We start from the raw sequence: 72089 nt of genomic DNA on the forward strand, positions 1-72089 counted from the left end.
CAATCATCTCGATTTCCCTAGGGCCAGGTTAAAGTAGCTACTATACATTGGCAGGAGCTGGCCTGGAGAAAAACTCTCCCCATATAGCTCAGTTACAATGGAATTCGGGCAAGCTCTTGTTTGTAACCATGCCCATAACCTACTTGCTGCTCCCAGAGGTAAGTGCAGTGGATTCAGGAGTAACAGATTTGGAGAGAAAAGTGGATGTTAATCTGCTACTGTTGTGTGGAAGGAGCTGTGCAAGCAATAGGGAAGGGGCCTGGTATTGGGGGAGCAGCTCAAATGGAAAGGCTGAAGATGGGTCTGTGCAGAGGCTGGAAAGTGAATGTACTCCAAGGTGGATATTGTTAATCTACACCAGATGCCTTAACATATCCTGTTGAGAAGTCTGACAATTTCCTGTGGTTTAGGCATATCCTACAGGTTGGTTTATTATTCTGCTTTGAAGCTAAGCTTTCTGGCCATTAAAACTACTTTTTTAGTACAGTGTTCCTGTCTGCTTGGTCAAATAGTGGGAGAGTTCATCTAGTTTAGATGGTATGCCTTGAGGCTGTTCACACTGTGGGAAGGTGATTAGAGAAGATAACCACCATGTGAATTCACCTTCTCCTCCACTTCTCAGTGAAATATCTCTGGATTAGAAGTGTTCCTCAATGAAAATTACAATAGCAGTGGATTTTTTTTTTTTAAAAAAAGTACTTTATTTGGTCTTTTTCTGAAAACTAAAACTTTGGTTTTGTCATGGAAATCTTTATTAATTGCTTGTCCTAAACGTAGGCACATCTCTTGGAGATACTTGTTCCCTTCCCCCACATCATACTGTGAACTTTCTTTAACCCAGTCCTTCCCATTCAAGAAAATGCCTCTGTGACCCGAGTTATAAAGCAGTTGACCTTTCCACCTCCAAATCCCTCATTCATTTGCAATTTTTCCAAGATATCTACATGACACAGGCCATCATTATGCGTGCATATAAAGAGCGGTTAGGTTTAACTACCGACCAAGAATGCCTATGTTTTAAAAGCCCTCAACATCTGAGATGTATTTTAGCTTTTATAAAATACGACATTGTCGCTGCCTCTCCAGTTACTAGGGTACAGGGAACTGGGACAGTAGGCAGCCATCCTCACCTCTGGTTAGGTGAAAACTTTGGGGTGAAGACACATGCAGGATTGTGACAAATATTCCTCCTGAAGAAGCAAGCTTAAAAAAAGAAAGTAGGCAAAGCATCCCACTCCCTCTGTACTTGTGTACTGCAAAATTTGTCCCTTGGCACAACAAAGAAACCCAAGAGACCACAATTACGTTTAGTTTCCTTGCAGTTTCCTCATATGGAGAGCTATGGACATAGTGCTACACTGCCTTCTGAGCAGGAGACAAATCCTGCAGTTTTCTGTGGTGTCAAACTTAATGGACTTCTAACATTCAGCTACTTTTGGAAAGATGTTTGGAAAGGTTTTTTTTTTCCTTCATCGCCATAGCCCCTAAATAAACATTTACTTCTAAAAAACACATCTCAAAATGGCTGTATTTTATGAATATAATGCCCTTGCTTTGCACAGACTAAAATAATAGCAAAGATGTAAAAGAAGTGAAGAAGCTACTAAAACACCTTTCATTCTGAGTAATATCAAAATTGCTAATACCAGCTGCCATGCAGCATGCAGGTTCCCTACATTTTACACAGAAAAAATATGGCATAAGATAGGCCATCAAATAGCCTTTTGGCATCTGATGGTTGCTGCCACCATATGTTGTTCCCACATGCTGAGACTTGTTTCCTTCATCTAATACTGCCTTTTTTTCCCCCATTGCTGCTTTTGTAGAAGTAGAGAGAGATCACTCAAGAGAGTTCAGTGGCTGCTTGCAATTGTTGTGCTAGGGTCTGCTTGCTGCAATAACACCATTAATACATCTCATTCAATAGCCAATGTCAAACAGTAAATAAGATCTCCTGTATGTGGGTTCTCTGTGGGTAGCTGAGTAAATGAAGATTTCAATAAATATGTGATGCCTTCTAAGAGATGAGTAGTAGCTTGCTTTGTTCTTAGAGAAGATGCTAGGCTAGCATCAAATTTTAAGGAAATCTATACATAAGATATGTTGAAAGGCAATTGTTTTGAATCCTGATAATACAGCACTGGCAGACCTTCATTTAATGGCAACATTATTGTTCATATGGTTTGTAATTCCTGATTAATGAAATAATCTTATTCTGACAGGAGCATTTCCCTTTGTCTGCAGAGGCAAGCTTTCCACCCCTGTACCTTTTTCTACACATGCCCTTGCATGGCTGAGTGTCAGCTCCCCTTAGCCTTCATGCCGTTCACGAATAATACCTGCAAAGAGTGTCAAACCTTTCTCCAACTAAAATTCTCTGCAAAGACATGTCCGTGGTGTGCCATCCCTTTTCAATCCTCAAGGGCACCAACAGATGCAATCAATTATTTAGGAAATCCCTCACCTTGAGGGATTCTCAGACAATAAAGACCTAGCAAAACCGTCTCTCTGCCACCCCCCCATCGCAGGTTTGTCTCTGAGTAAGAACCACTGTAGCTGTGCCTGAAGTGATTTGATTGTGCCTGGGAGTCTTGACACATATTAAGATCTCTGGTCGTTACGCTTCCCAGGGGGATGCATTGTCTGGTGACAAAACCTGGGGCCATTTGGGGCTGCCTGGATGTATGCACTGAAGCAGCCATGTGCCAAGGGAGTGAAATAGCACTATACAGTCTTCTCCCTCAGAATGCTGTGTCCTGTTTCATAAATCAAATATCATAGGTCAGTAAGTTTTGACCATGTCAAAATATAGCTGTGGTCCAGCATTCAGATTAGAGATTAGTTTAGTTTATACTGTGTGATCAGTTGTGAAACAGAGCTCTCTGGCATCTTCTTCTGTTTGCCTGATAGTCAGTGGCAAGGGATAGCCCATACTGAGTGTATGAGAAGCTCAGGTAGCATCAGACTCCACAAGGTAAACTACTTCCCTTTCACCCTTTCCAGTCCCCAGAGACAATGGTTGTAGAGGGTTTGTTCACTGGCAGATTACCTCAGGATAGATGACCCAGCTGTTCTTGAGGATATAAATATTGTGAATTTCAAAACAGGACAAAAGATGCTAATTTGATTGAGTGTGAGGCTGACCTTTGCAGAGAATGCCTAGAGAAGATAATAGGCTTTCCAAGGTCCATCAAAAGAATAATTAAATCTCCAGTCTTGGAGTGCAGGGACTCTAAAAGTGTAATTCATGATGTAATACATATGACAAGACATATGACAAGATTTCAAAATATTTAAGGCATATTTATATGAATGCCAAATACATTAGGAATGGAAAAACAAATGTAATAAGTGACACTAGAAAAGCTTGCAGTTATTTAACACTATTTCTGTTTGTTTGTGCTGAAATCTGTAGTGGTGTTCATTTCATTACATGATTATTCCATTTCTAGAAATAGACATTTTTGTGCTGATTTATATAAGACTTACAATTGTATGTTGAGCTACTGTAGACAGGATGGGCATGTATATCTTCTTTTATGCGCTATGTCAGAGAAGAAAAGTTGCTCTGTCACAAAATGTACGTATCTATTTATTGTCAGTTATGTAAATGAATATAACACTATGAGCTTTATTCTCTTAAAAATTGCAATAGCAGCTCTGTTTCATTCTGAGTGTAAGTACAAATTCCTGTCATTAAGACAGCACAGTTCTTTTTCATGCCTGTGGCTGGTAGAAGTTTTCTATTCTAATGAACCATGGAATTCATGTCTCTGTCCCCACTGTGATGTATGCCACACTAGCTTCAGAAAATATTGCATGCCTGGACCTCCATCTGGCAAAACCAAAATGAAATATTAGCATAATAAAAAAATAAGTACTTCCAGAACATTGTCATGGATAAATGTCAATTTCCAGTACATTCACAGTAAGCCATCAAGTGATACTTTTGTTTATAACTGAACCACAATGGATCCAAACATTTTATATTAATTCATTCATTTTGTCCACTACCAGAAAATCTGCTCTTCTTCAAGTGTCCAAATAACATCCATTTTTTTCCTGTTCTGAAAATAGGTGGAAGCATTTTGATCTTTACAGAACTGATTTCCTGGACTGATAAAACCCACCATACATTTAGGCCCCATCTAATAGTTTATGCTTTGAAATTTTACTTGCAAAAAAAATTTGCAGAAAAAAACCCTATAAATTAAGTTTACTATATTACTAGACTTCACTACTGTGAGTAAAATTGCTGAACCTTGAACTACTGACAGGCAGGTCTCAGCCTGACGGTTGTGGTTTCTAGAGCTCCTTCCTAGTTCTAACAGTCTGTGTAGGAGAGAGAAATACAGGCAAATACAGACTGATTGACGTTGTATTACTTGTTTGTTTGTTTGTTTTCTGTAGCAAAATCAAGCAAACCCTTTGCAATGTACCTGAGATTCTCAATGATTTCTGCATTGATACTTTTCTGAAAATTGCCACTGGACTTCAGGTCTCAGAGTCTGAGTGAATTGAAGTTGTTTCACAGCCTCCCTGGTGTGTAGGTTGCAAAAAAACTGTCTGCAAAAAGGAGGCTGAATCACCAGCAGTACCAGGCAGCTTGCAACAGACCTTTAGAAATGAGAGACGTCTTGTACCATTTGCCAAACAGTGGGGAAAGCGTGAAGATGACTAGGATGATTCAAAACCATTTTAAAAGCCCTCGCATGCCTCATCATGATACAGGGAGTAATTTACTCCCACCTCAACTTTTTGCTACATTCAAATGAAAACCTGGAAACTGGTGTTAAGTCAGTGTAGTACTAGTGGAAGGTACTAGACCTAATCTTGGAAAGCTTCACTCCCCATGAAGTCTCAATAGGATTCTGGGGGGAAAAGGTATTCTAAGAAATTGATTTTATTTTCACCTCAAGGAAGCAGGAGCTAAGCCTTTCTCCATGTCCACACAGGGTGAGGACACAAGTTCAGTGAATTCTTGATCAGAATCTCAGCCCCTGTCCTACCTCAGGAATTGTCACTATAAATCCAAATTAAGTTTGAATGTGATTATAGATAATAGCCTACAATAAGACTCGAGAATAGAGAATTGAACAAGCAGTAAAATGAGAAACAATATTTTCTATTGCCTGTTTGGGCAACAAACTATATTTTTTCTCATCTTTCTGAGTTTTTTTTTTCCATTTTGATTGGATTTAAGTTAGTAGCTTTCAGCAGGGGCTGCAGCGCTTCTCCGCTGCTCTTGACCAAACCCCACTACAGCAGTTACTCCAGCTCATGCATTTTCTAAAACATAGAATCATAGAATCATAGAATATTTAGGGTTGGAAAGGACCTTAAGATCATCTAGTTCCAACCCCCCTGCCATGGGCAGGGACACCTCACACTAAACCATATCACCCAAGGCTTCATCCAACCTGGTCTTGAACACTGCCAGGGATGGAGCATTCACAACCTTCCTGGGCAACCCATTCCAGTACTTCACCACCCTAACAATAAAGAACTTCTTCCTTATATCCAGTGTAAATCTCTGCTGTTTAAGTTTCAACCCATTACCCCTTGTCCTATCACTACAGTCCCTAATGAATAGTCCCTCACCATAAAGCCAAGTATGGAAAAAATGTACTTACTTTTAATGATAAATTACCTATTTTGTTATCAGTTCAACACACTGGACAATGTAATGCTGTCTAGTTTTAGAACAGATTTCCTACTAGAGTCAATGGTGACCTCTTAAAAACTGATAGTATATTAAGGTCCTTTGCACTTTTATTCTTGATTTTGGGGATGAACACCATCTAGTACTGAGGAACTATTAAAAGTTATTGCCCTGAGCTTTTCAGAACACTGGTAATGTTTTATCTTTATGGCCAAAAAGAATAATCTTAGGGTATAAAATTTCCTGTCAGTTACATTGAGGAAGCAATGCAGTTATGGCAATCTTTTTTTCTTTTGTTGGTTCCTCTGTGTTTGGTTTGTTACACTCAAGAGCTTTTATTGTATAACTGACATATTTAAACATTTCTATTTGTCCCTTTCTACTGTAGGTTATTTTTTTATTGTTTTCAGTGTGATGATGAAACCATGGCCTAGCTCATGGAACATTAAACTGAAAACTAAAGGAGGTAAAAAGGATAATATCTCCTTAAAGTTTATAAACTCCTTGCTTTCTTCAGTACATGTTTATAAATGAACACTTACAACATTTTAGCATAAGAAAGTATTAGGATTGACACTGTCATAGAGTCCCAATTAGAACAAGACATTCAGTTTGAATAGATAAAATATAAGTGACTGAGTTTTCATTGGGCATTATTATAGAATCATAGAATAGTTTGGATTGGAAGGGACCTCCAGAGGTCATCTAGTACAACCCCCTTGCAACAAACACCAACATCTTCAACTAGATCATGAATCTGTTGAAAAATCTGAAGTTTCATAAGAAAGAAGGATAAGGAACAGGGCTAGTGGAACTTCATCTTCTGTGGAATGAAACAAACAGCACATAAACAGTGACAGAAGGCTTGCTGGTGCATGGTTACAGCTGTTGGTGCTCAGAGTTCATAGCAGTTATCAGAGGCCATGGTTGTTTTAGTTCCAAGATCTACCTTTACATGCTATAAATAATCACAAAGTCAACCATCGTCTTCCACAGTATCTGATTATGTGCCATAAAACAGATCAAGTATTTCTTGTGCTTACACCATCTGAGTTATGTTTGTCTTGTGGTAACTTTGCCATCAGCAAAGTTACTAGAGATTTTCTCTATTCATCCAGAACAACTAAGTACAAAATCTCAGATAAAACTACTCCTGCCTGCCATCCCCTTGGGAAACAGATTTGAACTGGCTGCAGAGGACCTTTTTTGTTTCTCTCATTTTTGTTTCTCTCTTTTTCGTGATGTTGTGGTGGTAGGAAGAGATTTAACCAGGTGGTTTGGATGTAGGACTCACAAATGACCGGTGAAGGTAGGTGAAAACTGAAAAATCATGGACAGACATCACTGAGAGCACAGTCCCTGCCAGAACACCAGCAGGAGCTGGAGCCAACATGAAGCGACAGCCATAAAACTGACTTTAAGGTGTATGTATTTCCTGGACCACATTTTAAACCAAACTCCAATAATATCACAAATGGCTCTCTGTGAAAGAATTATGTGGCACAGGCTCATGAGAAAAAGCCCAGATTTTTTGTGAAAAAACCCTTACAGAACTCATAACAGGGGGGGAGGGCTAAATAAAGGACCTATGATAGAGACATGGGAACAGAGGTAGACAGGCTCTAATTTGGCTGCAGCATTTTTTTTTTTGGGGTGAAATTCCATTGCTGCAAATCCATGTTCTATGCCAGTTTTTGCTGCTAAAGTTATTTTTATTCACATGGAAAATGAAAGTAATCTGGAGTAATCTGTTCAGTTTTTCATACACGTGCAATGTCTTCAGATATGCTGAGAGAAAAAATAATATGTACTTGTCTGGAACACTCTCTTGCATAGATCCATCCTGCAGTGATTAATTACAGTTGCATTTCAGTCCCTTGGAACAGAGGATTTATAGCAGAAATACTGCACAGTGTGCCGCTTTTGTCAACCCTGCATATCCAGACTGGGCTTGTTGCAGCAGGTTTTGCTTGCACCTTAAAATGCCTTGGAAGAGCTGAAACTGCTGAGGATATTTTCAACCTTGTAAGTTTGCAGAGATCTTGAGTCATAGTCTTCGCAAGGCTGGTGGTATATACAGCAGCATGCCGGAGAAACACTCTGTGGTGCAAAGCTGCCTGTTTAAGCAGAGACTGCATAAATGGTGGCACTACTGTTTGGGTCTAACCCAGATTCCCTTAACTGGTTCAAAGAGGCAAGAGCCCTCATTCTTTCAAGCGCATCTCTGTTGCTCTTGCAATCAAAAGGTCATTTCTGACTGCTGGGAAGTAAGAATAGTCTCATAGTTATTGTATGAGCACTAGGTTTTATTTCTTATTGTACAGAGCATGACTTTGGAAATCACTTTCATTCTGTGTTTGATTTTATTTCCCTCATTGCAAAATGCAGGTAATAGTCAGCTATTCAAAATGCTTTGATTTTGTTCACACTGCTGTCCAGAGCACTAAAGAAACACAGACAGGAGAAGAGAAAAACAGCAAAACAGACAGGAGAATCATACTCTGCTAACCATGACAAAGGAACAAGTTGCTGTCCCTCAGCGGCTCTGATATGCGTTACCTGTGTGTTGTCAGTAACTTTTGGTTCTTTGTCACACAAAGTGTGACTGCTGTTTCCCAGTGCCCCAGTTACCCCAGGCTTTGCATTTTCCAGACAGGGAACAAGAGATGGGAATCTGTACTGAGTATATAGTAGGTCTAGATCAAGGTACTGGGGTCCAGAGCGTGCAGGTATTAGAGGCTGTGGGAGTTTAGAAAGTAAGGAATAGTTGTATGAGAACTGAAGTAAGGTGCAGGGAGTTAAGTGTCAGTGGTACCTGCTGAATGAATTCTGCACATAAATTTCAGTGACAGAAAGACCAAGGTACTGAGAAAGACCTGAGAAATGTGTCAGTTATCTGTCTCTTGAACACCTCACTTCCTTACTGGAACCTTGACATGTCTTCTGCTTTACATATTCCTCAGAAATTTTTTCCTGCTAGATCAAAAGGAAGGTGCTGGAGGGTTTTCAGATTCCAAGAAGGACTGATTCCTTGGAGCTGTCACTGCAGGTTGTGCATGCCAGTATAGTTTTCCCTTCATGATGCTTTGCAGTGCTGCAGACTTTCACAAAATATTACTAGGTAGAAAATAGCGTATCTAAGAACCACCTCTTAAAAGCGAATTGTTATTTTTCCCTGTCTTAAGAGAAAATAATACTGGCATAAAAAATAATTAAAATGCCTTAATCTTTTTTTATTTGATTAGTTTTCTTTCTTCACATTTACTTGTATGTCATTAGCACTCAGACCAGTGTAGGTCAAAATCCTTTTACTGATTAGCAGATGGCACTATGAATACACACTAATAATACTGGGGCTCCATGGAGGAATAAATATCTGTCTACCTGCACTGCACTGCAGAAATAACAGGTTTAGTCAATTTTTCTTTTTCTCTCTTTATTATTGAGCATCTGCTTTCACAGTAGCATAAGTTTTAACAAAACACTAGATCTTCTTAGCCAGCAGAATGAGCACACAACAGAGTTTGAAACTGAATGGAAGAAATGAGATAACTTTTTCAGAAACCCATAATTAGCTAGGCCAGAAGATGTTCAAAGAGCACATACCTATTTCTGTCAATACCTGTTACCTTAAAGTTAGGCTCTTAAAGTCATTCCTGAATCATTCATTAAATGCAGATTAGACTTGCTGTCTTACCTAATCAAGCTTGCAGGCGCTGAATTTCCTAACAGTGTGGTGTCATTAGCTCTTCAGTCACTGCAATGACTAGAAGTGATGACTGCCTATGGCAGGCCTGCTTTTTACTTGGCTCCCTGTCCCTCTTGGGTATTTATCTTCATGTGAGTCCTTGAAACATTTTTTAATAAAGCTTTTTTTCCAACCCTAGTGGGAATCTCTAGTTCCTGTAAGCAACCATAAGCGAATATATGGTGTCTGAAATGCATGATATTTTTTGTTGGAGCAGACATATGACCCAGATTTTCCCTATTATTAGCACTGAACACTTCAAACAGTACAGTTTTGAGCAAAGTGCAAAGTGCTGAAGACAAAGATAAAGCAACTGCTAACTAAACACAAAATACTTTGTCTGGCTTGATGTGGATTATGTATTTTGGGTGTTAATTGGTATATTGGTTTTCTATTTCATATCCTCTCTAAGACAAATGGTCTCAGAAAGACAAAAACAAACGCTTTTTCACAGGTTTGTATTACTGAAAGCATAGCACGCTGAAGAAGGAAAGAGTTTTCTTCCTCATGAATTGGGGTTGACATTTATCAGGCAGCCAGATATACTGCAGCATGATGCTCAGGATCTAACAAAATATTGTTCATATGTTTTGTTACTGTCATACAATTTTATTAAACACAGAATGGCGGCTGCATGACAGACCAAGTCATTATTACACTGACATAATAATTTTTCAAAATTAAAATCATCTTAATATTCCACAAGCTTGGATTTTTTTCCTGTTTGTTGTTTCTTGTTTCTCTTTCTGAAATATAAAGATAATTTCACAGTCCCCTCTTTTCCATTAACATAGATAGATGCTCATTGCTTACAAAATCGTCTAAGAAATAAGAACAAATTTTCACATGGAAATGATTAGACGTTTCCATTTACCTGAAGACTGCAAGGATTAGAGAAATAGGTGGAAATGGAGCTTTGCTCAACAGAAATTAAGAACTGGAACCAGCAAATCACGTAAGAGCATGATCAGTTTTTGTCACAGGAATAGTTTTACTAGCCCAGCTCACTCCCATTCAGACAGAAGCAATCGCCGGAGAAAGAGATTTCAGCATTTACCCCAATACCTGCTAGACTGTGAGCTTGTGAGATATTTGGCAAGTCAAAGTCCCAGTATGGAGGTTAAGGCCATGAAGAGATCATCTCTTATACAGTGCTCCATTGGTGACCTCTCTATTGACTCCGTAGGGTACTCTGGCAGCCTTGAAAAGCAAAAGCATGCACCCTTCATGGTTTTCATGTCCTTTAGCCAGCACAGTGGCGACTATGCTGGAGTACAAGGCCAGAAACTAGCCCTCCACGCATGTGCTGTGTTAATGGAAACATTGCTGTCCTTGTTTCACATTCACTTCTTTTCAGAACCACTGTGAAGCTGGAAGAAAAATGAACTTATTCCCTAGCCACCTTTACCATAGGTGATTCCTCCATCCTATTCCCTTCCCACTGTTCCTCAGGATAAAACCCTAAACTGATATCCAAAGGAACAGGACATCTGATCTTTCAGGTATTCAAGCCTCCTAACTTGAGTTCTCAAGAAAACAGTGGCCTTTCCTGTGCAGGGACTGTGGCAAAACAATTGAATTTCAATTAATGGATGGGATTACTCATGTCAGTGAATGTCCACATCAGAGTTTTCATTATCAGGCCCTAATTTTTTGTACTGCTTCCCTCACACCCTTGATGTTGCGAGTTCTTCTCCAGAGGGAAAGAACAATAGGAAGCGCAGAGCGAAAGATGGTATTTAAGAAGTGACAGCAGGTGCATTTTACTCATTCTGGGATTACTGCATTTTATATCTGTAGGCTTTATCACTCATTGAGTACTTGTTTATGTCTCTAAATACCATTTAAATTACTTCAGTTTCAAAATCCTGTCTGGGCATGATTTCCATACTAGTCAGAAAGTATTTAAGACAGTCTGATGCAGTTTACAGAGAGTAGGAGGAAATTATGTTTACCACCCTCTTTTAAGCTCATCTGCAAAATGTTGTCCTTTCAAACAGCTCCAGGAACAGATTCTGAGTGAGGATGGTATTTTATTTTTCAGGCCTTGTTTTCATTACTTGTTTTTCCCCTGCAAAATGCTGCTCTTCTTTTCTTTAATATTTCTATCTTCCTTCTCAGGGCATGGTGATTAATCAAAAAAAAAACAACCAAAAGATATATTCAGTATAAGTATATAGAGGCCTGGTTTTGAATTCAATTCAAGGGATATATTATTTGAGACTGTTATTTGAGAATAATGCAATTAGACCATTTATAGTGACTTTTGAAAGAAATACAAAAAATAAAATAGTTAAAAAATGCATCATCCAAATGATGATATCCTTTATCATCTGATCCATCATCCTATGAAATAGTCTCATGTTCTTGTACCAAGTTCAAGCCAGCTGGTTGAAGAGGAATTTAGGTAGAGGAAAGAACAAGTTCCTCCCTGACCTTTGAGTAACTCCAATAAAGTATTCTGCTGCTGCACAGTTTTGCAAAACCAGGGTTATTGGCTATCCTTCATCTTTTGCATTGGAAAGGGCACTCCACTATCTTTCTGTGGTTAGGTGCACTGGAGGAAAGCCAGCTGCGGATCAGAGAGAGAGAAGATCCCATCAGTCCTTACACTAACCTGCTTTTCCCTGTTTGATTTTGGGGCTTCCAAGATAGAAGGTGGCCAGGACTTTGCAGGAAATTTTCCAGGTCCTTGAACAGTAAGTACTGTTACAAGGCTCAGGAAAAGTATATAGTTATTACCTATGTGTCTGCTCTAATTTTTTATATCATATTGTCTCAATGCATTTCTGCTCTGCCTCAGGGTGTGAGTTCAAAACAGTAGGGCCTGCCTCTTGTCATACATAAATACAATGCCTCATTACATGCAAGATTATAAAAACTAGTGCTTATCAATTGCCTTTTTCAAAATGCCCTAAGGATATTGTTTTATTGTTTAATATGCAGCAGTGCATTGACATCCCCACTGGAAAAAACTGCCTTCATTCTGGGATTAGAAGCAACACAGCTACGTCATGTTAGCACAAAACCCTACTGAGAACCTGAGTCCATCAGCTCAAGCAACATAATTATGTTGCTTTGAGCTCTGACCAAAAGTGAGCATCCTGAAAGGCTCAATGTTGCGTGAACAGGAGAGCTTGGAAATCACTCCACTGTAACCCACACGGGACTGGGGTCATACCCGAAACAGCTTTGGTTTGTGGCTTGGATATAAAAGTATCAAGACTTGTGGTCTAAAATTAGTTAGGGATCCCTGAAAAGTTTTGTTGTCGTACCTCTCTCTGTCTGGTTTGAACACATGCCCGTTGCACCAGCTTTAGGAAGTTGGTGGCTGTGGTTGGCATTGAGCCAGCAGAGCCCCTTACTGTCATACCGAAAGAGGAATGGGGACAGCAGTGAGGTGCCCAGTTGCCAAATAGACTTAAAATATATCAAACACTGAGTGTAAGCGACTGTCACCAGGTGCTATATGACTGTATGAGAAGCTGTGGTTTGGAAGAGGAAGTGGCTGACACTAGAGGGTCCATGGGAATTTTTCGGTGAAGCCACTGTCTGTACTTTCACCACTGCTTGTGTCTGTAATATTGGATCTGACAGAGCTGTTGCTTGCAGGGCTTTTCTTTGAAGAGTTAGAAAATCCTAAAGCTGTCATTTAGTGAGCGATACTCTTCTATAAACTATCTGGACTTCTATAAATATTGCTGACTCCGTGTAGGGCATTATTATCTAATCTCCCAGGGAACATCTCTAATCACAGTCTACCCGCCCAAGTCAATCTAGGACACAACCAACCCTTAGAAATAGCAGTGGTGAAATCATAAAATGTTCTAACACATGGAGTTGGCAGACAAGTGCGAGACAAGATCACAAACTGTGCAAAATGAACAGTTTGCAAGTAAATGTGCTTCTCTCTTTCCCCCATTGAAGTGCTGGCTGAGTACCTTATGATGACTTCAAATTAACACACTAGCCTTCTTTCTTTTCTTTCTTTTTTTTTCCTTCTAAATAAATTTGCCTTTAATCAGAGCTGCCTACTTGACATTAACACAATTACTTGTGTAATTTTTAGTTGCATGACCAAAGTGGTCTCTTTTTTTTGGTATGAACTTATATAGTTTTCCAGTTGAAACAGTGATATTAGTGATATTAGTGTGATATTAGAATGGGTGTTATTTTAATTCTGCTGTAGAACAATTACAAGACCTAATTATAACTTCTTCATATGAGCAAATAATGGAGACTAGAGGTCAGGAAGACAAGCTAGGTGGTTCTGTCCACCTTTATCTTAACTCACCATTCAGAAAATGGATTATGAATGCCAGGAAAATTATCTGAATTTCTGGGTTGGCCTTAATACATATATCTTCCTTGAAAAGGCTACCGATTGCACAAGAACCTAACTGCAACATGTGAATTTGTGATAAGCCCACACACCATTTTATGCCAGAGAGGGTTTTTTTGTGAGGACTTTTTGTTCCTTGGTAGACCACCCAGGTTAAGACATATAGCAGGCTCTTCCTATACAGCATGTACATACAAACACCAGCTTGCATTGTCTGGCTTAATACAGAAGTACTTCATATTCATCAAAGGCAAACACAACACTAGCAACATTCCAGGTAAACAGGCTCATGCAAACAAGGTGATAAACATATCGCTAATGTTGGTGGTCTTTGCTGTTACTTACGGAGCAGCCTTGAGTTACAACCAATAGGATATATAGAACTTTTTAGTGCAGCAGTTGTTAGAACTTCACAGGTGTTTCTAGGATTTTACCCAAGCCATAAGGCAGAAGTTCATGTTCTCTGTTACATACTAGCCTAGATACTATTTAAGCTGTACAGGTACCAATGAGATTGTCACTTCTCATAAAGGCTTATCACCTAGTAGTCAGGCTATCATAGTTGTCAAGATACAAGTTTTAAATCTGAAGATCTGGGGGTCTCATACTGTGTTTTTTAATTTTAGGAGTGCCAGAGCACGTAATCATGCAAAGCATAGGGTTGCCACCTTTGAGGGCAAGTTCTGGCACATGTAAACAATTCCAGGAAAATGTTTACTGTGCTGACTACTAACAAGCACCTTGCTTCAGCTTCAGCCAAAGGGTGCTACTATTAAGTGGGTTATAAGTCCCTAAGTCTCTGTTCTTGGACACTTACGCCACCTGTGCATGGTCCTGGGCAACCTGCTTGAGCAGAAGGGTTTGACCAGACTAGCTCCAGAGGTCTCTTCTAATTTCAGCCATCCTATGATTCTGTAAAGCATGCCTTCTTGGCTTGCGTCAGCAGCTTTAAGTCACAATGTATTGGATCTCTAATTCTAGCTTTAGAGGTGCAACCTCCCTTGCATTGTTTAGGGGGACATGTGGGTATCACTCAAGCCTGCAGATGACAGAGTCAGAAAAGTACTCAAACCACTCAATATGAAGAACCTGAATTAGTCAGGACAGGTATTATAGGAAGAGACAAGTACCTTTGCAGCTCCATTCAGAAAAGCTGAATTTAAAACAAATTACCTGTGGTAAATGAACACTTTGTTTTCCTGATCTGGTTTTGGGGTTTGTTTTAGGGTTTTGTTTGGTTAGTTGTTTTTTTTTGGAGGGGAGAGTATGTAAATGGGTAAGCTTTCCAAAGGGGGAGATTGATTTGAGTTTTCTTAAGATGTTTGTATGCGCTCATGAGAAGGGTTCATTCCCATCTCACCCATTTCAAGATCTCAGGAGTCTCAGAACCTAACCAGCCCAACTGATATCTTATAAATTACAAAGTGATCCCTGATGGTGTAGTAAGCTCATAATAAATTATCTTAAAAACCAGGAGCAGAATCCAATGAGATGACAGATTTCAAGATGGCTTTTCTCAAAACAGCCAGAAGCCTGAGAAGGATAGCCCATTATGGCATTGTTTGGATCCTCTTTATTTAGAACAGATTTATATTTAGGTATCTATTGCATCTGTGTTCGTGAAAACACAAGAAATCAGCTAGTAAGGATCCAGCAATGGAAGTTATTGGAAGCTATTTTCTGTTGAGCAGTATATGTTGAAAACATCTCCTGTTGAAATCATTCATACAATATGAAACTGTGAGGCTGAAGAACAAACACTGGGGACAGTGTCTTGAAAGATTTGGTCTAGTTGGACCAAACGGATTGAACAAATGTTATGAATAAAGATGAGGCACCTTGCTTTTGGGCTGCTATATAAGGACAATGTTTAAGCACCCAGGCTGAAGCAGCCCATTCCTCAATATGATTTTGTTCAAAATTCTTGTGAGGGGATCTTTTATTATTCAGTCAGCTTTGATGATAATCTGTAGTGACTGCTCAAAGCTAACAGATCTTTCTGCTGTTATAAAGCAGATAGACTTTCTGCTATCTATCAGAGAGTTACTTAGAGAAAATTCCCTAACATATCCATACAGGTTTGCATTCATCTCTAATGTAATTGAAACCCATTCCCAATATACTGTATGTATAGTAATTATGTTTAATACGCAATGATGCAAGAAGATTAGTGACACTTCCCAACTTAAAACAAGAACATGGAAGCAAAAATATAAGTATAGATTTATTAGAGAAGTTATCTAAAATACAATATTATTTTCCTCCTTAAATTAGAGCATATATTATTTCAATGAAAAGATATTTTGCATTACTTCTATGGTAATAACAATTTTTAAAGATAATACTTAATTTAGGACATTTTTAATTAAAAAAATCCAACTACCATTAAGACATTATCAAGGCTGTTGATAGCATGGGTAAAAATGTAAAATGGTCTGAAAAATATTTACATGTCAGTTTCTTAAAATCTAATAATTCTAAATTCTCAATATTGATTTTGCTTTACTTTCTCAAAATACATTTTTTCCTAAATTATACCTAGATTCTGTATTCCTGTGCTTTTCACAAAGCTTCAAGTTATCGTTAGTTATGTGTACTATCACACCAGAGGATGAGGTTTTTTAAAATGGCTTATTTTGCTACTACCACCATATCCTCCCCCAACTAGCCAACATACTGTTTATTACACCAAAATGTCAGTTGCAGCAATAGTCACCAAAACACACACAGCCACGCCCCCCGCCATGCTTTCCTAACCCCACACCTTAAGAACCCTTTCCTATTTGGCCAAGAGCCTTTCACATTTTATTAGCTGGCATTTCAGATGCAGAGCAAAAGAAAGAATGGATCTGGGAAACAAGATGTTGCCAGAGCACACATGGCAAAGGTTTGATTTGGGCTTAGCAAAAGGGGCTCCTCACAAACACAGCCATTTCTAACACACTTAGAGTTGAGGTTACTGGAAGGAAGCTCTGACTTCCCTGCTCTTCAAAGGCTGACACGGGCGCCAGTTGTCCACCATACGGCACATGGGCTCATTCTCAGCATTGAAGCAAAGGCCACGGATTTTACACATCTGTGAAAAAAGACACGAACATCATCAAATGCATGCTCTTGTTTTAGCAGGACTTTCTGAATTATACACCTTCGGCCTGAGCCAGAGGTCCAACTCAAAGTTTCACAAACACTAATGGTCTAAAGATGGTATCACCACCCATGTGTCTCTACATTTGATCCACGCCATTTCCTGCTCCTGACACATGCTCTCCTGTCCACAAAATAACCTTGCAAGAACAAATAAGAACGCACAGAAGACAAGGATGCAGGCACACATTTACTGAACTTTGTGCACAAAAAGTTGCTTGTCCTGTATCCAGATCTGAATTGAAATCCTTTCAGAATACTTAGCAAGTTTAACAGTTTTGGATCTTTTGAAAATTGGATTTTTTTAATCCAGTTGCAGGGAGAAAAAAAAAACACCACAATTTTACCCCTGGGTCAAATTAAAGCAGCCAATATCATTCAACGTGCTTTGATTTTCAAATACTGTGAGAAGGAAAACTGATCCATATCAATGGGACCATACTGTAAAGTGTTAGTGTTTGTTCCTAAAGCACAACTGGTGTTTGCACAGACTGATATAATAAAAGGATCTTTATGTCTAAGTGGGTGTCTCCAAAACTAGTACAAAGACTGCGACAAAATAACAACCCACCCCAAATGTGATCTCATACAGACAGCCGGAACTGCTGACAGAAATATGTACATAGTATACAGGACTTCATACAAGTCAGGCTGCAGGCCAGGCTTTCCTTCATTCAAGGTGGAAGGCTCCCAGCAGTGATTAGCCCAGGAGAGGACTTTACCTTCAGGACCAACCAGAACAAATTCTGGAGCTAAACCTCTGCCAGGAGCTGCAGTGTCACTACAGCAAATGATAATGGGCTCGCTGTACCCTGCTGTAATATCCAGCTTCTGTCTATCTTTGAAAAAACAATTCAACTTAAAGCCAGTGTCAATACTCTGTTTTATGGTTTCTTGTTTTGATTGGTTTTGGAATGAAGAGGCAAGCTGCTGCTGCCACACTGTTTTGATCTCAAATCCATCTTTGAAATGTCGATGGTAATATGGAGGGGTGTGCGTGGGAGAAACAAGTGGTATCTTTTACCACTTATATGTGGTTAAAGTAGGTGTAGTAGGAAAAACAACTCTATTTTGATGAATGTGCTCTTGCCCTGTAATAAAACCATATTTGCAAACTTTGAATTATCAATAGCAATACCAGTAGTTTATAAGTAAACAGCGTCAACTTTAATGCTCCCTTACAGTTTATTAATCATAATCATTGCTATAATTATTATTTCTGGTAGTTTTTGTCATTTATTCTGGTTTTATTACCTGAAGTCCCACAACAGCTCAGTTGCACTTTTGTAACATCAGCCAAATAAAACCCCTAGAATTACGTGTATATTGTTAGCATGTCTGCCACTGATAAAAGGGATTTAAGAGTTTGAAGAGTAAACTAACACCCTTCACATCTGGTTTATATTTATTTGCTATAAGTTCTATTAATATCTCCCAAGCTCACGGATATGAACTGAGGATGGAATCTTGCCTCATGTAATTTCACTAATGGATGGTGTGGCATTCCACAGGATGGTGCTAAACACCAGGGCCAGGAGGGATTTAATCTGCATGAGTTCCTTCCTACTAGGAAGACTCCATCCTCCTCAAGCTGCTCAAAAAAGTACAGGATTTTTTCAGGCTTATGGAATCTGCAAGTTCTGCCTCTTCCAAACAGTGTAGTTTTGTTAGGATTGTCACAATTCTGTGTGGGATTTCCTAACTCTGTTCTGTGCTGAATAGAACTTGTAAAATGAGCTCTGTGTCTTGGAAATGCTGGAAGATCAACAAACTAACTATAGATCTAATGTGTGAGATGCATGCTTATAAATGCTTGGTATTTTCAGGGCAAGTATACCCAGATGGGTGATGTTTGCATGAACAGCAAACCTGCTGATGCTCACTAACATATGCTAGACTAACTCTGCATATGCAAACGGTCCTTTCATGCATGCTACAATTTTCCCAGATTTTTACCACATGACAGCTCTAGCCTCTCATGTGGTGAATATCTGGGAAAATTTTAAAATTTTCTGGAAATCTTCATTAAATATCTGAAGATATCTGGAAATCCTGATTAATTTTTTAACGACTCCTTCTTCCTCCTCTCTCCCTGCAAAATTTCCCTGGACTGTGTCAAAATGGAGGACAGCCTCACATTTTACAACAAACTCTACCTCTACACATAGCAGCAGAATTCTGCCAGAAGGGGATAACTACTTCAGATATATATATATATATGACATCTGATGCTAGCTAATACCCTGCATGGCTCTGCAGTAACATAAACTGCTACTTTAAAGATCATCCGGACGGCTGAGCTAAGGCAATCAATAAGAAACCTGTACATATCTACTGGCACCATCCTTTGTAGACCTACCTGCTCAGGACTAACAGTGATGGGCTCCTTCAGAACGTGCCAGATCACACACTCGAGCAGTGGAGGAGTGGTCAGTGAGCCCGGGTATGTCCAGTAGTCTCTGCACGCTGGAAGCAGCCCAGTAGGGTCAAAGTTTGTGAAGGAAGCTTGCTTTCCCTACAGTAAAGAAAGTAGATGGGCTAACATCAGGGGAGATATCACAAAGACATACTGGACTTGCAGTAGTGAAGTGTCCTGTGGGAAGCTCCATGTTTGGAAAAAGGTAGAAATGGAGTTTGACATGAAGTGTTGAGTGCATCCCACAGTACATTTGGGCTTAAAGACTTTCAGCAATATATTTCTTATAAGATATTCAAAACATTGTTTTTCTTGTCAAATGTTGAATTTATGTTTCTTTAGAAACTCTCTTCTATAGAGACATGATTTGATTTTGCTTGCAGCAATAATGAGACTTCAGATACCAAGTACACTGATTACATTGGAAACAGAACCTGAGAGCACTGTTTGGAGAGTCCATTGAAGTAAATGGCAATAACCATTTACTGCAAAGGAAGCCTGATAACAAAGATGACACCATAACCTTTCTTTACCTTTCCTGTCCACGTTTCTCCTTTCCTTTACTCACTACGAAGGTACCCAGTTGCTCAGTAAGTACTTCTAGTTTCCCATTACTCAGCTCATTAAGATCACACACACACTTCACACAATATTTAAAATACAGAAAAACTTTTCTCATGAAAGTTATATATCCTGATCAAACTTCTTATGTGAACTGCTGAAATAGCCAAGAGAAGTATGTCCTCTCAGAGGAAGGAAATATATCCCATACATTCAGAGATGAGGGGAAGTGCCTTTTCCATCTGTCACTGTCTAGAAAGGACATCTACAAGAACAGGTTAGATTAGTAGGATGAATCCTACCCTGTAGGTTTAAATGCAGTTAAAGGACAGAGAAATGTAGTCAAAGATACAAAATTATCACTATTTCTAGTACTCCCTGCCCTCTAACACACAAATTTATTCAAATCCCTTTTGCATTTAGGATTACAGGAACATCAATACTAATGGAAGAAAGGTTTGGTTTACTTTCATACATGCAGCAGACTAGGAAGAAGTAAAAAATCCACTTTCTGAAGAAGGCAACATAACACAGTTGTGATTAGTATCAATCAGCTCAGACAGCAAATATTACCTTGGTTTGAATGGAGTGCAGAGCATCCACAACTTTCTGTATTTCAGGCTTGGCATTTCCTACCTGTAACACAAATCATATGAGAAGAAAATAAGCATGCACTCTCAAGATACCTTTAGTTTCCTGTTGCAGTTCCCAAGGAAACATTTTCCCAGCACCATCTCATTACATAACAGGAGTACTACGGCAAAAGTGACTAGAAAATCATGCCAGCTGACAGGCAGCACAAATGGGTCAGCCAAGGACACTGGACAGAAAAAGTGATTTTCATTTACAGTGTGTGGATTTATTTTTGGACTTGAGCTGTTCTTTTTTCATAGAAGTCACACTCCTAAAAGAACACCATGAGGCCAGGATAGAATACACGCTGCTGGGGCACAGTCTTCTTCTCCAACCAGCTGTGAAGATAATTCAAGTACTACAAAATGCTCTGGACATTTAACAGTGACAGGAAAAGGAAAATAGGTGTTATTTAGGCTGGTCCTACTGCAGATTCATACACTCATAACTTTGTCAGCTATGTGTATCACTTTTCACTGATAAGAGTTATGGCAGTGTCACTGTTGTGATGAAGGTAAATAGGCTGTTATAGGGCTGTCACAGTGATGGATGGCAGTCATACTTCATAGCTGGTGTACAATTTTCATATGTAGAGGAAGCCAAGAACTTGGAGCACCACTCAGTTTGCTATGGATTTAGCCACTGTAGCATAATGCTGCCTTTTTCCGTATTTTAGGTTCTTAGGTCCCTCTGCAACACAATAAACATTCTGGACTCATCCAATTAATACAAAAGAAAAAGGTTAACTAACCTTTATGAAGATGCCTACCACAGCCAAACCATCAGGATGTTTCACAGCTTCAGCAAATTTACCATATTTTACATTCCAGTGAACAATATGAAGCTAGGAACAAGAAAACAAAGGAGCACTATGAAGATAATATTTAATCCACAATGTTTTACAGATGAGGATGCAGGGAAGTAATTTATTAAACATTAAGAACAGATGGTGTTTTACTGCTGAGATTTAAAAACTTTTGTGTGCAGTTAAGAATTTGTTGAATCATTCATCTACTTCCAAGTTTCATTTATGAAAAGAGATTTGTCATGCATTTTATTTTGCTTATCACTTTTATTCCCAGATGAGTTTTAAAAGCAAACTGTGGTTGTATCATTCTGATTTTGGTCCAGTGAAACTCCTGTTATCTTCAGAATAAGTTTTTCCTGCATGCAGTCTGGAGGATTTTGATGTAGTATTTTAATGCTATATATGCCCGAGTTCTAACCAACACTGAAATACATGATTGTCAGTGTCAAAGAACCACAGAAAATGCATTAACTACAGATCTGACCTGCAATTAGAGAGTTTAAAAACAGTCTTGTCCTTTTCTGAAAAGCCTTTGAAAAGAATATGAAATTAAGCTCCAGGTCACACTAGCCAGGACGTTGCTTTCTTTTTCATTGTCAAGTTATTTCTAATTTAAGATCATCTGTCGGTTTCCCCACATCTGCAAATTGAGTTGAGTAATTATGGTACTGTGAACATAGGCAGTGGCAAGTTTCTCAGAAAAGACAAAAGCTACTTCTATTTCATGAAAAGCATCAGAGACAATAAATTTATGTGGCCATTTCTTTTGTCTGTCAGTACAAATCACAGGTATGTTCAGTTGATGAACATTTATGAAAAGGTTAAAGTCTGTCATAGCATCCAGAGGTAGATTTCTATGCAGGGGACAAGAAAAAGTGGGATGCAAGGCACTAAAGTCACTCCTTGTGTGTAGTGCAGCTGTAACAGAGTCTTAAACAGTTCAAGGGACATCCAGAGTATCTGGAGATATTACAAGGAGTGCCTGCAAGGTCTCACTTCTTTGCTATCTGCCCTCTTCACAGCTCCCCTTTGCTTCTTTGCTACCAAAAGACAAAATGGTCTTTCCCAAATTATTCTGTTGTTGATATAAATGTCTCTGATGTTAAAAATTGTAGCCAGAAAAAGGGGATGTGTGTGTACAGAAGTGCTGAAATTCTATTTCTTCATTATTTTCAAGAGCCATTTAGAAAGCAGGGGAAAACCAGGGATAATTAATGTGGGTTTTTCTGCTTCTACAGTCTTTGACAAGATGTAGCTAAGAAAATTCTAATTTGATTCTAATCTCTGCTCTTGCAAGGAGCAGTCTTGGGTGGCATTGTACTAAAATCTTCTATGGTAACCTCCGCAGTCTCTTGGCTTGTGCAGGTCTGTAGAGAAGTTGGTACTGTGGCGAAATATTAACAAAATAATGAGATATTTATTATACACAAAAGACTGGAGAAGGCAAAGCACGTCCTACCTCTGCATCATACTTCACACCATCCACAGTGTGCTCTGACCCTTGGCCCTCACAGGATCCCCAGTGAATGTGAAATTGTGCCAGCCTGTAGGCTGTATCCAGTGCTCCTCCTTGCAGGACTGTAAAGCAAAGAGCCTTTATTAGCATCTCACATAACTTTTGTTATCGAGTCTCACTTCAAACTGGTATGTCCACTCAAATCTTCCATGTGAACTACAGTTCATTCCTCTGCATGCTGTCATGCTGCTCCAGATCGTCTTCAATGGTACATTGCTGCAGTACGCCAAAATCAGTAAAAAATGTATCAATACATAAGAGAATTTACAGTGAGCATCCCATCAGCAATTTAACAGGCATGCTAATATTACAGGTGACAAGGGCAGAGCTAAGGATGTAACTTTTCTGTCACCAAATAAATAAAAAAAAAGGCCAAGAAAAAGAACAGCCTTTGTTAGAGGCCAGTATAGAGTTGTACTATGGAAGTACGCCAAATCATCTTTTACTTACTAATGTACTCTGTCCCTTCATTTTAGATACTTCATCCATTTAGGTCTTAATCCTGCAAATCCTGTGGCAGATTGGATTGAGCAAAATGGTTTTGGTTCCAAATTAAACCTCAACACCTGTTAGCCATGCGTTGGTGCAAGGTGAAGTGCTAGGCACAGTGCAAGGCATTGCAGACATGTGGATTCAAATCTCTTGTCCCTCCCAACCTTTATTCCTCGAGAATGAGTTTAAAAAATGATGGTGAAAATGGCAATGCCTGCCAAGACACATTTTTAAAAAATACAGAAACAAGGTGTATACTTATGCTCTCCACTCTCTAATCTTTCTCCTGCTATGGGACTGCTCTAATTGGAGTGCCCAGCCACACTTTCAGTTATACAGGAGTTTCCCTGAGCTCCCTTATTCTGCCTGTTAGTTTTAACCTTGTAATTAAACTGTGCCAAATCACCATTATATGCAGGATCAAGCCCTGTTGCTGCAAAATGCTCAAGGCACAGACAGTGTCTCCTCCAGTGCAGCATAAAGCACAGAACAATAACAAATAGTTCCATTAAATAGAGCTATTTATCTAAGTTATTAATGCAAGGTTTCAGACCATTTATTTTTTCCTAAGTGTCTCAAATTCATAATAAATCTCTAAGATGTTAATATTAAAAAATATTATTTAAAAATGTAATTTGAAGTGTTATATATCTTAGAGATAGATTTCTCAATACACACACATATATATATACACAATAAAGTGACAGAAGAGTGTTGACATCAGATATTACGTTAAGTGTGCTTTGTGGATGTGCCACAGACAAAATGGTTCTGTGGAACCTCTCAGTCTGCAATGAGTCTAGACATTACCACAATACGTGCAAGTGTGAAAATATACATCAAATGCAGAGAGGAAAAGGTCACTGTCTGTTCAGGTTTGAATGATTCTGATTATATGCAAGCATGGACAACAACAGTTGTGGATACTTGGCAATGAAGTGAGAAGGATTTGATTAAAAAATTGGAATATATGAAAATATGATATATATATTTATATAAACCACATTAGTTTCCACTGGTGTTCCTTACACATGCAAGATTTGAGTTCAGTGGAGAAATTTAGTATTTGCCTGGGGCTCCTTTGATGAATATATTTAGAAGTCTCCCAACATGTATTTCTATTTGAAAAATGTTAATATATGCTCCACTGCCATCTTTGCAATTTCCAGTACCAAACAGTTTTATACCAAACAATACAATTTCCAAAACTGAACAGCCAACAGACCAAAACTTGCCCTACCTATTGGCAAGCTATGTAGTACAAAGAACAATGGCTACTTGAAGTAATTAAATAGGAACATATCTTATTCTACTTTTATGTTTCTGCATGTGCCAGCTGCCAAGAAGCATAACTGTCAAACACAGGATTACAAATCAGAATACTTATTTTCAGAATGGCAACTGTGAATGTGCGTTAGTTCCTTTTGAAAATGAAGTAATTGGCTGTTATGTCTTTACAGATGTAAAATAATTTAATCCACACAATATTATGTTTCATTTAAAAGTTATGCCATGAAGTTGCAATGTTTCAGTTTTAGTTCCTCTGGCTAATGGATGTGCTGCTTGTTGCAGGTACAAAGGACTGAGGTTCCACCATTCCTCAACCTTGGACAGCACTAGCTCAGCACAGGTTAATCTGCAATTATTAATCAATGGAAAGCATGCTTAAAAGCAGAACCATGCAATCTTTTTAAATCTATTTGCAGTGTTATTTCTTTACACAAAGTTTGCTATAGTCTCATAAAACTCAAAAGATGCACAAAAATCTCTGCAAGTTTTGCTTACTTTTCTCATTCTGTGGTTCTCAGATCCAGCACTAGCTTATTTTGACTCACAGCAGAGCATTCAAAGAAAGTAATAATTAGATTAGTGTGAATGAATACAAATCCAGCAGGCTTAATTACAGAACAGCCCCTCTTGTGCTAGCCTACATTAAGCAGATTCTTTTTTTTTAATACTTCTTAACTTTTCCAAAGAAATAAAATTTAACATCAAACTTAAATGACAAAGTAGAAATACTAGAGCTTCTTTTTTTTCTTTTGTTTCCCCAGCTCAAGCTTTTATAGTATGAACAAATACTACCAGCTTTTGCTACGTATAAGTTCATCAAGAATCAGAGCAACATTCACACTGGGAACTTCCCTGTCCTTGCCCCATGTGATGTGAACATCAGTTGAGGCAACATTGATGATAGAAGTCCAACCATTCTATCCCCTTTTTTTGAGGGACGGGGAAATTCTGATTCATATTTGAGCATTTATTTCATCATAAGCTCCTTTCCTTCTGAAACTGGTATTACTGAAAACCATCCTGGAAATACGCATGTAGCTGTGCTCCCTTTTGTTACATAGCACAGCTTCAGATGAAGGATGAAGACAACACAAGCCAACCTGGAAAACACATTCTTTTCTCACAGATTCAACCTACATCACAACCTGGTCCCCACAGGCATGCAACAGCCTAAGAGGTGACAGCTTGAAAATGCAGTGCTTTTTCTATGCAACATTTATTTAATATGTTACAATGAGACAAATTTGGAGCCACTAATTTAGGTTAAGAAATTGTAACTTTTCAACCTTCTCCCTTTTACTGGAGAATTGAATAGTAGTAACATCCTGTAATTATATTGCACTGTTACTAAATGATTTCGCAATATTTGCTAAATTAGGTGAGCATAAGTATTAGCAGAACTAAGTTGGAAAGTCAAATAACCACACAAACTGTCCCATTTATGCCTATAGGATTTCTTGGATAAAGAAGGCGAACTTAATTTGTCTCCATTACACTTTCTTAGGGTATTTGGAAACACATAGAAATCAAAGGGGATTTTGCTGCATCTGAGACAGCTGCTTGCTGAGGCCACACAACTTCACTATTCTAACCAAAGGCAAGTCACTGGGTAGTTATCCTTCCCATGTAGAACAGAACAGCTTTGTAAAAAATCCTGTGGATCACTTCATATCTTTTTTCACAAAATGGCAGCACCACATCTGTGAATTTTTGCAGGAATACTGTGGTATTACTGTTATTTAGCCACCTCCTAAGGGATGTTCTCCCTATACAAAGCAGGAAACTAATAAATCTCATCAAAGCAATAAACACACCAAAGAAATAATCAAAACGGTTGAACTACAAGATTGCTTCATGAGTTAGAATGAATTCTTTCCAGTCATACAAGTTAATGTGCTAAGAAAAATACTACTCTAAAGTCTGTTACTCTGATAAAATGCAGAATGAGAAAGTGTTCTTCAAATGAAAATCACTGACAGCAAAGCTCCTTTTAAGTAGCTAAAATAATGGGGCCACATGGATGTCCAGCACTCCAAACTTGTTAGAAAAGCTAGTTATGAGAGTCTATCCCACGAAATACTAGCAACAGGACATTTCAAGCATGTATCTCTGAAGACAGCCCTCTTGCACACACATTGCTTTGACATTTCCCGTTCTTTGGAAAGCCATGCTTTTGCATCAGCCTACCACAGATGTACAAATGTATATGACCTTGTAGGTATGTGTGAAATATACACATAGTATATACCTTACTGTTAATGTTTCATACAGACATCTGTATGACAGATAAAAGGCCTTGAGGAGACAAAGTAGACAAAACATTACTTGAAAATAGCATAAATCTGGAGCACCATACACTATTAACGGCACAAAAAAGGCTCTTAGGAGGATGCTCTGGGATTAGCCCTGTGTTCTTATGCAAGGATGGGCGTCTCCATCTGACAGACTGAAGAGTTCAATTAGGGTAACCTGCCACTTCTGTGAACGTGGAGTATAGAGTGTCACACTTTGTGAAATGTTTCCTTCCTTATGTTATCTCTTTCAGACATTCCTCCTAGGACGCTATATCATGACAAGCAAGAGAGCAAGACAGCACGTAAGCATATGGCTGTAGGGATCATACTTGCAGAAAACATCTGTAATGGGTTTCATCAAGAAAAAAACCCCTACATAACTGGTATCTCCATAAGGAAACAAGGATGTTCCAGAAAGACAGACCAGACTGAAACACCTGCCAAAATGCAGCAGGTCTGCAGTCATGCGTATCTATAGCAGGTCAGTGGTTCTGATTCACCTCAGCTGAACTATTTCATCCAGACTGGGTAGCAGCCAGACACTCTGACCTGCTTAAGGATACAAAGTCATTTAGGTTCTTAAGTTTCCTCCCACTTCTGGGAGCAGTGGAGTTTATTTCTCCTGTAGTCTCTTTAATGGAGATTCTCTAAGAGTCACAAAGTGCTGCACTGAATCCCCAGTCAGCCTTCAATCTTCATGTTTTCACACTGTATGAGCTGACAATGACTTTGTAAGAACTGAGTTGGAAGCATTAAAATTCTCTTAAAAGAATTGGTTTAATTTCTGATGGTAACAGCTTTAATAGTAATCTCAGTGACTGCTTACAGTACTGAAAACTGTATTAGACATGGTGCTCATACTACATTGAGATCTATTGAGGGATGAAGAAATTTAAGGGATGAGTGTTGTCTCTAAGTACACAGCAGTCCCTCGAGCCTATAAGTAAAATCAACAAATATATCAGCTGGCAAGAGCAGCCATGGTGACATCTGGCACACAGCTGCATTACGTCTTACAAATAAACTTTCCCAAGTGGCCTTAGCTGATAACAGCTGACTAGCTTCTCCTGGGTTTGCAGTAAAAGCTCCTATGGAGGAATTTGGAAGAAGGGAGGGAAGTTGTCATGATTACTAAATGCACAATTCATGTCAAATTTCTGCTCAGAAGGTGCATGCTAAACAAACAAGTAAATGCTACTATAAGGGAAGAAGGGCACTTTTAGGCTTTGTAAAGAAAGGAAGGCTTGAAACATGCAGGACTGATCTCAAGCCCTCTTACCTTCTAGTTCCTGGAAACATAAGAGCTATTCTCAGGTTGTTTACATCGGCTTTACAGCTTCTGGTGATTTCAGTTCACAGGAAAAATGACTTAAATGATCATACACTCTCAGGGACCTCTGACTTTCTAGTCAAGCAGTGCAAAAAGTACTTGTGACACGTAAGTGGATGTCTGAATACAGTCCCTTAAAGCTATAAGCTATCAGTTCTCCAATTTATGATTCTGAAGGGTCAACAACGCTAAACTGCATTTTGGACCTTCAGCCTATGACCACCTACTTATAACATACAATATTATTCTGGCATAGATAATATTACATCTTTGGAGCTGGGAAGCCTAAAAATAAACCAGTGGTAGTCACTTTGATTAAGAGCTGTGCCTTGAAGGCAGCAGTCCTGCCTGCTTCTTCCTCCATTTACCAGCTGAGGTGGAAGTGTTGGAAGAGCAACATTAGCACAACTTTCAGAGTAACTCACTGCCAACCAAGCAGTGTTAATGCACTGACAATTGAATAACCAATGTAACAAAACAGATTGGTTTGTTTACAGCGAGTCATAATTCAAGACAGCTGAAGCATCCTTATTAATATTTACAATTACAGGAAGAATTGGGTATTATATTTGATTACAACTACAGAAAGTCTCCCAAAGAGGGGCTAGTATCAAAGTTAATACAATATTTTCATTTCCCCAGGTGTCCTCATAATTTTGAAGTTCTACTGTGATTCAATATTTGAAAAAAAGTCAGATTTACTTGGGACTCCGTTTTGTGTTTCGAGATTATCTCCAGCTCAGTAGCAAGGAAGGAAAAAGGAAACAATTAAGAGACTCATCCACAAGCAGAAATTACCAGTACATTTAGCAATGTCTCTAGAGCCTTACGCCATAGTTGCAATTCACTTCTTTAACAATTTACACTTTTTTACTGCTAAAATATGGTATTTTAACATTCTTGTTATGGGCTAAATTAATTGCTGATGGACTTTTTCCCTTTATAAGCTCATTACGCAGATGATCAGAAAATACAGAATACAGTGCCTACCGCTAAGAATGTTTCCCATTTGAATTTCAGGTTTTCATGAATTCTTAAAAGTTTTCTGAGAAATGTACATCGAGAATACATTCAAAGTATGTTACAAAATCTTCTTTTGGGCTCTCGAGGCTTTCTTGAGCAAAGTCACTTCCTGTGGTTTTACAGCTCTGAGAAGTTGCTGTTTACTTCTGTCTTTTAAAGGGGTGAAACAATACAAATATCCTTACAGCAGACTATAATATGAAGTGCTTAATATTACAAAGTGCCCTTAGTGAGACATTCCTTTGCTATAAAGTACCTAAAATAAGGTGGATTATTGTAATTTAACAGTTATCAGCACCACTTGTTTCACTCATGTGGAAGGTCAGGTCCCAGGATACAAGCGTGGATGAACCTGAACGAGGTTTTATTCCTAGTGACACTTTTATTGTTACAAGTTTCTGCTTTATCTAAGGTTACAGGAATTTTAAATGTGAATGCCTAAAGCCACTTGAAACTTTCACTATTATTAGAAGACAGTAGACAGGAGAACTAAGAAAGCAACTGCAAGAACTGAAGAAGAGAGGCTCAATAACAACTGAAAGAGGAAGTTTACTGTTTACTTTCTACATACAAGTCCATGAAAACATTCCAAAAGACTGCAAAGAAACAAGAGAGAAGATAACCTGTTATGTAAGAGAAAATCATGGAATCTTAGCACACAAAAGAAGCGTTCATAAACATGGCAATACTGGCTTGTGAATTTCCTTTCCATACACCATTTCTACCAACTAGCAACTGTGAAATATGAAGGGATTCACTTTGGGAACTGGCTGAGCCTTTACAAGTGTATTCTGTAATATAACAGCTGTCACACAAGCCAAGAAATTTGAAGCCTATACTACAAGGATTGAAATTGAAGACTTGGGAGTAATTGCTTAGGAAAAGGGTTTTTCTAAGCATCGTGACATCTAAATATATCTAAGAAAGTTAACAATAAAGTAAAACGAAGTCAGGTTCTAAAGCTACCATAAAGATTTTAACGTCATTTCTTTGCTAAAACATCATTGTAAGAGGAAATTATATAGGTCATAGGCATAATTACAACCAGGATCAAATGTTACATCTATAAAGCTCCACATATTATTAAAGAGATCTTCTGCAAGCAGGGAAGAAAATATTTTCTTCTGTGAAGATCCATTAGTCACATAAATTGCACATAGATTATTTTTTTTTAAAAAGTCAATATTTTATTTTACATCCTTACTATGATAAAGAATATAGATGGAATATCATTTTAAGAAATCCTAATTTTCTTTTAGTTTTTTTTTTCACAGAGATGAGCGGAAGCTTTATACAACATTCTTCTATGCACAAATGTAACATAACAAATATACATTTTGAGGGGAGAGCATTTTATTAGGGGATCAACAGTACAGATTACATATTTCTGAACCAAAGAGATTATAACAACTACTTTCAAAGAGTTGCAGCCAAACATGCATTTTAGCTTTCTTACTTATTTTTATTATGCTCTTACTACCTGTAATTTTTTATTGCAATAACTCATTTTGCATACTCTGAAGAGCAGGAGTCTAACAGATTTTAATACCCAGAACTGCCATTCAATTTACTTCAGTGTCATTAGTTATGAGCCTGAAGATTCTTAATGAATGGATCTACTCCTTTCTGTGCAATTACTCATGCCTTGGAAGATTATTCACAAACAATGATCTTATTACTTCATTTTGCGCCTACTACCACAGATAATTCATTACTGCATATGGGAAAGCTCATAGGAGCAAGCAATACAGCCTGTGGGAAGTATTTACAGGATTTTATTTCATTGTCTACTGTAAAACATACCAGCACATAACATAATTTCACACAGTTTCTCCTTGTGACTGTTGAGGAATGCCTAACCAAGAATTTGGTACACACATAATCTCAAATTCAGAAATAGGAGTAAATCAAGCACAGTCTAGTCAAAGACAGCTCTATTTTGTGTAAGGAAAGTAGGTTACCTAGTTAACTGAATACAAATGAAGTCATTAAGCGTGCTGCCAGGTAGGTTCTAGTCACTGTAATTTTCAATAGAAAGTGTGATACCGAAGGATCCACCCTTACCTGGCCTCAGAGAGATCTGTTTAATGTGGATTTTTTTTCTAAAGAATAATCAGTTTCTGATTCACTAATAGAGCTACTGAGAATATTTCTACTTGCATCTCCTACCCTCCCACTCTGAAAGCTGTGTCACTACATATCTATCAGAGGATTCCTGTCACAGATGTTCTGGTTCTGCACTTTCTCATAAAAAAGCATTCTTCTTACAGACATTTCTTTAGGTTATCATATGTTTCTGCAATTTTTTATCTTCCAAGTTCCCAAATACAACCTAATTTCAGTCTTTCCAAAACTTCTGTGCACACAAAGTGAACATGTAGTAGTTTTGTTATACTGTGAAGACCTGAACCTGTTTCCTCTGGGCTCAGCAAGAGCAGGATGACAGCAAGTAGACTCACATATATCCAGGGAAAACAGAATCCCTTTTATTCTACTCCTTTTCTTCCCCATGACACTGGTAAAATGTATATGCATTCAGCAACTTTACCTCCTCAGTGCTTAAGCAAAATAAAGACTAGGAAGTCAGAACACCTTTTTTTTTTAAAAAAAAAGCATACAAATATTAATGTGGATGCTCTGTATAAGTTATACATAGACCTATCTGTATTTATACAACTGTGAACACTTACAGCTGACCACTTAATGTTTTTCAGTACAAAGATTGTAATCAAAACACAAAGTCAAATTCTTAGTGCAATGCTGAATGCTTGTTATACTGAATCACATTACCTGCAAAACCTTCAATTTTTTTTTGTAGGCATGGATCATTTGTTCTTAGCACCATTCCCTAAATGATATTTCCAGCAAAATGGTCAGGGAAAAATAGGGCACTTACTCCAGCAAGTTAATCAGGCAGTGTCTAGAGAAGGCAGTGACTTCTCTATGAGATTGCTTCTGCTGTTTATATTAAAACTAGAGATACATTCACTGTAGCAGGGTGATAATCTCTGTATATTCAGCCAGCTGAAAAACTACACATAAAGGTAACCTACAAAACACTTGTTACAAATGGGGCTTAGATTCCATTTGTGCATCAATGTGGCCATTTCTTTCAGTAAGGATTACTAAAAGGGTTGCAGGATTCAGTGCTTAATCTCACCATACAATACAATGACCAGTAAGACACTGTGGAACTACTGCCCGCGAGGAAACTTTGTAGGAACGTGTCAGATACATTATCTTTATCTAGAAAGCCCAGCATCAAGAAATGTCAGGCATAATACTTGTCTAAACTACGGAAGAACAAAGAAGTATTTTCTAACCATTTTTCTGTTTCTGTACTAACCTGGGAGCATACTGGCTTCAGAAATATGAAATAATATTTTGATAACCAAAGAAACTATTTCCAAACTATTTCTACTTCAAGTTGTTAAGTGTAATCCTTTATTATTCTACAGCAAATTTATTCCTAGGATGCAATTTGCCTCCTTTTTTAACCATTTAGTTGGTAGCTTATGATGAGCTATGCCTAAAATTGTTCTTGTCAAATAACTATGGGGTTTCATTTGTTTGGCTTTTTTTTTTCTCTTCACAGCTGAACCCTTATCCAAACCCTACTGATTTTAGCAAAAATAAAGCAATTCACTTTTCTGAAGTTTAGAGTAGGGCAACTCCAAGCTGCCCAACTGCCCAGACAGGCTTTGTTATCTTCTAATGGGACCTCAACTTCCTTTTAGCCTAAAGGAGCCATGTAATATGCTGAATCCTGACCTTACTGAAGCTAAAACAGTTTGGTATATTTCTGACTTGAAAAAAAATCCCAAACACCTATGGCCTCAGCAAACATTTTAGTAGCAGTGTTAGTAGCAATCTCTCCCATTTTCACCGCTACACACAAAGGTGAGGTCTCACCTGACTTGTCAGAAGAATCATCAAACTCCACATTGAAGGAGTGCCCGTTGTTGACAATGGCTTTAGCCGTGCTGGCATCGTAGCTGAAGCTGAGAGGCTTCAGACCAGGGTCGTACTTGGTGGCCTTGCTGCAGATGTCAATAGGGGACTGACGCTCTCCGTTGGCGATGGGGAAGTGCTCGTGCCAGTGAGCGGGTCCTGCAAGACAGCGTGGGAAAAGACACGGTGTTCGAGGGATGCAGCTGAGAACCCTCAGTCTAGAAAGCGGGATGTTCTAACACTGGAATCAGTCTTGTTCCGAAATAATAATGCACCATATGCGAGGGCTGCCGGTACTGGCAACACCGACGACGGGAAATCCCACCTGGGGACCACGGCGGGGACCCAGCGGTCCCTCACCCTTTGGAGGCTGAGGATGGGATTTTGCCGGGGTGCCCTCCGAGAGGCCACCCCGTCCTCCTCGAGCAGCGCCCCGTGCTCCCCTCCTCCTCGCGCCGTTACCGAAGTAAAGGAGTGACAGGAGGAAACCAGAAGATGGTCCAGGGAAGCGGTGCGGAGCGCCGGGCCCGCCGCAGGTGCCATCTCAAGGTTAAAAGAGAGAAGCGCCACGGAGCCCGGTGCCACTCAGGGCGAAGGATCGGCGCGGCGGGCATGTCCCGGCCGCTGCTCCCGGCGACCTGCTGCCAGGTATCGTATCGTGTCCCACACTGTGCCGGCCGGAGCCGCGCACCCCGGGCACTCACCATCGTGGCTGCCGTACCCCCAGTGGTGGGACATGGTGCGCGGCCCGGCTGTACCCGCGGAGTCTGTCGCAGCGCCGTGGCCTCGGCGGGCTCTCAGGGGTTTTTATAGGCTCCCGCCAACTCCATGCCCTTCTCCGCGGCCGGAGGAAGGGGTGGAGAGCGCGGACAGGGGCGGAGGGAGACTCCGCTGGGGGCGGAGAGAGCGATCCCTTATAACCCGCGATCCGCGGTGGCTGCGGAGCGGCGACGGGCCCTGCCAGCAGCGCCCCCGGGAGCCGGGCAGCACGGGGCTGCCGCAGCCAGGGCGTCTGCGGTGTCACCCGTTCCCCCCCACCCCGATCCCTTGCATTCCGCACCTGCGGGCGTTACGCGGGGTGCTGCGGAGGGAGCGCCGTGACCTTGCGGAGGTGCCGGGGACAGGGCAGCGCGGCGGGAGCCGATGTCGGGCGGGCGGCGGGTGTCGGTGTGTCCGTGCGTGTGTGTGTGTACGTACTTGCGGGCGGCCGCAGGGCGGTCTGCTGCTGCTCCCTGCCGGGGGCGCGGGGAAGGCTCGGCGGTCCCGGAGGCAGAGCGGCTCCATGGGGGGTTTGTCCTGGGTGCCGCCGGCTTCGGGAAGGGATTAACGGAGATTTGGAGGAGGAGATCAGCGGGCTCAGCGAGGGGAGCTGCGGTCACGCTTCCGAAGAGCCGGGATGCTCTTGCTTATGACTCGATAGTGTGTGGGGTTTTTTTTTTCTCCTCACTTTCGGAGAAGACGGCAGGAAAAACTGTGCTTGCATCCAGTTCTTACCATTCAGGAAACATCCTTGCTGTAAGAGCGGTTTGCTGCAAGTCCCGGGGATGGATTTGCGTGAATAAAATTGAGCAACACATATTTCAGATGTTTTTATATTGCTCAACACTGGTGTTTTATCTCTGGGCGGGAGAGATCGGACCTTGCCAACCCTTTTACAAGGGCTGCTTAGTCCTGCACCGCCTTGCCTTGTCCCTGCATTGTACTGGGGCTGCGGGTCCCTGTGAAGCATCTCATACCCCACTGGGTCCGCAGAAAGTCCTTCTTGCAGGCTCTCCTGTGTCTTCTTGCTCCAAGCAATTTTTGGTACAGGAATGACATTGTGATATAAGTTTATCACATTTTTTTTTATTATTATTATTATGGTGGTTTATTCAAATATGGTTTTAATTTTCCTCTGTTGTGATTTGACCACAGGATTCTAAATTCTGTTGTCAGTGAGGTCATTGTACATCTAGAAAAACAACACCAGAATGACTCCATCATTTACATTCAGCATTGTAAAATGTGTCATTTGTTTCTATTTGTTAAGAGGGGGGGGAAAAGTCTATTCCTACAATGTGGTTACTGTTGCTAATAGCAAAAGGAACCAGCTCGGAAATTGCTTATAAAAAATAAACGCATTTCTCAGACCCCTTCAAGTGCAAGCAGGAAATATTTAAAGCTTATTACTGATTAACACAGTGTGTGTCCCCTCACATTTGCATGCCTTTACTCAAAATGGTTTAGTGACCACAGAATGGAAATGTGAAGGCAAAACTGTATACACAGAAATTATTTAGAAGTGGCTGTGGTGCATGTGATATAGAACAGCAAATGGAAATGCACATTAGAAATTTACTAGGAGTTCCTTGTTTGCTCATTACTAGGTACTTTCCAGCAGTCACTTTAAGTCTGCTAATCCCATGTGTATTGACAGTCTCATAAACACGCACATGAACAAATTGACACAGATAAGAAACCTTGAAGAATAAAGCAGAAAGCATCCATTTATACTGTAGGAAGGAATATGATTTCTGTATGTTTCAGAAGGCTTCCTTCCATTTAATCATACTGTAAAAAAAATCAATTCAGCTTAATTCCTCTGCACTCTCATATGTCAAGTTTCCACTGACATCAAAGGGAGTACCACATAAACGACAAGTACAGGATTAAACACAACACAGTGTTTGGCATGGTAGGCTTCCTAAGAGATCTGCATAGGGTTCTTACCAGAGATATTAAGTCAGTCAGCAGCACCACTGAGGGACTGTTATTTTAATTACATGAATCTTTATTTCATCCTATTGTTTCTACAGGAAGGTATGTGGGACTTGCTAAGCACACACAGACATACATCCAGGAATAAAAGTCTGTTGTTTTTAAATAACCATTTTCTTTGATCATTCAGCAGTTAGTATTCGCAGGCTTGAGGTCATGCCAAGAGGCTGCTACAGAGAGCCTGACATTGACAAGTGCTCCATCTTTTCTGTCTCCTTCTTGCATCAGACTCCTCTAATCTGTGACAGTGGTTTTATGGCAGAATGCAATGGCTCAAAGAAAGCCATAAACTAGCCTTAAGAAGTTGGGTGCTGGAAACAGCACATTACAGATAACATTGTATGCTGGTGAAGCTTCTTAGCAGTGACAAAAAGCAACAGCAAAAGACATAATACACATAAGCATGGTACCTGTTGTAGTTCAAGAATTGCACATAAATCCACACTATGTGCCATAAACCTGCCCCTCTTTGCCATAGTTGTGCTGAAATCAGTGGAATGACGCATACCAGTAAGGCCTACTTGCACATACAGAATGTGTAGGAGCAGTTCCTTAAGCAAATGTTAACAAATCCTGTGGCGACAGAAGCATTATAAATACACTTCAAGCAATACAAATACAGGGAACAGATGAGATAATTACTGTAACCATTTGATTACTCATGACTCTGACATTAACATTTTAGGTAGAAAAGATGACAGTGTAATCTTGTCTCCCATTTCTGTCATTACTGGTACCACGTACAGTAAGAGTTTCTAGAAGCTAATAAAACCAGATACCTTTCTTCATCTCTATTTTCTAGTGTTAGATCACACCTGAATATGGTAACAAATAGATGTTTTTAGTTGATACTTTTGAGTTACATTAGTCCATACAAATAGAAGCAGCATCAATGGTTTCAGTACATGCAAAGTGTTCATTCAGTCAGATAACCTCCACACAGTTTATGGTACTCGTTCCTGGGCAAAAGACAGTGCAAAGCTTATGCATAATTTAGGTGCTATTTGAATCCCGCTTGGAAAGCTGACATGTCACAGCACATTTGTTGACTCTGCACGAGAAGGAAAGCATCCTATTTGTGTACCTTTTATGAAGTTTCCTGAAATATATTTTATGATCTTTATAATTATTGTGAAGCACCACAAATGTCAGTACATATGAAGAAATGGCACAGATCCTTCCACAGCACAGGTTTTTTCTCCTTAGTAGTCAAATGCCAACTACTAGTAGTATTCTGGCTGCACATCAAACATGCATCAACCTGCAAGACAGTTTCAACAGAAGTGTATATAATGGTGTTGTAAATCCACCTTTTAATTTTCATGGTAGATTTTCAGCTTTGTCTGAAAAAAAATACATTTGCAGTCTTTTTTTTTTACATCTTTTTTATGTTTCTGCTTTGTGCTTAGCAAGATCCAGAAGAACTGTCCATCATTCTGATTCGTTTTAGTTATTCTGTGTCCTTCACTGAGGTCAGGTTAGAGCCCTTCCTTGTATTACAGAAATGATGCTTTACTACTAATTTCTAATGAGAGAATAATGTAAGAATCAACAATACAAACTTTATGACATATCAGTACAGTAGAAGAAGCCTGCCTACTCCTCTGCGGAGTTCTGGCCTTTGCTGATACAAGCTGCTTTGAAATGAACACTTTTATATACCTCAAAATATATGATATTTAAGTAATCTGTCATGTAAAAATGAACTAGCTTGACTACGTGGATAAGCTCCTTTGCCAGACTAAAGCTATTTGTCATAATTCAATGAAATTACATCCACATGATAAAGCCTTGTGTCATGTAAGTTTAACGTCAGCAAGGGGGAAATATTTGTGTACATGCCTTTTCATTCCAGGCTAATGTACTGGTTCACCCGCTGTATTCCATGATGTTTTGAACTGTCTCACAACCTGGCCTTTACTTGTCTGGTCTCTACAGCTCCAGATGCAATTTCGCAGTTTATGTGCTAGTATACCTTCCTCCTTACACATGAATGAGTCAGCGGTCATCACTCCTGACTTCTCACCTATGTGTCTTTTGGGAAGTATGCTCCGTTACTCTTGCAAACTACCTTCTTGTGACTTATGCAATTAGCGTTGCATCACATGGTAAACTTGCAGCAACCCACACTGGAAGTCTGTTACCAAGATGCACATAAGAGTATTGCAAGGCAATGGCAGCAGCAGCTCACCAGCATGACTCAGTACAACACTGCACAAGCAAAGGATTTGAAAGCAGTTTATAAACTATCAAAGCAATCAGCTTCCAGCTGGTCATGACACAAGTAACTTCCTGTTCCTCTGAGGACAAAATCTGGGCAACAGATGCCAGCACTATATGGGAGATACAAGAGATAACCCAGATGGTCATTCTAGAGTTCCTGCCCACTAATGTCAGGAAGTTAGAGATTTCTCCTTTAAAAAGTCCCCAGAAGCCAAAAGGTTCTTGCATATGATCCTCTTAGTCTTTTTTTTTTCTCTCAGCTTTTTAGAAACAACTTGTGTTCCTAAAATAACAGATAATGGCCATCCAACATGTGAGCAGTATTAGACACTCCCCAGTCCAAATATCATAATGTGGCAGCTGCTCAGAGTTTATGGGGTAAGCTGGTCCTGCACAGGTCTGTGAGATATCTGTTGTGTGGCTGGTTTAAAGGAAAACCTATTATGTGGAAATAACGAAAACGCTCATCGATTGTGAAAAGCAATAATGGGCATGCAAAGGGACTGTGACTGCTATACGTAGAGCAGTGACCAAGGAGAGGTTCTACAGGAGTTCTCTGAGATGCCTGCAGGGTAGGAGATGGAAATCCTTAGCTTTCAGAAACGGCTTGTGCTTTCACAGGGATGGAAGGTGGTGGAAAACCAATGACTGCACTGTGCAAAACTGCCAAGTGTAATGCCACAAGGTAATAAATACCCTACTGACTATGTTAGTTTCTCTTGCTAAAATTTCGTGTCCAAATGAGCAGGAAACTGCAGAGCAAAATATATTAAAACCAGCAGGCCTTCACCTAGCTTTGTCCAAAAGCCATTTACATGAATCTCTGATTTTTGCCATTGGTGGGTATAAATAAGAATGATGGATATGAACCCTAGCCTTTGATCCAAAGCTTACAGCAAAGGCCTCTAATTCCAATGAAAAACTGAAAATTGGACTGGGCAATCCTAGCAGCTGTGTGAATCTGTCATGAGATTGCATGTGGTTTTTAAAGTAGTAATGAAATCTGCCAGAGTTTGCAAATGCTTAATAAATCAACAAAATAGGTACATAATACATACATCTTTCTTATTTCCTGGGAAAATAATTAAGCTTTGCTTTGAGAAAATATTTGTTGGTTAGTTTAAATTTCTGTCTAGGAGTAACTTACAGTATGATATTGAGAAATCTATTTCGTTATTTTTGTCAAGCTTCCGCTAAATGAAAGCTTCTCCATTCCCAATAAATCCTCTGATAGGCTGACTTATTGGGCAAAGCTCCTTTAGGCTTTTTATGGTTAAGTCCGCATTGTAACAGAGACTAAACCTCAAGATTGTGTCTCAGAACAAATCTTTCTGTCCTTACACTACTACTCTCTCACTCATTCTCCTCTACCTCAGTAAAAAACTAACATTATTATCTTACTTGTGACAGCATTGTATTAGATGCTTTACTCAGTGATAAGGCAACAATCTGGTGACTTCATAAGGAATGCTTTGGAACTTTTCCTATTCTTATATTTATGTACTGATTTTGGTCTTTAAAGGCCACACAACTAACAGGAAGTACACACCTCACCGTAGGCCAGCTTTGTTTATGTTTTCTCTCATCCATTTCATCTTACTTTCTCTCATTCTAGAAATGTATGAGATGTGCACACACAGAGAGACGTAACTTTTCAGTCTGTTGCATGATTCCTGTGTTGGGCTTTTTTTAAACTTATTTCAGGGAGGGGAGAGCTACACTGCATTCAGCAGTGATAAACAGGGACCTCACTCATGAAAAATGAAAATAAACTTACCTGCTTAATTTTTAATTCTCTGTGTTTTGATTTTTTTTTTAAGATGTCAGCATCTGGCAATGGAAAATTTGATATTGGAAAATCTGGCAGTGAAATATTGTTGATTTAAAAATAAATTCTATTCACTGAAAAAGGAAAGCTCATTATGGGTACTATGTATGGTTAAGGCTTTGTATTTACTCAGCCAAGGTATAAGCCTAAATTGGTGGTTTTAAATAGCTTAGTACAACAGCTGCTATCCATCTCACAAAGTTCAAATCAGTTCAACCTTTTCACTGGCATGTGGAGTCAAAGCAAACTGTAAGACCAGGCTTGTAGGTCTAGCTAAACTGTTTTCAGCACAGCCTGTGAGTAAGTTAAGCAAAGGTGGTCTCATGTGATTTTTCTGAGTTTTGACCCATGGGGCTGCTGATGGCTTTCTCACCCACTGACATGAAGTATCAGGATGACTGTTTCAGGTATGATCTCTCTCAAACAATTTAAACTGGGATAATACTTCATTTACTATTTGGGTCAGAGCACAACCCCAGAACATCCTCTGCAGATTGCAGGCTGAGGTGGTGTGAAAAGCCATTCAGTACTGGCTGAACCAGTTTCCAGTCATTTCTCTAACAGCTGTCCGGAAGTTATTGAAAACTTCAGCCTCTGTGAATGGATAATGTCACTGATTGTACCAAACACATTTAAGGCTTTGTGCTGGAATATACTATCTGCACTCCACTCTATTACTTTCTGTGGAAATCTTCTACGTGCTCTTCTACCCTAGAGACCAGTGGTGGAGATTTCACATGATCTCTTCTACTTGCTTAGGACAAATATCACTGTACAGTTGCACTGCAGCCAGGCTAACTAAAGATATTAGTGTCACCCTGCAATACTCTCTACAAAGGATTAAAACGTACTAGGGAGAGAAGTTAGCTTTGCCAGAGCTTTTCTGTGGGAAAGATGGTTTTAGGTAAAGTGAAGTTGGCTACCTGCTGCTATCAGAGGAAAATGGTAATTATCTCCAGATACAAGCTGTGGGATGACAACATTTTCAAACAGCATAGGAGAATGCAGGGAAAAAAGATTCATGGCTTTTAATGTTTTTAGCATTTAAAGATGTTTACTTTGGGTACTCATGAGTTAGCACATATTAAAAATAATGAAAAGATTCATGTTGGAAGCTCATCAGAGTTCCAAACACTCTACAAAGTCAGGGAGCATAAACTGCTTCTACAAAGTTCTTTTGTTCATTGTATCTGTACAAGCCATACACTTTTATTTTTCAGAAGAAGTAGAAAATGGAGAAGAATTAAGTTTTACTACAAAATTCGCCTCCAGTTTACAGCCAGAAGACAGTCCTGCTTGTACGTGGAATGCAAGGACTTGGTCTTCTACAAGAACGAACAGAAAATAGAAGTTTTAAATTTGGATTGATCTAAACTAACCAAAATTGAAAATTATGTTATCTGAATACTTTTAAACTATTGTATTTTTATTTTGATATATCTCACAAAACTGACTTCTCATTCAAAGTTCAGTAATGTAGCTACTATTTCCATATTTCATAATTTTTAATGATATTTCTCACATGCAGCTCTGAAAATTTCTATTCAGCAAGATAAGAAGATAAGAACGTAACTTCAGCATTACTCAATCTTCTTAAGGATTCTGGCTGGATTAGTATTCTCACAGGATTGATTCACTACACAAAACCGGCTTGATAACGCCGCTCATTGTAAAAAGCCTTTCAAAATGTACAAATAACTGTACATTGTGTACTAAATTGTCTGCTAGTACAGATCTCAAGTGCAAATAAACTTATATCAAAATGTTACATACACTATGTTTGCCTTTAAATTCTAAGTAACTTTCTACATTGGACAGACAGCAGGATATAAACTCTTTTGCACCACTTGTTTTGACCTGAATATTCTTCAAAGAATGGAACTCAAACTGAATTAATACCATAGGAATTCATTACATCTTATTTCCCAGAATTCAATTACTTGTACTGAGAACAGCGGTACCTTCATCTTCTTGGTCTTGTTGCTTACAAAAGCTGATTTCCACATTTCATTCCATTATCAAGAACATGACTTTTAGTTGTTGTGACTTTGTCTGTCAGCAGTTCCTTGGGAAGCAGGCTTGGCTGATCAGTTAAACTATTGCATGTGGCTTTGTCAGAATGTGCAGCTCACATGTTTCTGAATAAGTTTAATTTTGACATGCAAATTATAGGTTACAAAAATGTTTAAAAATCCCCCCTATATAATAAGTCTGCAGCAGAAGAGACACTTAGCACAGTGATGCATTGACCCAGAAAAAGGTCCATGATAATACCATGTAAGCCATTATAGCTCTTTCAGTGGCGGTGATGTGTTGCAATTGCCAATGCTGGGGAGAAATCCTGTAGAAAGGGTTGAAGGTGGAAGGGTGGTAATATGAAGATAAAGCTGTGTCCTGCCAGGCTAGAATACAGGGTACTTTAACAAAATAAAAAGACAACATCAGTGTTGTGTGACTTCACAGATAACTTCAAAATATGAATTAAGACTACTGAGCAACTTTCTGCAGTGGGAAAGAATTAAAAATGGCTTGTTTCCCTAGAAGACATACCATGCTGTGTCTGCTGAATTCTTCCTTGCTGTGGTCAGAAATAAGCATTATGGCAGTCAATTACAGCTACCATTTGAAATCTCTATACACAGAGGAGAAAATTACAGAACCACTTTCCAGAATGCAAAGTAGCACTGAAAGGACACTGATGTAGCTGCTGCATTGAACAAAAATAGCTAGCGAGGTTGAGTGTGCAAAGCCATACAGGCTATGCTTTATTTGAAGAAAACACTCAGGTAAGGCTTGTCATTTAGCACAGGAATGGTTTTAAAATAGGAAGTGGGAGCCTCCAAGCTGATTTGCTGTCACTAATAAGGCCAGAGTCAGCTTTTATTTGGAAAGGAAAGCAGGACTTCTCAGACTGGTTCTCTTGGTCAGACATACCTGCTAACAGACCAGATTGAAGTCCATTTGTCAATGAATCTAGATCAAGTTCTCTGTGGTAGAGCATCCGTGTTACTGTATTCATATGCTGCCAATGCTTATTTTAAGAAATCAAAAATTATTTTCAGGAAAACAATGGAACAATTTCCATAGCATTTATCCCTACACAAATGCAGCAAAAGGCAAAAAAAACCCCACAGCACTTCAATGTTATAAGCAACATCAAAAGAGGATGCATCTTATAGCATATCCTGCTCGTTCCTCTTAGGACATGAGGCATGATGATCTGTAACCTTCAAAATAGGTCTTCAGACTCAATTCAGACTGCAAAATTGTTTCTTTTTTTTTTTTTTTAATATGTCCTTGTAGAGGAATTAGTAGTAGCTGTTTATGCTAATGCTTTACTTACTGATGGCCTGCTGGGAGCAAAGTTTTACGCCTATACTTGCTTTGGAACACCTCTGAACAAGCTGCTAAGACCGTTTCTCAGAAAGGTCTGGAAAAGAGGGTACCTCAGTAGAACTGAATTTCAAGCAGAAACTACAGCTGCAGAGGGAAGAGCTCTGAACACCATTTCAAGTTGCGCAATACAGGGTATTTGTTGTATATAGACCTGCAATCACTTTTACACTCACTGACCTTGTTAACTCACCCTGCTTCCTGGTTGTTCTTTATGAGTGATGTACAATATCAATAGACTGACATTTCCCCACAGTAAGGGTTCCGGGGAAAAGGTTCACCTGGATTCACTGTGTAGTTAAACTATTCCAGACACAAGAAATTACTATTAAACAAAGACACTCTGGACAGTAACTATATGGTGATTCACTAACAAATTACTACTTTGTCAAATTGCGTAATTTTCTGAGTTACAATACTATTGCAGTGGCAGCATCGGGACTACACAAACAGTGAACTGTCTTTATCATTACTTGTAGAAGAATTTGTAATGATGCTTTCCAAAGAATTGCAATAGTGCTAAATTCGGAATCCATGGATTTTTTTTCATGTCTATTATAATGTCTATATAGAATAAAAATATGCTCTATAGTGTATGAAGGGCAAAACCATACAGTGGCATTTTTAAGCCTAAACAGTCCTGCATACAAAGCATTTCAAGATACTTAAAATAATTTTATCAGAATGAACCTAAATCTAAATGAGGCTTAATTCAACATTCTCTGAATTTTCTGCTTGAATATGTTTTTATGTGTTATCTGTATAGCTTTTGCCAATAAACTCCTTTATCTGATAACCTACCTGAATTTTCTCTGAAAAGTACCACCCATCTCCTTTCCAGGAGAACACTAACCAACGTTACCCTTAAGTCCTTCCCATTTCTATGTTTGACTCTGCCTTACACAAGAATAAGAACACAACTCAGAATCAGGTATATGGAATAATTGTAACTTGGTCTTTGATAAAATTAAAGGCACTGAATGTTGTTAGCATTTGAAAAATAGATTTTATTCAATGGCTTGAGGCATTTCATATAAATCTGGTAGGCGTTTCACATAAATTCATGTACTCTCACTTGGCAAAATTAGGAAAAATAATCCTAACTTACCTTGCCAGCCTTAGGTTTGAGACAGAACTCAGGGAAGGAATTTGTATTATCAGAATCTATCTGCTCTACCTGTTCTACAGCATGCATATCAATATTTCCATGCCAACATCAAACCTATATAAATGCTATGCTGTATTTATCATCATTACAGACAAGGAAGAATTTGTATAATGACAGTAGTATGTGACTGCAATGACGTAATTAAAAAGGAATTCTTTTTCCTTAAGGCAGATAAAAGAAAACAGGGTATCCTGTAGGACTAATAGAACACTAAATAAATTTGACTGCATGGGATTTGGCTGCAAAAGAAATTAAATATTTTGTTTGATTACAAGGCATGCAATAGCATGTGGATGTCATATTGATCTGAGACATCTTCTATTTTATGATAATATTTATATAGGGGATGAGCAGGGTTTTTATTTTAAGTGTCCTTAATACAAAAGTCAGGATGATGAGGGTAATGCCATAGATACACAACTTTACATTTTCTCCTAACTGGATCCTGCTTTAATTTACAGGATTCATGCATTCTCATACTATACTCTGGTATTAGTATTTCATATTTTCTATGGAGTATTGTCCTTGAGTCCAAGTTTCTTCTGCTAATAAATTATGGTTACTCCAGTAAGCTCTCTTTCTCCCCCAGATATCTCCATTTCTTCTGAAGACAGTCTCAGTGTCTGTCTTGGTCCCACTTTTGATTCAACCTTTCTGAACTCCCAATGTTGTTTTATTCTTATTCCACAATCCAGAAGGGATAATTCTGGAGCAGATATTTTCCTCTCTCCAAATTCTCCACTAAACTGTTATCTGTCTCCCTTAGGAATGCCTCTTTCACATTTTGACTTTCCTTCATTGGCTATTTCATCCAAATCATCCAGCCCTTTTGTCTCTCTTTTTCTGTAAACATTCAGCAGTTAATCTCGCTCTGTTCTTCACTGTTATTTGATGAATTTCTGATAATATCAGTTCATACCTTATTTTTCAAGCATTTTAGCTTGGCTTTTGATCTTCCTGGCTGTTTCCTAGAGAAATCTGATAAAACTAAATATGCAATTCTACCTCATTTCTCCCTTACATTTTCCATAGTGCACATACAGCTTTTGAATCTTCTGGGATGATATCTAGACTCTTCAAATAAAAGGTGTCTCTACATTGCAAACACTTTTTCTGTTAAGTGACATCTACACTCCATTCACACAACTAAGATTTCAAAGCCTTTATACATCTACAATGATAGCCTGAGTTAGGCTTTTTTTATGGGGTAATAATATCTGAATTACGAAAATAATCTCATAAGAATATATCTGAGCTAGAAAACTAAAACCTGCCTTTTTTCCTATAATTTCCTATAATGAGATTAAATGTAACAGAGAGAGGAGAAACCAGGATAAGGCACTGTTCACATTTCTGTCTCTTCCAGGCCTTGTAGAAACTAGCTATTCATTTCCCCCAGTACTCCTCTGTTTTTTAAAAACTGTATAGCCATACCATGCTGGTAGTTAACCTTCATTTTACCTCAAATAATTCCAACATTAATATAAATTCTTATTTTCTCGAATCAAGGAAGTTGCAACTAAAAACTCATTGACAGTGGAAGTCTACTAGATTTCTAGTAGACAAATGGAAAGAACAGCCCCAGAAGGATGCCATTAGCAGAATCTCCAGGCATGATTGTGCCATGATCTTGCAACACCAGGTGCAGTAGAGTATCTTCAGGTTCCTCCATCAATGACATTAGCAAATCAACGTTCAACAGTGTGAGGATAAGGACATCAGTCAAATATTTGTCTCTTATACACATCATGAGCCCTTCTACAACTTTTCATTAAGGTCCTATCCAGTACATGGAGCACAAAACACTCTCGTCACTATCATTCTCTGGAAAGTCTGATTTACACGAAGAAGATGCTTCTGAACAGCAGACTGCAATCATGTGAGGTCAGTGTACATCTAACCAGGAACAATATGCTTAATATGCTTAATAAGTTTTTTCCAACATTCTGCTCCAAAATAGACATCTTACAGTTTGGGGAGGAGATGGGAGGACTGAAATTAGGGATGATCTGGGAGTAGAACCACAAGACTGTGAAAGCTCCATGAACTGTAGTGTTAATGGAGTCAAGCTTCCTGCTTTCACAAAAATGGTCTGTTATTTCTAAACAAAAAGTTTTGATACAAAAGGGACAAGAGTGTAGTTTATGGCTATTTTCATGAAGGTTATTGTTTCCCATGTGGAACACTTAATTTTAACTAAGAGGAAAAAACAGGTAACTAAGTACTTTGCCATACTTCTTTTCCTCTCCATACTCTGCTGATTCCCCCTCAAATACGTGCTTTCCAACCAGAAAGTGAAAGTGAAAAAAAAAATGCAACACCCAAGCCCTTAGTGCATTATAATATCACTGCATTATAATACCACTGTTGCAATTTTATATTGTTATTATATTATATTATATTATATTATATTATATTAATAAACACTTTGGAGGTGAAGGCTAAAACTGGTGAGAGTAAATGAGTGCAGAAAAACTCATACTATGGCATGTAGGTCTGTTCAGTGTGTCACAGTTTTCAGTTCTACAGTTACTGGGCATCACAGTCTTGGGTTTTGTGGAACATATCCAGGAAGACAGTATGAACAGAAGCTAGACAGCATTGACAAAAGTGGCTCCAAAGTTATAAATCAACATATCTGAAATGCTCCTTGCGACACGCTCATGAAATCTGGGTACTACAGTCTGCAGGTTTCATTCCATAGGCTGGGTTTTTTTCCTGGTCCAAGTACCATGGCTTATCAGCCTTAAGACTACTCCAGGCCATAAGAACATTACTGCATATTTAAAAGTTCAAGATTTGGACACCCCTGGGGTTGCTGGGTAACCAGAAATTGCTGGTATTTAGGGAAGTGAGGTACAAGCAGCAAAACAATGAGCTCGTGCTCAAGCACATGCTGAGCTATACAAGGTGTGCTAAGCATTTTATCAGAGAGCAGAGAAGAAAGGCTCTACAGACAGGCAACAAATTATTACTATTATGTAACTGCTATTAGGCAGGCTGCCTGCAAGCTTTTGTTGAACTTTAGTTTTGTAAACGTAAGGTTAATTGTTTCACTTTTGAAATTTTTAGTGTGTCCTGCTGTGCTTGTATTTTTTCATTGGCTACTCCTGCTATATTTATTTAGTATCTTTTGTTTTCTTGTATAGTTTTAAACATATGAGGAAATAAATATCTATACTTAAGGATAAGAATTTCATGAAAATTTAAGAAAACATCAGTGCCATGGAATATAAACCAAGAGGTACCTCTATTACACTAAGTCTGTAAGAGAATTCAGTAGAAATTGATGCTAGCAGAAAACAAAACAAACACAACAAACAACATGCACATACAAAAAGCAAGAAACTTTTTTCCATAAAATGCAAACACAATGCGAAGAATACAAAGACATATATTTACAGCAGCTTCATTTTATAGTATTCCTACATGACTTGAAAACTGATCAATATACAGATAGAGTATCAGATGACCATCATCAATACAAATATACATGTATTGTCACTCAAACTTTACCTTGTGGTGACACCTCTTACTTTCCATGTCTCTGTTTCTTCACCTTTAACAAGTATTGAGTAGTATAGGCTACCCTGGGTGCACTCTCAAAATCTATCGGTGCAGACCTCATCAAATCAGAAACCCCCAAAATAACAGTTTCTTTTCTTACAAACAAGGAAAGGTAAAATGGTGATAACAGACTTACTGAGGCAAAAAGTCACAGATTTAGGAGATATAGGGAAGACGTGTAGGCTAAGAAGTCATATATAAGAAATCACGTTACATAAATATAGGCATTAAAAGCAACAGTTACACGAAACAGTTCCAACTCTTTAAGTTGGAATGTTAATGTTAATGTTTGCTCCTCAGGACAGAAGAAAGGAGTGACTTGGCAGCCCTGGCATGGTCTGGCTCAGTCTGGTTTTCATCCTGCCTGCCCTGAGAGACCTCGCAAATGAAGTCAGCATTGAACATTTCTCCTTTAGCTATGCCAAGGTCCCATGAGGACAGCTTCTGTGGTCTCCTGCCACTGCTGTGGGAGTCTGCTGGGGAGCATCTGCAGGGAAACTCTCCCTACAGCTTTACTAGGAGCAATCCTCAATTTAGATAAAGCTTAAATCAGTCTATATTATACAAAACAGATGTTGATTCCAAGTGACTCCCAAAGTTATAGAAAATTGGACCTATCTAACAGAAACAGCTTCTCCACTCTTTTGGAGATTCATCTTGATTCCTTTTTCCTTCCTTAGATTAAAGGACTTAGATAAATGTGGCAGTTAAAACTGTCTCTTGTTCACTCCCTGAAACACGGTAGAACAGACTATACCAGGTCACACCTCTGGCAGTTTGGTCCTGCTGGACCTACAGCATGAGCATCAGACTCAAATGTCCATGACATTTTCACCCTTTTTACTTGTACCAGAGATGATCTGATAGCCTTCTGCTGATTTAGGCTTTACATTTCAAACCCTACCATCTACAGTGAACAGTGAGTCTTTCTCCTGCCTCTGACAGGGTTTGTTTCTGCTTTCATCATGGAAATTTAATTACTTGGATACAGTGTGCACAGCATGGGGCATAAGGATTAGGAGAGAGCATCTGAAGGGCTACAGGGAAATGCACAATAGGGCTGACCCAAGCAGACCACAAAACAAAGGACTTCCGAATCACAGCACATTCAGAAAGCACAAGTTCAGTTGTATTTGCCTGTGTGCTGCCTGCGTTGCTACTGTCGTTCAGATGTGTTTATCTATGTTGTTTATGTTCTGTCTCGATTGCAGTGGGTCTTGTGACTGCATGGGGCTGTACCAGTGACGACACCTCTGCAGGGATGAGAGGTGCTTCTCTGAAAGCTGAAGGCAAAGGGCTACATATATGCAATCAAATCCAACTTGCATAAACAAGGGAAAGATTATATCAAATATAAACACATTGCAAAAGCCTGTACACATCCCCTGTGATTCCTTTCTTACTGAGATCAAATCCCCATTAATCTGCTGCCTGCTTTTCAGCTCACAGCCCAACACCACCTCCCCATGCCCCACATTTCATGGCCCATACACTCAGCTGTGCCACAGCAGATGCTCAGTCTAGTGTGATCAGAACCCCTCTGCTCCCTCCTTCCCAGGCTGGACCCAAGGGACACAGCAGAACCTGTGCCCAGCATAAGCCCAGGTTTATACTGTGTGTTGCCACAGCAGTGATGGCATGGTGGAGGTTCGCACCAGAAAACCATGACATGTAACAGGAACTGATAAAAGTGTGGGATGCCAAGTGTGCTTGTGCCTAAATCTGCTAATCTCCACACTGAGGGATCTGCATAGGCTGGATCAAGGGGCCAATGGTATGTGGTTCAACAAGGCAAAGTGCCAGGTCCTACACTTGGGCCACAACAACCCCATGCAATGCTACAGACTAGGGGAAGAGTGGCTGGCAGAAAGGGACCTGGGGATGCTGACTGACGGAGCTGAACATGAGCCAGCTTGTGCCCAGGTGGCCAAGAAGGCCAATATCATCCTGGTCTGTAACAGCAATAGTGTGGCCAGCAGGGACAGAGCAGTGATCATCTCACTGTACTTGGCACTGGTGAGGCTGCACTGCAAATCCTGTGTTCAGTTCAGGGCCTGTCACTGCAAGAGAGACATTGAGGTGCTGGATTGGGTCCAGAGAAGGGCACCAAAGCTAGTGAAGGGCCTGGAGCATAAGTTTGATGAGGAATGGCTGAGGAAACCAGGGTCTGGAGAAGGCATGGGGGAGATCTTATGTCTCTCTACAACTATGGGAAAGTTGAGATAGAGGATAGAGATAGACAAAGGAGATGGCTGTCTTTTCCCAAGTAACAAGTGATAGGCCAAGAGGTAACAGGCCTCAAACTGTTCAGTTAGAGGGGAGGTCTAGACTGGGTGTTAGGAAACATCTCTTCATCAAAAGTGTAGTCAGCCATCAGATCAGGCTTCCCAGGGAAGTGGTGGAATCACCAAAAACATGAGGACCTCAGTGACATGGTTTAGTGATGGTCTTGGCAGTGCTGGGGTAATGGTTGGACTTGATGATCCAGCCTTCTTGATTCTATGATTCTGATTCACTTTTCCGTATAAATAAAACACACTATTGCAACACGCAACTGCTGCTGTGCAGACTGTCAGGCGTGCTGCCACAAGCAAGGCAGGCTCCACTGGGTTCACTGGAACTCCTGAATTGATGCAACCGGCCACCCCGCCCCCGGCCCAGCGCCCCCACTACAGCCGGAGGACTGCGGGGCGCCGCGGCAGAGACCCGAACACCGCCGAGCCGGAGCCGAACCCAGACGAGTCAAACCGAATGGAGCCGAGTTGAGGAGAGGGGTGGAGCCGCCCGCGGGGCGGACGGGACGCGGGCTCGGCCCATCCCGCCTCAGGGAAGCCGGCAAACAGGCGCGGTCTCGTCGCGGCTGGGTACGGGTTCAGGTGCTGGCACCGAGAGTTGCGGTGTCAGCTTCGAAACGGGCCGTGACAGGAAATGTCCGTCAGGCTCACCACTTTCCATGGGGAGTGAGGGCTGCCCAGTGCCCTGTCACGGGTGACTCTGCTTGGGGCTGAAGATGTAGCAATTCCTGCCTCACTGATGTCTACATTGGAAATAGGTGGCCTGCGTTTCTGAAATACAAAACGTCAGCACATGAACAAGTAGAAGCGAATTGTTGAGAATGACTCTGTGAATAAAAGCACTTGCTCACAGCTGTTCTGTGGGGGACGAGCCGCCATTTCCAGCTGGAGGGAGGTGATGTTGCACTGGGAAAACAGCAGGCTCTGTGAGCTGAGACACGTACCTATGTTTAACACCTCTTAAGAGTCCATCCTTCGGTTACATCCACGAGACTCTTTGGTGCTCCCGTTTGGAAAGCAATCACAGTTGAGGGAGGAAAGAGGAATTTCGTGTATAAACCCTACACCTTCTACACTGCCCTTCTACACCTTCTACATTGCCCTCCTACACCTTCTTCCTGGCATTGATGGACATTTGCAGCCAGTCCTGGGAAACAGACTGTCCACCTCCAGTGTGGTGTGCAACGCTCAGGGCCAGACACACAAATTCTTCACTAGAAATTGAGCCACTTTATGGAACACAGGGTCCAGTATCCCATGATAGATTTTATGTTCTGGTGAAGAATTCCTTTCAGAGCCCTCTATGAAAATGCATGTGGGACAGTGTGTTTCAGGGTCTTCCATTATGTATGTTTATAACTAAATGCCAATTTATAAGAGTAAATTGCCATGCATCATTTACCAAAATTAAGCCAACAACGTATAACTGAAAATGAGCAGAGTCAAATTGTTTACTGTACTACAGTGTAGCATGTATATCAATTATTATTCACTACAGCATTAAAGCAAAACAGTTATTTGATCAGCCCTTTCAGCAGCCACAAATGAGCTGCCATTTTATTTCATTTTTGTGAAATAGCTTTAAATTCCCTACTTGTAGAAGCCAGAGGTAGCATTTTGCATCTCTTCCTTAGGACTTTTGTGGTATTTTTCTCAAGACTCATTTTCCGTGCAGTCCATGCTTGTGGTACCCTCTTGCAGCCATATTCATCTGCATTTGTCTGCCAGTGCCACCAGTGCCACACAGGGAGGTGGAACTGCAACAGCCTGCCTGCAGGTCAGGTGGATGACACATTCTGTTGTGAATTACATTAATGACATGAATGACAATCGTCTCTGAAACACTGAAACCAAATATAAGGGGAGACAGTGCCAGCTCATAATTATTAAATGGTTAAACCCTAGAGTTCCTGAAAGTGCCAAAATGCAATGAGCTATCACTCATAATTTTTCTGACAAGAATCAAATTAACAGTTTTGAATTGCCTTTCACTAATGTAATTCTTGAAGTTCTGTATACCTACCTGCTCTGTTTGATTTGGGTCACCCTGCTCTTCCTGATCAGAAGGGTCATGTGTATTTTACAGTTAGCCAGATATGTTGTTTTTCAGTAAAGTAAGTTGAGCTTGAAACATCCCTAGGCAATTCTGGAGAAGAAAAAAATGATTATTCTTCTACCTGTTTCAGATATTCTTTTTAATTAGCTCCTGAGTTGTCATTAATCACAAACTACTAATGAGAAAAGCTTTAGTTAATAAAAACCTATCTCAGTATGATGTCTGAAACTTGCCCATAAATAATCTCCTGAAGTTACTTTGCTCTTCAGTCCAGTCATGCTTATTCTTCAAATCTCCCCTGCATGGCTCAGAACTGGAACTGAACTTGGCTGACCCATTGCTCAGGAAAGAGGCCTCATCGGCAGTTTATACAGTCAAGAAACAGATTTTTCTAAATTTCTTCTTTTGGAACTCTTCCTCATGGATACATTCAATTACACATTGTCACCAAAGGAAAAAAAATAGGGAGAGGGTGACTTCTACTGGGTGAAAGTGGAAAGGTCTCAGCTCTAATGAGTTTATAATTAAATAAGCAAACCAGCTTTTTTTTTTTTTTTTTTTTTTTTTTTTTTTACAGGGAACAGAAACCTCTGGAGCATCTGAGGTGCAACAGTTCAGCTTTCCACCAATTTCACTGAAAATATTTTCCCTGTTGGAGGAGCTAGAAGATACAGATGCAGGATTAAAAGTGTGTTCACTGGGCTGTTTGTACAGGACTAGGTGTGTTCTGCACTTGGCACACAAATCACAGTAAGAGGACAATACTCCATCTTCTTAGACAGTGTCTAATCATATATAGAAGGCTCTGTTTCATAGATGACAGTGGAAGTGGGAGATAACTGAAGGATAAGAGAAGACACTTCTGTGAACTCCAGCTGATTCAGATTTTCCACAAAACACTCTTTCCTGTTGGAAAGTGCATGGAAAGACTGATTTGGAACACTTTTATTTTTAGTTTACCAGATGGGCTTGGCCTCCTAAGAACTGAAACAAAACTTTAAAAAGTTAAAATGTTTCAGTTTGACATTTTGAACATTTATCCACTTAAATTTTGAAATACTTGTTTATATTTTTTCTTAGAATTGTGTAGACACCAAGGTAATTTCAAGAAACAAGCTGTTATCTCTATGCTCCTGAAACAACCTGAAAAGTCTTTATCAGGCAGAAACTGAATTTTGGTTTGGCTTCAGTGACAAAAATTAAAAAGCTTTTTTTTCAGCTAACCTTTTTGTTATTGTTTAGGCTTGTATTGGGTTTGCATGACAAGGTTTTGGTAGCTGCAGGGTTACAGGGGAGGCTTTTGTGAGAAGCTGCCAGAAGCTTCCCCTTCATCAGACAGAGCCAATGCCAGCCAGCTCCAAGACAGACCCACCACTGGCCAAGGCCATGCTCATCAACAATGGTGATGGAACCTCTGAAATAAAACAGTTTAAAAGGGGGAAAAATTAAACCCTGTGCAACTGCAGCCAGATTAAGGAGTGACAATATGTGAGAGAAACAGCTCTGCAGACATCAAGGTAAAGTAGGAGAGGGAGAAGGTGGTCCCCTTGAAGCACTGGCATAGAGGTTCCCCTGCAGCCCATGGTGCAGGTCATGGTGAGGCAGGCTGTGCCCCTACAGCCCATGGAGGCCCATTGTGGAGCAGATCTCCACTTACAGCCCATGGATGATGGCACACTGGAGCAGGGGGATGCCTGAAGAAGATTGTGACCCCATGGGCAGAGTGACCTCCTGGCAGAGTCTGTGGCCGCATGGAGAGATGAGCCGATGCAGCAGCAGGTTTTCTGGCAGAGCTGTGACCCCAGGAGGGACCCACTCTGGAGCAGTCTGTTGTTGAAGGACTGCACCCATGGAAGTGATGCACACTAGAGCAGTTCATAATGAAGAACTGCACCCTGTGGAAGGAATCCTGTTGGAGAAGTTTGGGGAGGACTGTCTCCTGTGGGAGGGACCCCATGCTGGAGCAGGGAAAGAGTGTGAGGAGGCCTCAGCAGCCAGAAACACCTCCTGCCAGGGGCAGAAAGGATAGATTCATAAACCACTGATGGAACCATAAAGGCAGGAATAGGTGTGATGTAGTTCCTTTTTCTTTGGGAAATACAATCCAGAAGGAATTGGTTATACCACAGAAGAGAGGAGGCTTACTAGCAGTGACTACAGCATTGTTTGGCCCCTTCTAACCATGTGGAATAACCTCAGAGGACTGTAAGTTTAGAGATATACAAGGCCCCTTTCCCATGCAGTATGGTTTGACAGAGACACCCTGGGTAGTTATGGTGCAGTCTTTTCCAAAACCTGAGCAGCATAATCCCTCACTGTCCCTTGCTACCAATCCAGCTTTACAGGTCACACACACTCCCTCAAGAAGAGCCACTGAGGTGACCAGGACTACGCTGCTCCCAGGACTTAAGCCTCTCTTTCTGCAAAACACCCTGCTGAGCTGTCTGGTTTGATCAGTTTGTAATGAGCCATCCTGGGTTGCCTTGCTGTCGGGTGGACAATTTAAAAATAATTACAAAGGCACCAGACTAGATCCAGTCTGTATAAGGCCTGGATGGTTTCATCTTTTTTAGAAAATTTTGTTTTCTCTAAATTATCTCAGGTGAGATACGGCCTTTTTAAGAAGTGTCATTATTGTCTAAAGCTACATGGAACAATTCCTTGCTGCTTATTTGCGATTCAGATTATCAAGCCAGCATTAAGGTTGCCAACTGACATGAAAAAAGTGGGACTGTCTCCTTATTTAAATAGCAGGTCAAATAGCTAAAAATAGTGATTTTTGTGATCTTATCAGGGTGTCTGCCTACACTTGTACAAACAGAGCTTCAACAAGTACAAAATTAAAACTGCAAAACTCGGAATGGTATTTTTCTCCTGACATACATTTTCTCCCAAATGCAGGAGCAAGCTTCCTGCCTGGGTGTCTTGGTGCATCCACAGAAATATTTCACATGCTTAGAGCAGTGTTCAAAGTGTTGAGAGATGAACAAGAAGAGTCTGTAACATACCTTGGCTTCATGTTCTTGGCCTTCTTGGTTTTTTTCAGTTGCTGATCCATGAAAGCTCATTTTTTCTCTTTCTCATCCTCATCCCTGGTTTACTTTTGCTTCCTTCTGCCAGCATGGGCAGTCCTGCCGTGGTGGAAGTGCTCATCCCCAGTGGCTGATGTGAAGATGCTACACATTGTCCTTTATCATTCCATCTCAGTCTTATGTGAATGATACCTGCTGGCAAGAGCAGCAGGCCTTGGACACCCTACCCCTGTTCACCTCTGCTAAAATGGTGGCTGGGCCACATCATGCCCCTGGCAGCCCTTGGGTTGCAGCACAGTCAGGGAATCCAGCCAATAAGTTGGCACCTATGGGGGTAAGAGAAAGCACTGCTTGAACCCTAAAGGCAGATATAAGTGTACTCTTGTTGCTCTTTCAATTTTAATTGTTGGTCCCTGTAAGTTCCTTTTGTCTCTTTCTCCTCTTCTTCCCTAGTTTCCTTTAATCCCGCCTTAACAGATCTGTTTCCTTTTTTCTGTTTCTGCTTTATTTGTCTGCCTGGGAAGAGCCTGAAGACTTTTTTCTCCAATAGTACTATTAGTAAACTTCAATGAGTTCTTACTTTAATAAAAGCTAGCTCTTTTTACCTTTCTTCTGCTGAAAGGCCCATCAGTTGCTCAAGGCACATGAAGGACGCTGCCATGCTTTCTGCAGAGGCAAAGCTACAGGGTCCTAAAATGAAAATGTAACAGTTCATTAGCATGAGCTGCCCTTGCTGGGAAACATCAGAAGAGAGGCTGACATAAGCATCCTGGGCTGGTCTCTTCTCTAGGCTGGATTGTGTGTTTCCCGATTCAAAACTTGTCTGTGTACTGGATTTTGAACAGTACGTACCAGAAACATATACTCAGTTTAGTGACTCCTTCCAGGTCTTAATGAGGAAAAAATGCTAGTACCAGGCAGAGATGGCTATTTAACAGGGATTGTGGCCATCAATTTAGAGTCGAGGTCAGTGTCTAAAGCTTCCCTTCTGGGAGGCTTGAACAAGTGTGTCTGTGCAGACTGAAGTCATCAGACTGCAACTCTGGGATTATGGACTACGTCTTTTTATTATAGCATGAAGACAGAACAAGATTGATCTCCAAGTGCTTTTGGTAAGGAGGGTACAATAATCTGTGTTCTTATGGGTGTATGAAGTGCATTTTTTGAGATGGCTGCTGAATGTTTCATTTGGTTTGATGTGGACTGCCACAAAGCATAAAGCAGAAGTACAGGAGCATGGTTATCTGTGCACTGGAAACCTCACTTCACTCATAGGTGTGCTGGAGATGTGCTGCAGCAGAAGGAGATTTACCTCCAGAGAAGGACTGAGTCTGAAAAAAGATGTGCTTGATCCAGCAGGTCAGTTGCTGTCAAATGAGTTAACTCTCCTTACTACCAAATGGCCACTGTTTTGAGCCACAGCGTCTGGGGAGTGCTTGGGTACTAGACTTGCATATCATGCATCTACTGTTGATACACAGGCGTGGAAGAATTAACGAATAAAGCTTCATGCTAAAGACAATTAATTTGACTGTCCTTTAGGGTGATGCAGAACTCTTCAGACAAAGTTTCATTAAAGGTTAATGATGAGGGGCACTGTGTCTCTCCACAGCCATTGTAGGGATGTCAAAATTGATGACATTTTGTCATTGTTTCTCTTGTTCAGATAATTCTTGTCCACTGAAATTTCCACTACATAAGTGCTCAAAATTTAAATACTCTGTCTGGCACAATGGGAATATGGCCTGCCAATACTTTCAGTTAAAAGACTGAAAGATCATTAGAATGTGGATTTGTATGATCATATATAAAACTTTAGATCTCATGATGATTAACGTACCTTACACCTAAACTAGGGTCAGTATTTATGCTACCATGTAAAAATTTTGGCTGACATTAATGTGGCATGCAAATATATTTGCTTACTTATAATGAAAAATGGATGACAGTGGTATCTCTCAAGTGCAAATATAAGGTGAACTGTAGCCTTTAGGGTAAAGCTTACACAAGCTATTGCACAGCTATGTTTGAATATTAGTATTCACGTGGCCCCAGTTTAGGGCTGCCTGGAAGGCATTTCTCCATTTCTTATTTGTGGTGTTGAAGTTATTTGATATTTGGAAACCTGTCTTTGCATGCTGGTGTGATCTCATTAGCTTCTTGGCTGCAAAACACAAATCTGTTTAGAGCCCCTTATTTCTGACTCAGCTATCTACCTTGCATAGCATCAGCTACAGATTTATCTGTGGTTCTGACAAAAGCAGAGTCATTACTGAGTCACTGTTCCCTCAGCATCAAAAATTTGAACATCCTGTCATCTTGGCACCTTAGTATATTAGTTCTAGTATGAATTATTTTAGAATACAAAAGGTAAGTGCTGATTCATTAGTCCAGTTTTCTGCAGCATGTTTTTGATCTCAGATGGAATTCAGGTAGTACTCTAATTTTCAGTATTATCATTACTAGGTTTGAAAGAGGAACTGATCATTCATCTGGTAGCTTTCCAAAGCTGTGTATACTGTTCAGAAGAACACCTGGCCTGATACAGGAAGGAAAATGACCTCTTTGCTGGATATTTAATAAGTGTAGGTGGCACTGTCACATTTATTTAGTGTTTCATTATTTCAGAGACAGTTATCTGTCATTCATATACTCACCTACATGTATGGTGGCAACATCTTCAGTCATGAAGCATTACACAGCTGTAGGCAGGTACTTAGGTACTGTATACACATGACATAAATTCATGGTCCTTGCCCTCAAAGGACTTACCATATAATGTTAGGCCTTGTATGATTTTTACTAGCAGACTTTCTGGTAAGATTCCAAATGCTCAGGACTGCCCTAGAGAGCAAAGCAATGTCATCCCGGTGTAGGGCAGGGGCACTGGAGCAGATTGGTAGGTCTGTGCAGCAGGAGCTCTGGAAACAATGTCCTCACACCAGTGCTATATACTCACCTGACCTGCGGGAGGGCTGTTGCAGTTCCACCTCCGTGTGACGGATGAATGCAGTCATGAATACAGATGAATGTGGCTGCAAGTGGGTACCACTTGCATGGACTACACTGAAAATGAGTCTTAAGAAAAATATCACCAGAGTCCTAAGGAAGAGATGCAAAATGCTACTTCTGACTTCCAGAGTTAGGGAATTTTAAGCTTTCTCACAAAAATGAAATAAAATGGCAGCTCATTTACGGCTACTCAAAGGGTTGATCAAATCACTATATTGCTTTAATGCCATAGTGAATAATAATGGATATACATGCTACACTGTAGTAGTAGCCAAGTAAAGAACTTCTTCCTTATAATGCAAATACATGCAAAGGCTGCTGATAGATTCTTTTTCCAAGCAGATTAAATTATATAAATTAAACAGCTGTTGGTAAATTTAGCCATGCTTAAAACCAGGAAACATCGAATCATTTATGTTGGAAGGGATTTCTTCAGATCATCTAGTCCAACTGCTCAGTCGGGACCAGCTATCGCAGGCTGCCTAGGCCCATGTCCAGTCATGTTTTGAATGGCTTCAAGGATGGAGACCCCACAATCTTTCTGTGCAACCTGTAACAGGATTACACCATTCTCACAGTAAAAACTGTTTCCTTGTGTACAAATGAAATTTCTCATATGTGTCCCTTGCCTCTTGTCCTGTCAGTGGGTACTAGTGGGCGCCTCCTTTACATTGTTTTCAGGCACTCGCGATCCCAAGGCAAGGGGCCAACTTTGTGCCCTGGGTTCTGAGGTTTCCAGCTGCTAGTCTCTGCTCAGGGCCACAGCAAGTGTCAGATCAGTGGGAGAGGGACCCAGTTGGACAACACTGCCGTCACTAGAGGGCAGAACAGTCCACGGGAATTGAGGGGCAAAGAGCGAGGGCAGTCATGGGTACTCAGTATCAGAAAAGCATTAATGACACAGAGCTGGGCTTTCTTCACATACTACACAAGAGATATTGACCCTTTTTCAAGGTCTGGACTTATTTTTGAAGCGAGGTCCTTCTGGAAGGAGGGGAGCCCATTGTGGCTGATGCCATGGAAAGTGAGGCAGAAAATAAGGATTTACAGGACAGTAAACCTCCATGGGGTTCTTCCACTCTCCATGCTCAAATTCTCTTATCTGAGAATGAATTCATGAGCAGTGACCAAAGAAAAGTAATACAGCTTGAGTGGCATTTGAATAAGCTACTGCCCCAGAAAAATAAGTGCTTTATGAGTGTATCTCACAGTCTTATAGCTGGATATTTAGGTAGACTTTTGAAACAGTGAGTGGACAAGGGACCCCATGAGGTTGCCAGGGTGGCTCTGAGAGTGTCATTAGTGGCCCCTATTACAGGCTGGATCAGATTAAGACTGAAAAGGGGGTACATGCTCTGACATTGAGTCAGAGCATTCAGATGTATGTTAGATATGTGAAATACCTGTCTGAATTCAGTGAGGTAACTCATGATTATTAGTGCTTTTTTGACTTGGGACCACAACATTTGAAACTTTGTGAGCCCTGTGACAAAAGTGCAGTTTTCCTCATCCCTTCCCTGTTATACACCAGAAGAAAAAGACCAGCTGTAGATACTAGGCCACTGGAAGGGCCATAAAAATACTGCCGTGTCAAGGAATTCATTAAAAAACAACTTTGATGTCTTGACAAATGAATAAATTTCACTGATTGCATTTTACTGTTTTATTGTAATTCTCTTGAGTGAGTTTCACACATTCAAATGTTGGGCACATTAGGTAGGTTTTTTTCTTTTTCTTTTTTTTACATATTTGTTGAGGGCATACTACCAACATTAGGGATTTTTTCCTGATGCCCCAACATGCTGCTGACATCCCAGGTAATCCCATTATGTCACCTCCTTCCAGAGCACCTTCACCCCTGTGCCAGAAACCACTGTCTGCCCAGGGCAAGGAGAAGGCTATCCCACTCTGCCACATGGTCACGGACACCTTCTCATCCCTGCCAGCATCCCAGCACACAGCAGCATCAAGCCTGCCTCTGCAGGAATAGGTCTGGGTAGATGTATGTGAGTGAGAGGAGTTGGAGAGGCTGGGAGTGCAGAAAATGAATAATATTTAGATAAATTAATAAGCAGTTGCTACAAGTGAGTCACCAAAGTATGCACATTGTCACAGGGTGGGATCTGTATTCTGCTGAGGAACTGGATATTCAAAGTGTGAATGTCTATGCTTTTGCAGTGACATCCCTTAGGCAGCCTTACATTGTCCTGCACTGGTCTGTTTGCCTCCTCAAGTCACTGCTTGGGAGTTCCAGGTCTTTCTGCAGGAGAAGGGAGCTCAGCCTCCACCTGAGGCTTCGTGGGAGCCTTCTGCACACTGAGAACCCACCAGCAGATCTGGGGGAACACTGGGGCTGTGCTGAGCACTGTGGAAAACTTGGATCATCAGGGAAATTGTGCACAGCCCTCAGGCCTGATCCGGAGTTTTCTGAAGTCAGTGGGAGTCACTCCACAGACCTGCCTGGCCATGCACCCCTGGGCCAATATGGGTCCAGTGGGCTACTTGCATAGAAACATCTCCACCTTCATGGGGCTCATGGAAGGACCAACTGCTTTTCTTCTGTTGCTACTGTCTCTTAGTGGCAAGGACTCAGAGAGAAACAAATAGCTTATCTGGATCTTTATAGGTTTGTGACAGTACTTTTTGCATGACATTTCCCTCAGCATGAACAAGAGAGATGTTGGCTTTAGCTACATTTCAGTTTGCCATAAAGCAGATGGAGTTTTCTGTTTTGAAACACAACTTTCTGTCAGAGAAAGGAGAGATGGCATAAAACTAAGCAAAACACCATAGCCAAGTACCCATGAAATTTGCCTATTACATTCAAGTGCTGGAGAGCTCTGGCAGGCCCACCTATTGCAGAAGCAGATATGAGTAATTAATAACCAGCTCAAGCTGTCTACCCCATCCAAGTTAAACTGCTTGAGGATTAATCACAAGGTACTGAATCACTTTGTTTTTCCTGATGTCCTGTGAGATTTCTACCACATGTGGGAGGAATATCAGGACTCTGATATGCAAAGAAACTACATGGAGGTAACTCACTGTCACAATGAAGTGTTTAGAGCTGGCACTGGTAAAGATTAAGGATCAAAGTGGTGCAGCAACAGATATGTACAAAAAAAATCTGTTCTTGGGCAGATTCAATGGGGAAAAGTCGAAGTAAATAATTCTCTTCTGTGCTTCGGTATGTGAATCACTAATAGGCCTACTAATTGGTCCCAGACAGCTTCATACATTCCCAAACCTCTCAGTTCATGATTCCAGTCTGTCTAATTGCCTTCCAGGTTTCAATCAGGTAAATATTATCTGTATTCACATGAAGCAGTGTAGTGAGCTGATATACAGCTGTTCATCTATGGCTGAATGTCAGGGCCCATGAAAAAAAAACAGATCACTGCATCCTTCAGTTTTGTATGTAAGTGTAGATCTTTTGAAATCACTCAGACTGAAGTGGAGCTACAATAGCAAGTATTTAAGCAAGAAAGCACATTGGCATGATTGGGATGCAAAGTGCTGTCTAGAGATAATTCATTCTGAGTACATTGCAGTGCTCTTAGCCAATTGGTTTCTGTTAGGTATCTCTAAAAGTAAATTAGTATAATAGAACGTATAGTATTAATATTTGTGTATGTTTTAAAAATACAGTAAGTTGAAATTCACCATAACCATGGCTTCTTCTGTTGTCCTGGGAACTTTGCATCAGTTCAAGATGACTTCTGTTTGAAGCTTTACAGTCTCCATAAAATTTACAGATTGATCAGATTAGGTTTTTTATTGTGGACAAGAATCCTGTTGTCAGTTACTAGCAAAAACTTGCAGTTAAGACACAGCTGCAGTAACAGTGTATTTAATGACACCCTGAATCCCAGACAGAAGAGCAATGTGCTGAAGAGTATTATTCTTTCGATTATTGCTCCTTACTCACCTTTTTTCATTAACATTTGTTGAGCTATCAGTCCCCAGGTGCCAATGCTTTTTCACGCTTAATAATTTTCCATTAAATCTTCCATTAAAGGATAGCTGAAGCTGCAAGGTAAAGCACTCACTACTATGTGGTGTCAAAGGTAAGTTTGCCCATGATTAAAAGCTTTGCATTTGAGAGGCTGGGCTACAGTCTATCGAGTAATAATGGAATCACATGCTGGGTTTCTTTCACAGCCTTAATGAGCACAAGGGCAAAACTGTTTATGCTCAGTGACCACAGGCAGTATTCAACAGTCACTTCTTGCTCCCTTTGTCCATTATCCAGTGGCACAACTCCCAGACGTGTGCAGACCCAGGAAATCTGCAGAAAGCTGGGGAATATCACTAGCAAGTTGGATGGAGAGTACTGCTTCATTTATCTGCTAGGGCCCACACTAAGCACAGTATGCCCCTGTCAGTGTTTCAGCCAGGGCACACCATTCGCCATCTATGATCATGGTGAGACAGAAATATCAACAGGCCAGTTACACTCACTCCACACTCTCCCGTGGACTGTCTGAGCTAAGTAACACCTTGGAGAAGTGCCCCTTAGGCCTTACACAAACAAGAAAGTGACAGTTCACTTATTTGTGACTGGCTCAGCATTTCATGTCCTCAGCCTCCTAACCTGGGAGCTGCTGGTGTGCCCAGCTCCCACAGACGGAGAAGAGGACAGGGGTATGTGCGCTGGGGCTGTGTGTGCTTCTCTTCCTTCTCTCCTACCAGAGCATCCTTTTGCAGGCTGCACAGGAGGAGTCTGGGGGCTGCAAGGACAGCACAGGACACACTTTGGAGATCCTACTGCTGTAGTACTGTGTAACTGTACTTAATATTATCCAAAGCCTGTGATGATGAAGTAACACCAGCCTGCCTTTCATAATGGCCAAGGGTTTCTGGCCTCACCACAGGTGGCTGCAAGTTTAAACCATTTCTTTGTAATACACTGTGGAGCTATGTTAATCTGAATTCCAACACTCTGACCCTGGTGATCTAAACTCTAAATATTATGGAATCTGGGATCCAGATAATCTGTTGCAATGGCTTTGGCTGTGATGGAATTAATTTCTTCATAGCAACTGGTGTACTGTTATGCTTTGGATTTGTGACCAAAACAGTGTTGATGACACAGAGATGTCTTAGCTGTGGCTGAGGAGTGCTGTCCAGTTGTCTGTGCAACACACTGCTTACTAATACACCAATGGGAGCAGCCAGGCAACAGTTCTCAGACTGGCAGAGGCAGCATCAAGATAAGCCCAGTGGTTTCCTCAGCCTTATAATTAAACTTATAATTATCTGAGTTCAAAATTCCCTGCCTCCCTCCGTATATTCCTCCATCTCAGGATATGGGTCCTATAAATTAGAACAGAAGGCAGGTGTAGCTGTTGCTCAACAGTTTGCCATATGCCTGACTTCAAATAAGTAAATACAATTATTAAAAAAGATACTACAGACTTATCTTTAAAAAACCCAAGAATTTCAGAGAATATCTGTGTGCCTTAATATGCATGTTTAATATATATGAATATTAACTTTTTAAATTACAATCCATGTGACTCACATGAAGTGAGATGATAAATGTGGCCACACCATGTGGTAATTCTGCTGGCAATAATATGATCTCTCATTGCTATGTTGATAAGTGTCTGAGAAGAAAATTTATGTCTGTGGTTTGTTATGCCATGCACTACATAGATCACTGTACATGTCAGCACCAGGTAAAAAACAACCAGCCAAACTGAATTATAGTTAAACATTTATTTGGTCTCATTCTTTTCCATCTGGCGATCACATAAATGCTTTTCTACATTGATTTAATTTTTTTTTTTATGATTCAAACAATATATAATCAGCACCATGCATTTGTTACTCCTGCTGTTATCCCTAGCCCTGTCCTCTGGAGCATTTGTGTTTGTATTCTGTCTACTGGTGAACCTTTGCATGTTTCTGTTCCACCCTTAGTAACACTGAACATATGGAAGTCCCTACACATCTCTTAAAAACATATATCTAGTTTCTCTAGATTATTTTCAGAAAGCTCATAAGTTACTTATAGCAAGGGAAGTGTAACAGTATTCCATAAAAAAAGTTAACTACAGTTCAGTTTCCTATACAGCAGATGGAGATTTTCCCATCAGTTTCCCATGCACCATTTTTAGGTACTGGATATTACAGAAACTGTCTAATCCCGTATCCTCATTTTTTGCCTAGGAATAATTTATATGAACATTTGCCTTCCACAGCAGTGTAGATTGGCATTCTACATGCTTGTAGATTGCCCCCATCAGCATTTTCTAAGAAAAGGACACTAATGGGGAAAGAGGTGAAATGGGCCACATCATAGAGCAGGAATATGTAAGAACATACAGAGTGGCGTTATCTAGAGTTAAACACAGTTTAGTCAGGAGTTGAATGTGTGCAGCTCACAACAGTGGAAGCCCAAGTCCTGAGGAGCCCTGAGGTACTTATGGGTGTTCTTCCACTGGTTTACTTTATCTACAGCCTCTGCCCATGGATGAGTCTTTCTGGGGTGCTTTACAAGGAAAGCAAGAAATTAAAACTGAGCAAAACATTTCCTCAAAGATACACTTTATGAAATGCTTAATATACATTTAACAAAAGCTAAGAAATGTTTACAGATGTTGAGGGGAGGAGGGGAAAGAATTAGTGTGTCAGTGATCCCCAATCTTTCTACAGAACCAGCATTGTGCTTCATTTGTCATTGCTTCCTTTAAAAGAGCATGAAGGACTTCCTTTTAGGAAGCATGCAGAGCACAGTGCATATTCTCTCTTTCCTTAGGTGATTATTGCAATGCTCTCACCTGCATTCACTTGAATGGTGTGCTTTCTGAAACTCTAGGCTCCAGTCAAGAATGAAAATCTGATCTGACCTGCCTGCACAGATGTGCTCTGGCACAGCCTGCTTGCAGTAATGCAGAAATGAAAGTTTACCTAAGCTGGTTTGGTTTGATCAACTCCAGATTCTCTCACTATGAAATTCCAGCAGATTGGTGACTCTTCTCACAAGGCAAAGTTTAAGTTTGACAGGTACTGACCTTCAGCTGTAGTCTGAAGGGAATACAGAGTCACATTAGAACAGCTCAAAGGGAAAAAAAAACCAGAAAATGAGGGATGCAAAGAACTGGGATGACAATTCAAGATCAGGAGTGCAAGAAAGGCTATCACTCCTTCACAATCCTTCATATCAACCAATCTGTTAAAATAGGCTTAAGACTATATAAAATAGGCTTAATGTTGCTTACTGAGACTAATAAAAAAATAACCTTTTATAAACTTACAAAATTATCACAAATTCTAATCTAATTCTGTAACTTACCAGTATCCCTATTCTCTGTTACAGGGAGTGCATCTGGCAGTCTTCAGTGCAACATCTGTTGGGAGGCACATAGAATTTATATGCAAACAAAACGGTAACCTTTTTTCAGAATAGTATACCAATTCCTGCATTCTCCCTACCTTTTTGAATGCAGAAGGCTGAAATATATCAGAACTGATATAGTTCTGGCATCGCTGGTACCAAGAAAGTGAATCTGCATTCCCTACTTGGTATGGAAAACCATCATTCAATGCAGTGTACCCCTGAAGAACCTAAAAACAGAACCAGCAGTTCTACCACTGTTTGTGTTACTGTTACAAAGAAACCATTTTAGACAAGTGATCACAGGATAGATATGCTTGAAATTCATTGCACATTCAGAGCTCACCACTGGAGAGTGGAGGAGAAAACCAGAAACCCTGAAACTGGGCTGTGCTCAGGAGGCAGGGGTTGTAGTCCACGGAGAGATCGGGTGCTAATGTCTAGATTTTATGATTCAAATAATGATAAATGCACATCTTACCTAGACATATAAGAACATAAGATCCATTAACTAAGAGCCTGTAGTAGCTTGAAACAAACACAACTGCAATTCTAGTGTGTAAGGAGAGATTATTGGCTATCAGATATTTCTGCTCATATATTTGTTGTTTATACTTAAATACCAAACAAAGCTTGGTCGAATATAGATGTCCAAATACAAAATTTAAATAAAAAGAATTCTGCAGAGCAACTAGAGAGACCTTTATCTCTGAACTGGCAGTTATCCTGGCACCTACAATTTCAACAGTGTGCAAATGAATACACATACCCTAGGCTCAGAATTTTGCTCTGTTTCTTGCTAGACCCAAGAAGAAGCCACATAGAAAACTTTCTTTTCAGCAAACCTATAAAGTGCAGAACAAAACCCTCTCCAAATGTAGATTTTCCCACTGTCCTTTAATAGGATTGCTGGGACACTGTGCGTGTATGAGTCCTTGCAGTTGTCCAGTCAGAGGGCATTCAGACTTAAAACTTTTCCCAGACAAGGCCAATACGCTAACAACTAGGTTCTGGGAGATTCTTTGTTCTCCAAGATTGAAGCTACTGAGTTTTGAAGAAATAATTGAAGTATTCAGAGATCTAGAGAAAAAAGCTAAAAAAAAGGAAGCTCAGTTCCCTCACCAGGATAGTTGGGAATTTCACATGGAAATGAGGAGACCCGTATGCCAGTTCCTAGAGATGACTGCATTCATTATGCTCCATGACTTCTTATCATAAACCAGTCCTTGGGCCAAGCCTTGGCATGGTTATACATGCCTTCTCCTGGGACAAGTTTCTGCTTTGTAATGTACAGAAGGGCCTGCCAAAGGCCATGAAGTATCTTAGTGGCTTTTGCCGTGGGGCTCTACTCTTAGGCTGAATAGTTTCGCAATGCAGGACTAATATCATTGTTAGTCTGAGGGCTACATTACACTTCATAAAGACACTCTGGGAAACTCATCCTGGTCTGGCTGGACAGAGCAAGATACTGGGAGAGACCAAAGTATATGAGGTGAAACCCCTCTGTATCTCTTCATAGGTCTGCCAGAATAAACAAAGTAATGTATGTTGGTTATGTGGCTTGTACGTAGAGCAGACAGACACTTAATCTTCTAGTGAATCACCTTTTTCACACAAAGATCATCGGTGATCCCTAAAAGAACAGCTGCTCAGACACATTCAGCTCTGGCCTCAGAAACCTCCCACACCAATGTCATGACTAAAAAGCTATAAAAGAGCTGGGCTAGGTTGGAGGGTCAAATAGCAGCCTGCAAGCACTTTTAATAGGGGAAAGTGTGACTACCGATATTCATTCCTCTTTCTTAATGGCCTTATGAAGAAGCAAAATAGTTTGGAACAAAATTTTTATGAGAAAGTAAAAAATAGGTGACCTCCACAAATGAATTAATTCCATCACACTTTCATACTGCTGGAGTATGTGGCTCAGCTAAGAATTTACCTTGATTTTGTATTTTTTATTATGAAAAAAATGTATATTGGAAAGTGTCAGTTCTTGAAATGCTGAAACAGAAAGATCTGCCTATTATCTTCTAAAGAATCTCATTATTTTTATGTCATTGCAGGAGAACCAGGCAGGAAAGGGAAAGTGATTTAAAAATCTCTAAGAAAAGGAACATACTAATGTCAAACAAGAATTGCTAACTAAAACAAGCTCACTTGTTGTTATATGCCATTGATTAAATGCATTATCTGACACTTTGTCTTCAGCTCTTATGTACAGAAGTTATATTATCACAATTTGAATTAATGAATTTTAGCACAACAGTAAGCCCACAGACATAATATTTTTACCACCTTGTAAGAGATACAAGCAGTTTTGCAATCATGAAATTTCAGATGGATTGGTTCATATTTTTCTGTGCTTTATAATGTCTATTTTGGTCTTTAGAGTCTAACAAATTAAGTAGTTTTATTTACCAAATAAAAATGCTATTGTGCACATCCATATGTGTCTGTATCTGGTAGCTGGTCCCTCCTGGATGTGTTTGAATCTCTTGTCCAAACTGATAAATGAAGAAGTTGCCTCAAAGGTTTTATTTCCTGCAGATTGCATGGAGTGGTCAAGAAGAAGGGAGAAGGCCCGTGAATGCCCTACTGGGGAAGGACTACAACCTTTCTTGGAGTTCAGGGAGTTCATCTCCCGTGTGGAGGTCACAAAGCTTCAGTGGTTCTGCTGCTCAGCCACCTTCATCTGTTTCAAGGACATGCCAGAGCAATCATTTCCACTGACAACACCCATAGGTCACAGAGGTTCTGAAATGTGTACGTAGTGGATTTTATCCTGATTCCCTGCAAGTTACTCACGAATGACCCAATAGCGTTATCTTTCACCTGAGATGTACAAAAAAATAATCAATACCAAAGCATTAAGGAAGTGTGTGATGGTTGGGTCAGCACTGACAGTGTTTTTGTCTCTTTCTGCTTTTGCATTTATTATTAAATTGGCAAAATAAAGATGTGACACTTTTAACTGTATGTACAGGTACCTACAATATTTTTTTCCTAGGGTATCTGTGCAAGTATCTCTTCAGATACCCTTTCTGAAGCTTATTATAAATTATTTCTGGACTGAGACCTGCTTTATCCACTTAGAGAAGATTATAAGGAATACTCAATATGCATGCCAACTTACTGCAGGAGCTGTCAATTAGCTGGGTGACCAAACTAGTTAATTTAAGTAGAAATTAGATAGCTCAAGAGTTCAGTTACTTTGCAGCCCTTTGCTTGTTTCCTTAAATCCATCAAGGATCTAAATCAGCAAGTTATCCAATAAGACAACTTCCAGAAGAAACATGATAGCAAAGGTCAGAACATTTCAAGCAGGAACAGGACCACCCCTGAAAGGTTTATGAACTTCCAACTAAGTGACCGACCATCCAGTATTTCAGGTCCAGGCACATCATAGTCATTAAAGAAAGCAGAGCTTTCTCAACTAACAGTAATTCTATGCCCTTGTCAGCATTTGAACGGGAAGGAAGGCAGAAATAATTTATAGATGAGATTTGCAATCTGGCTAAATGAACCTGTGATTTGCATGGGGATACAAAAGAAGGCAACTGAACAAAAATCTTGGCCTATTTCTGACTATTAACTTCAAGTTCACATGGGAAAAATGGTCTTTTAACACTCCTCTTTGCTTGGACAAGAGGGCTAGTACCAGTTACTAATAGTAACTCAGGCCTATGACCTAGGCCTCATCCAAGGTACATGTGAATCTTTCCAGTTCCTTCTGTTAAGATACGAGTGTGCACAGCCTATTCATCCAACCAACTAAAAATTCATTGAGGCTTTCAGTGTCTCACACCCTCACTGCTGCAATGTCCTTTCCTCCAGCAATAGCGAACACAACCTTTCCACTGTTTGCTAAGATAGTTTTCTTGTTCTGTCTTTTTGATTGTATCACCACCTCTTTGAATTTCAAATGTTTTCTTTGTCACATTAAACATACACAACTTGCTTTGACTTTCAAAGTTTTCTGTAGCCTTCTTTCTCCTAACCTGTTAGTTGAAATTCAGAATCAAAGTGCCAGTTCTTGTCTCTGATCAGCAAGACTCTATTTCCGTTTTCAAGCAAGCATGAATTTAGGCATCCCTTCATGCCTTAGAGAAGCTCTACAAAAAACACTCAGAAAACTCCTTAAAACTGTCCTTTTCCATGATGCCTTGAAAAGTAAATACAGATAGGCTTATATTTTCTGATTCCATAGCCTAGTCTGATGGCTAACACTGTCCATTTCTTCTTTCATGTCTTCATTGTCCCTCATTTTAAACATACCAGGATTGGTTTGGGGTTTTTTTGTTTGTTTGTTTGTTTGTTTGTTTTTAGAGGAGAAATTACCTTCTTTTTCACTGTGTTTCGATGTAGTTTAACACAATAGCTTTCTGCTCCATGACTGGGTTTTTATACCTAGATTAGCAAGTATTGTGAATCAGTAGGAGCTGATATGGCCAGTGGATTGATGGTAATCAGAAAAATCAACAGAACTTCCCCCCAGAAAACTTTTTATCTGCTTCCTAGTCCATGTCCTAGTTTACGAGATGTATTCACATTGATTGTGTAACTTCCTTCAGCATTCTGATACTTCCAGTGATCACCCATTTTGAGACTAAATGCATCCCTATTTTTGGAAAGCCACAAACCTGATCTAATCATTCACTGAACTGCAATAATGACAAGACCTCCCTGCCATATGCCACAATGCTTGGAATATTGTCTAATGCAAAAAAAGCCTGTGGTTAGAGGTTTCCAAGTGTTTCCAGGAGAGACTCACTGACACGGTTCCACACATCTGCGCTGTCATTCTTTGCATCTTCACATAGAGAAAGACAACACTCTGCCCCACTACTGAAGGAAGAGTCTAAAATGGTTTCTTTGTAACAACAAGTACACTAGCATTAAGAGAAGTAAACCCAGAAAAAAACCCTGAAGTTACCAAACAATGTCTACATACACCTTTCCCCACAGGAATACAAACAAGAATGCAGGTCTAATTAATCATCTAACAAACAAGACTCTCTACTCATTAACACTGCAGTTTGTTGGCTAGAGAGTGGAAAAGGTAATTAATTGCTGTGGTGATCGCAGAAAGTAGCAAAGCTGCTCCAAGCTGATGAGTTTCTTTTGTACTTGGTAAAGGAGGGAAAAGCATTTCCTCTGCTACTTTATTCTAGAAAACAGCCAGATATTGCAGGCAGCCAACCAGAGCCAGGCTTGGTAAAAGCAAGACTAACTACTAGAAAGATGCTTTTTCTCCTATGAGTCTGAAATTAGTTGTAGTTTCAGTCAAAGCAGTATCCCACATTAACAAAAACCAGTAACAGAACGTGTATTTACATAGCACATATGTGCTTTGTATATATGTTGCTATACATATATACATACATACATATGTATAGACAGACAGCAAGCTATAAAAACAGAGGCATAGGACTATTCAATGGGAAAAAGGCTTTGAGGCAAGGGAGTGACACATTATCCAAAACAAGCCAGCCTTCAGCATGTTCCACTAGAGACATGATGAGTCCTCTAATGACCATGACTAGGGATTAGCTGCATGCCCTTCTGTAGGAATGGCTTTTCCCAGCCAACAGACCAGAGAGTTCAGCCCTGGGGAACTGACACATGGCCGGTGGGCATGACATGATGTCTATGCCAATCGTTTCTTGTGATCCCACATATTCCCCCAGGATGCTTTATTACAAGAAGCAGAAAAATGCATGGCAGCCTGAATTCAGCTGTAAGGACTATGCTTCTGATGAAATGATGGAATAGAAAACCTCTCCCGTCAGCAAAACACCACAAAACCCGGAATTTTGGAAGTGAAGTTAGCAAGATATATTTGGCAGCACTGCTTCAGACACTACTGTATCGTTGTTTTAATTTTCAAGAGTCGTTCACTGTGAGGAGAAATTTGAACTGTTGTTTTGTGTTTGTTGGTTTTTTGGTTTTTTTTCCAATTAAATCTGAAAATTCATTTTCCATGGTCTTAACAGCCGTGCACATAATTTTCAAAATACTGTCTTTTTCAATATGAAAGAAGGGGTCTAAAGATCTACCCATTTCTGTATAGATAATTCTAGTGAAATTTCCAAGGTGTAAGTTTGGCTATAGAATAAATGAAATTTATTTTATCAAATGTGGTCCTGATCTAAAGAAGAACTGATCAGTCTAAATTCTTCACAAGATCCATCGCCTGAAAGATTTTTA

The 72089-nt window shown here is 40.0% G+C and overlaps 1 protein-coding gene across 1 annotated transcript; it reads right to left on the reverse strand.

Moving 5' to 3' along the window:
• Positions 1 to 15963: 15963 nt before the first annotated feature.
• On the reverse strand, positions 15964 to 34167 carry LOC101881091 (carbonic anhydrase 2). The gene is made up of 7 exons (XM_005150840.3): positions 33915 to 34167; positions 33172 to 33369; positions 22774 to 22892; positions 21258 to 21350; positions 20447 to 20509; positions 19256 to 19411; positions 15964 to 16828 (listed from the first exon to the last, which is right to left on the reverse strand). Exons 1-7 carry the CDS (start codon positions 33946 to 33948, stop codon positions 16709 to 16711), a joined length of 783 nt encoding a protein of 260 aa, XP_005150897.2. The 5' UTR covers positions 33949 to 34167; the 3' UTR covers positions 15964 to 16708.
• Positions 34168 to 72089: the final 37922 nt, after the last annotated feature.

The sequence above is a fragment of the Melopsittacus undulatus genome, chromosome 1 (assembly GCF_012275295.1).
Source record: "Melopsittacus undulatus isolate bMelUnd1 chromosome 1, bMelUnd1.mat.Z, whole genome shotgun sequence".
In the NCBI taxonomy this organism is placed as follows: domain Eukaryota; kingdom Metazoa; phylum Chordata; class Aves; order Psittaciformes; family Psittaculidae; genus Melopsittacus; species Melopsittacus undulatus.

Coding starts and splice junctions, on each gene's coding strand:
- LOC101881091 (XM_005150840.3), bottom strand. CDS start 33,948: ATGTCCCACCACTGGGGGTACGGCAGCCACGATG. Junction 22,893..33,171: donor TGATTCTTCTGACAAGTCAG/GTGAGACCTCAC, acceptor TTTGCTTTACAG/TCCTGCAAGGAGGAGCACTG. Junction 20,510..21,257: donor TGGTAGGCATCTTCATAAAG/GTTAGTTAACCT, acceptor TTTGTGTTACAG/GTAGGAAATGCCAAGCCTGA.